A 72,089-nucleotide genomic window follows, 5' to 3' on the forward strand; every position below is an offset into this window, starting at 1 on the left:
ACAATATAACCCTCAAGTTACGACTGACTCCCTAGCAACGGAATAACAACTCCTGATGTCATCGGCAATGACGGTGGCGCATCGTATTAGTGGTGAACGATCCGCCGAGTTTTCAAGCAAGTGACAGCGATAACCGCACACTTCATGTTGTATTCCTACGAAGGTTTTGTGGGTTGCCCATCTAGAAACTGTATGTTTTTATTGTCCTAGGGCTGCTAACTCGAGTTAACCATACCTGTGCTTCGTTTAACGGACCTGGTCTGTTAAACGCCATTTAGCTTCCCTCAAGACAGCTATAGTAGGCGCTACCTAACGGGCCTGAATGACGAAAATAACTATTTTAGACCTCGTCCGTACGTGTATATGTGTGCACGTATGTAACAAAGTTTTTCTTCAATTGTTCGCTAATGAATGGATAGAATTGAATCTTTTTTTTCAAATATGGGTATTGTTGAGCCCTATCAATTGCCATTAATTAAAATTTAATTCATCGATTAGTTTTTTTAAGTTTCTAATTTTTTCGAAAATTAGTTGTCCTACAATAAGTAAAAAAAAATGTTCTGAATTGATTCAATGATGGCTTCAAAAATTTGTTTGGATGTCCTTTTGACCGAGTTCGAAGATAAAGGTCATAGCAATAATCGATATTTCGATTTATTTGAAAATTTACAAAAATTTTGTCTTTTTTGAAAATTAGAATTCCGGGGATATCTTTGAATATATCATGCTTCAAATGAATTCGATCGCAGATTTAAATGTTAGTTTTAATGTCACTAAGTCGAAATTAAAAGATGATTACGATAGTTATATTGGTTGGTTTGATTCTTGCCTCGTTTTCCGGGAAGTTAGGTAACTTCATTGACAACTCCGGAAAAGTAGAATGAATATCGTTATCCCATAAATAATCGGCGTCACAGAGATTCTTCTGACATTTTTCGAACGGGAGTTCCGCAAGGATGACACGTAATATTGAAAGTTTAGGGATATTCGAAATGACTTCGTACAAAACGGATGCATAAATTGAACATCAATCTACACGATGTTGAATTTTAAAACTTTTGATGTATACTCATTCTTTATTCATTCATTTCTTTAATCAGGCTTTAGGCTAAAGGTCACTCGCACCCAATAATTAATTTATGTCAGACAGTCTTTCCCTACACACAGAAAACGCTGTGCAGACTATCCGCATAAGGGTGCAGATAATCTGCATAGTTATGCGGGATTCACACATAAGCCGAAGTCACTCTCTTATGTGCAAATCATGCATAAATAGTGCGTGAATCATGCATAGTTATGCAGATTATCCGCATAGCTATGCATGAAATACACAATTTTTATGCGGATTATCTGCACATCTATGCGTACTTTCCGCACAGATTTGGCATGATTTACACATAAGGGCAAAATTTTGATGAGGATACGTCTATGTTTTCGTTATGAGGAGTCGTTTTGTGAAATTGAGCTTACAGGTCTAGATTTTTCTAGAAAATTCAAGGGACTTCAGGGAGTTTCTAGAAATTTCGAAAGAATTCAAGGAGTTTCTAGAAAATTCTAAAATGTTCAAGAAATTTTTAGAAAATTCAAGAAAATGCATGGAGTTTCTAGAAATTTCGAGGGAATTCAAGGAGCTTTGAGAAATTTCGAGGGAATCAAGAAATTTCTAGAAAATTCGAGGAAATTCAAAGAGTTTCTAGAAATTTCGTTGGAATTCTAGGAGTTTCTAAAAATTCCGAGGGAATTGAGAAACTTCTACAAATTTCGAGGAAATTCAGGGATTCTTAGAAAATTTTAGGGAATGCAAGGAGTTTTTAGAAATTTCGAGAAAATTTAAGGAGTTTCTAGAAAATTCAAGGAAATGCAAGAAGATTCTAGAAATTTCGAGAAAAATCAGGGAGTTTCTGGAAATTTTAAGTGAATTCAAGGAGTTTCTAGAAACTCTGAAGAAATTCCCGGAATTGCTAAAAAATTGAATAAAATTCTTAGGTGTTCTGGAAATTTGAATAAAATTTGAGTTTTCCAAAATAATCGAGGAATTTCTAAAGTTTTAAACAACATTCAGAAAAAAAATTTTTAAGGGGAGACCGCGGTGAAATTTGAAAGTCTCGACTCGGCCTCAACAGCCATTGGATGACTTTTGATATATGAAGGGATATATAAAAAAAAGTGAGAAAAATTTCGGACTCGAACCGTTTTGCCCCGTATATCCACCAAAAACGTCATTTTTCACGTTTTTAGCTTAAAAAGGCTCCTTGGACCACAGTTTTCATCCGATTACAACTTTTTTTTTTTTAATGTTCGTTATACTCCAACGAAAAAACCCAAGTATCCGTTTTACTTTATATTTATTAGATGATGAGAAAATGTTTTTTTTACTTTTTATTTTTTTTCCTCTTTTTAGCAAATGCTAAAATTCGTTGTTTTCCCCCATTTTTTTTGTTATAATATTTCGATTACATATGATTACAACGTGANTGGGTTTGTTCGTTGGAGTATAGCAAACATTTTTTAAAAAAGTTGAAATCCGATGAAAACTGTGGTACAAGGGGCATTTCTAAGCTAAAAACGTGAAAAACAACGTTTTTGATGGATATACGAAGAAAATGAATTCTTACTTTTTCACGTTTCAGCCATGTTCTCATTTAAACCATTGAAATGCAACCTGAGAAATAACTCTCATACCACTCAGGAGAAAAAAATTAGCGAAAAAATCCCCGTAATTGACTTTTTTGACCTTGCGTTTTTATGTGGAACTGCATCAATAGAATATTTTCTATTTAACAATTCAAAAGAACTGTCTAGCAAATTTGCGAGGATTTTCTACTAAATTTTTTCGTGCGTACTTATTTTCTTCAACTTATTTACCTTTTATAGGAGAGGCTGAGACAAACTGAAACCTTAGCTACCCACAGCGTGATGAAGAGTCGAAACTAATACAACAAACAGCGCTCTTTCATTTTCCTCTACTGTTCTATTTTGTCCCATTATCCCCTTAAATTATTGATTTAGAATTTACAATTTTTTCTTGCTTTCTCTATGAAATTCCGAATTGTTGAAGTCGCAATTCGTTAAAGTTTCAGTGAGTAATGGCTTTTTTTTTCTGCGGAACTCTTATAGGCGGAACATGCATAAATAGTGCAGATAATCTGCAATTGGTTACTAGCAGATTTCATGCATACTTTATGCATATTTCATGCATAGCTATGCAGACTTTACACATAGTGGGAGGTTCGCGGAGCTTATGTGTAAAACCTGCATAAGATAATACAGTAACTGGTGATGATTGAAGGTGTAAGTGATGGTAACTTTCGACAAAATAATACTTGAACTTGAAAACTTAAATCTAAAAAGAAATAAAACTGACATGGTTGTAAAACATTCTATAAAAGAGAGGAGGAAACTAAGAAGTACTATAATCGTCCAGTCATTTAAATTCTTAATTAGTAAATGTTTCTTCCATACTTATGTAAACGTTGATCATTCAAAATTATTGTAGCTCTCTAGTCATTTTTAAATAATTCCATGCCAGTAACAGATATTTGAAACTCCGTCAGACTACGGCGAAAGTAGTAGAAAGAATCTAGTCGATCTAAAATATTATTAAATTATCTCGGTTGTGGGTGATGTAAAGAAATGTTTTTGCTTACTTTACAAATTATCACCTAGTCACTAAAGAGTTGAACTTGAAAACTTAAATCTAAAAAAAAAAAAAAACTGACATGGTTGTAAAATGTTCTATAAAAGAGAGGAGGAAACTAAGAAGTACTATAATCGTCCAGTCATTTAAATTCTTAATTAGTAAATGTTTCTTCCATTCTTATGTAAACTTTGATCATTCAAAATTATTGTAGCTCCCGTCATTTTTAAATAATTCCATGCCAGTAACAGATATTTGAAACTCCGTCATACTATGGCGAAGTAGTAGAAAGAATCTAGTCGATATAAAATATTATTAAATTATCTCGGTTGTGGGTGATGGAAAAAAAATGTTTCTGCTTACTTTACGAATGATCACCTAGTCACTAAAGAGTTTAGATTCGCCGGATTTTTCCACTCTCGTACTAAGTTTATGTCACAATTTAATTAGAAATTGTCTTATTTACAATTGGTCTTTTTCGATGCTTGCCGTTTCCCAGGAAGTTTACTTTCCTTTACAGCACTAGAAAAGCTTTTGGGTGGTTGGAGAGCTGGAAAATCTTCAGTCTTCCCTGGGTTGTCGGAAATGTTCAAGAGCGTTAAATTCTTTATGAGCTGATCCGCAACTGTAGCAGTACTCTGAGTCTTCTTCTCGAGCTGATCCACGGATTTGCCATTGTCTTGCATGGAGATTGATGTGACAGCTTTGGGAGAACGGAGGGGTTCCAACGATGCCTTCGTCTAATCAATTCAAAAAACACTCATTAAATTCTTGAAATTGACAACCGATTGATTCAATTTTGTGAGAAAGTATGTTCTATTTTTTCAGTCAATGTCATTAGGCATATTGTAGAGAGATAATTACCTGGACTTCTTTCGGAGTATTGACTTCAGAGTATTGAGAACTTTCGAACTGCGCCATTTTTTGTCTCTGGTATTTTCTCCATGCTTTTTTCTCTGACTTTGATGCAACCATGAGAGTATTTAAGACATCCTTGTTCTCATTGGCTTTGTAGGGGTCGTATGTTCCTACAACAGGATCCTATAATAAAACATCGTCATTACAAAATGCTGTCTGATGGATTTTGAAGAAAAATGCTAGAATAATTCGACTGCACATGATTTGTCTTCTTGAAAAATGAACAATGGCAATTATTAGCCAACTTTGTCTGGTCAGGCATGAACATTGTGATTTTGATTCGAGCTCTTATAAATAGATTTCATTTAACCTGTCAGCACTCGCACCCTTTCACCGAGAACCGAGAACCCGAGGGGAAATTCAAATCAGGATAGAATAAGAGACTTCCCTTTAAAAACTAACTTTGATCAGTTCAGGATCAGAAATGTAACGCTTGTTTGGATCCATTCTCGGTCAAAATTCTAGGATCCGATCTTTCTGAGCAGTACCGGATTCGATACGGATCTAGTCGAGATTTGACTGACCAAAATAGGATCACAATGCACTCCGCCACATTAGATCCCGATACTCCATTCAGAATCTCATCAGATCTTGATCCGAAAGTGTAATAAATAAATTGACCAGTATTGGACCTAGAACTGATCTAGACTCAAGCCAACTCAGTGAAATTTCTACTCGGGTAGTCGCGCAGTGCGAGAATCTCTTACGCTTTGTGCACACACTAGTCAGACAGAGAGGTCCGAGCTATCCATGAGACTGATTTAGTTGCCGAGTATTACCGAGCGCTTCACGGAACGGCTCGATGCGAGGAGCCACCCGACTGACTCTAGTCGCGCCGTGGGAGAATCTCACACGCTCCTCGTTCGAGCTCAATATAGTATACTTCGTCACTAGGCCGAAAAAATTTTTTCTGGCGAATATGAGTTTGCAGCCCGAGCCGAAGGCGAGGGCTGCAATCATATGAGCTAGAAAAGTTTTTTTTGGCCGTATGACGAACAGTATTTTTTGTCATGACGGCCGTAGGCAGAGATTCACGGACGCGGAGCGGAGCGGAGCGTCCGTGAAGCACTGCCTCACGGCCGGAATGACAAAAAAATATTTTTTGATTTATTGAAACATGCTACACATTTTTTATTGACTCCAGAGGAAAGAGGGTTAGTTGCTAGAAGCATTCAAAAAGTTTCAGTCCAAAATCTATTTTTTGACTGCGCCCTATAACAATTGTGCTACCAGAAAATTGAAAACTTTCTTGATTTTTTTCGTCCCAATAAATCCATGAAACCACCAATATTTCTTGTAATTTGTTCCCTGAGGGAATTGATAAAAGAAAATAATTAGCGCCAATTATTCATAGTGAATGCCATATTTTTGTTAGCTCGAAAATCAAGGATGAACAGTCGAGCTTCATATGAAAGAATCTTCATAACAAATATTTATGTGCGAAGATGAAAAAATAAAATTCAACCTTTTCCGTTCTGTTCAACCCTTTTCCGTTTGACGCTTCCATCGTTTAACCCTTCCTTATTTGACCTTTCCCCGTTTTACCCTTCATTTGAACCTTTAGTTACAAGAAGTATTGAATCATTCGCTTAAACAATCGGGAAATGCGATCCAGACGGAGTAGCGGTTTGACAGACCACGGGGTACGGTGAATGTGTATTTTTGGAGGGGTTCAGTGTAAAGGTTAAGCAAATTGCGATTTCATTCGATAAACGATAAACTTGAAAATTGCATGATTCAAGTAACAAAATAGAGGGGGGGAAGGGGGTCTGAATTCGGTTCGTGACGGTTCGTGACCAAGGGGAGGGGGGAAGGTCGTAATGTAACGCCATATTTTCTGCTCCCATTTCTCAAATAACAAAATCAGAAATGCCATTTTTTTCTCCCTTCGTTCCATATAATTCCATGAAAAAAGGAACAAATGAAAAACATCATTATAGCGTGGGAGGATTAAAGGTTTACTAACGTAATATATAAGGAGGGTGTCGCGTTTGTGATGACTTGTGACGGAGGGGAGGAAGCTAGTCTAAAAAGTTAAAAAAATCCATGACATAATATTTGAAAGCCCCCCACTTCGCGACGTGATTCAAGTATATAATTTACTTAAGAGCATACGTCGGTGAAATTTAATTTCCAATTTCATAAATTTTTCGCGTCTCTAGAGTAGAGTAAAATTTATGAAATTCAAAATTCATTCATTCATGATCTATTGCGAATAAAGTAAAATGGATGCTTAACTTTATTCTTTGGAGTGTAACGAACATTTGAAAAAAAGCTAAAATCGTATGAAAACTTGACGGCGCAGGGAGCATTTTGAAGGTAAAAACTGGAAAAAATGAAGTTTTTCGTGGATATACGGAGCAAAATCGAAAGGGTCCGCGATTTTCCCTAGTTATTCCCATATTCCGTCACATATCACAAACTGTTCAGTGGGTCCCAAAATCCAGTGAAGACTTTTAAATTTCACCGACGTATCTCCTGTAGAAATTCGGTTTCACGCCATTTAATCCTCGAAAATTAATCCTGAACAAATTAGCACTAGTCAAAAAATCCTGGAAAATATGATCCTCAGCAATTTAATCCGGGAAAAAATCCTATACGAATAATCCCAGTGCAAAAAAAATTGTAACAAAATTTTACGCAAAAAATCGGAAAAAATGAGGAAAACTATGTCACGTAAAATACTCAACAAATTACAATCATTTATTTATGAAACGTAAACATGCAGACACGGTGCTGATATCAAACCGTGAAAAATGTTGCAAGCCCTCAATTCTAAAAAAAAACATGCACTCATGAAATATTAAGATTATTGTCCGAATCGAATCGTCAAACTCAATTAATAAAAAAACAAACATGAAAAATCAATGACGTCATAAAAAAAAATTGTTTTCAGACAGCTTAAATTGTGGAAAGCAACACGTGCACAATTCAATGATTAGTATTATAAGCGATTCCCTTGAGATACTTTAAAATATTATTTCTGTTATAACTTTTAACAACATTCAGTAGTTTAAAATCAAATTTTCTTTACAGCCGCACACAAATCCGTTCGATATTTAGACACAAATTAGACGAATTAATTTCCTGGAAAAATTAAAATGAGAGGAAAAAGAACAATCGTCACTTACAAGAAACAACTGCCACTATTCTAGAATACAATTTCCCTCAATTGAAAGTGGAAATTCAAAATATTAAACACAGAGTTATCATTTTTTGAAATTGATAGCAATATAATCGTTAAAAAAATCTCAGGATCAAATCATCCAGGATCATTTTGATCAGGATTATATTGCATCAGAATTAATTTGAGTAGGATCGTTTTTCAGGATTAAATTGTCGTGGATCCTTTTTTACCAGGATTATATGACGTGATACCTAGAAATTCAAGCAGGGGTGCGGCTGAACCTCCGCTCGCGCGTCGAACCTACCGCTGAGCCCCAGCTTGATTGTATAGCAAACGGAGATTGAGCGGAGAAATTTCCACACGGGTATCCCCTTAAGGATAATCGGGCGAGCAGGGAGGGTTGGAAAAAAAGCAGCCATTTTTTTCTTTTTTTTTTACGTATTCTTTAAATGATGGAAAAGGCGTGTGCAAAGTTTCAGACTGCTGGGAAGCATGGTTAATTTATTATGAATTTTTGAAAAAGTGGTCATTTAACCCGTGATCTTATGGAAATCACCAAAAAAACGGCAAAACCCAAGGAAAAAATGCAGCCAAAGTCATGAAACTTTATACACATTTAGAACATGTGATCAGTGATTTTTTGAGTGAAAAAGATTGTCGCCTAGGAACATTGTTTATTAATAATAGCGAAAAAAGTACTGAAAAATGAAATTTCTGCACACGCAGCCCAAACGAGCAGCAACGTCTCAAGTACCGATCGGATGGGGGTAGCGCGGTCAATTTAAACGTCTCTTGAGAGAGAGCGATGAAGCGTTGTGATTGGAGCTTCCTCGAGCCAGTGGTACCAGCTCCTGGTGAAAAAAAAACTACCGACGATGTTGCCACTTTTTCGCATGGATTAATATTTTTTCATTTATTAAAAAAAAACAATCTGAAAACCATTCAATGCGTGGAACAGATGCAAATAAACTTGATTAGCTCCAAAAATAATTTTTAACCGGAGATACTCCCTAATATTGCCTGAATTTTGGATCCGAATGGGAAAAATTTTTTTGTTTAGCGATTGGTTTTCTGCAGGAAAACAATAGAAACCCCTCCGCCTCACCTCCTACATTTCCTCCTTGCCCGATTATCCTTAATTCAAGGAGGATGACCGGGGCAAAATCGACAGCGGGGCAAAATAAGACCCGGAGCAAAATGAGACCCCTCTCCTTTTTTTTTCATTTTTCAATGAGACAAATGACTCCGGTGTTTTTTGCTTCCGAATGGAAGCATTGTATTTGTCGGATTTTGACATTCTCTAATTTTGCCTGGAAATGATGTAGAATGGTATGAAACGTAAAGAAATGATGTTTTTAGAAAATGTCTGTATGTCCGTGTCCGAGGATTCGGTTTTTGGGTGGTCACTTTTTAGAAAATATAACATGAATACGGTGAAATTTATTGATATAAATTTGAAATTTTGTCCAATAGTAGGTATTATTTTGCTCAACATTGACCTACAATTTCCGCCCGATCGGTCCAGTAGTTCCTGAGATATTCCACTTTTTGTATAAAACTATTTTGGTCAATATCTCCAAAACTATTGGACCGATTTGATTTTTTTTTTCAAAATGTCCGTCTCAATGTCTTCTATCTAGATCAATCGAAATATGTATACCCGTTCATACAAAGTTTTCGAGATATTCTCCATTTTTTATCTTTTCCTCAAATTGTTTGTTCGCACGATAACTCGAGAAAAAATTGAGATGGGAGGCTGAAATTTGGTATGATTGTAGCTCTTATAATACCAAAGGTTCGTATTGTTTCTGGGCGATATCGGTCTAGTAGTTCCTGAGATATTCCACTTTTTGTATAAAACTATTTTAGCCCCTCAAGTACGGGGTCCATACCGCGCGGTGTGTCCTCATCGGCCGGCAGCCTTCCGTCAACTCGAATTCGCTGTTCAATACGCGATAACTTCTACACCGATGATCAGAAAATTATAATCTAAAATTTAATAAAGATCTTGAGCCTTCACGAAAACGTTATGAGACTTTCAATTTTTTCAGTGAGTGATTTTTCAAGTTACAACGCTGTATGATCAGAAAAACCGGGTTTTTCATGTTTTTCGGAAACAAAATTACTTCAACCCGTGATAATAATTATCAAAAATGTGTTTAAAAATATGAGAAGAATCAGACAAGTAGTTACATCTTTAGTGAATTTATATTCGTTGTTATGAAATCAATCAGACTGATAGTTTATTTATTATAATTATTTATATAAAAAACGGATATCTCGGACACCGTTTGCAAAGGAACAATCGGTTCAAGCCTAAAAATTGAAACAAAAATAATACATTATAGGGTTCTAAAAAGAAATAATTTGCACCTCTCAATTATTTTATAATAAAATTTTCAATTTATTGGTATTTTCGAGGCGTGGCCTGTGCGCTGAGCGTATTCGCTGTCAGTTGTACCGGCGTGGCTCAGGGCCGTACCGTATTATGCATAGACAGATGTGCCGGCATTAGTCTTTGGTTGACTTATATTTTCTATTTCACAATATTTGAAATATATTTCCTACTAATACTCGAACCATAAACAAATTTAAACTCTGTTTCATATTTTTACTCAGTATCACAAGTCACAAGTACAAAGTATTCCGCTGAAATTTCACATCTCCCTAAAAATTTGATTATCCCGGTAATCAGTGACTTCAGGAAAAAATATCAAAAGACACTTTTTGTTGCTCATTCATGTATCTACAAGAAAGCTCTGTAGATATTTTCCCTTAGAAGGACTCATAACTGTAATAAGCATGTGATTAACAAAGATATCCTATTCAACTTATTGAATAATTTGGTTATCTTTCCTTAAATTATTAACATTCCACGACATTGCAATTTTTCTTTTTACAAACTACTTGAACCATAAATCAACTTATCATCTGTTACATATTTTCACTTAGTATCACAATCCACAAGTACGAAGTATTATGCTTTGATGTCAATAGTGATGAGGGTGTGAACTGGGGCGAGTCGATTTCTCACATGTTGTTAAAAATTGTATTATCTCAGTGATCAGTGACTTTAGAAAAAAATGTCAAAAAACATTTTTTGTTCTAAACTTTCCCATCTACAAAAAAGGTCTTTTGAGATTTTCCCCTGAGATTATCAATTTCCGAGATAAACAGCAGATAAACCAAAATCTTCAATTCGACTCATACTTGGTCACATCACTACTAAATCATTTATACAAGTCTCTATCAATAATATTCTTTGGTGTGATAAGCTTCGAAACACCCATCTACACAGAGACCAATATTACACTCTTCACACCAGTACACTGAGGTCTTTTTACGGCCATGCTTAGTACAGACGATACATCTTCTTTGAAGTGTCTTCTCTATATGAGTCTTGGGGATTTTCCTGATGAAATGTCGTCCACTGAGTCGTCTCAAATCTGTTGGATCCGGACGATTTGTCTGACCCCTCCCAGCATTGTACTTCATGAGAATCTCGTTGATGAGGTCTGTCCTGAAGTCTAATTGACCAACATTCGTCCCTGTACTTTTCTGGTAAATAATGTAGGCATTGACAACTGACGAATTCAAAAATCTTTTGAACAGTTTTATGTACCATTTATTAGATTTCTTACGCTCTAGAAGAAATGGCTGCATCAACTGGTCATGAAGATCAACTCCACCCATATACTTATTGTACTCTAAAATACACTTTGGCTTCTCTTTCTCCTTTCCTCTCTTAGTGACAACATCCATTGAAGCATCATGGAAAGTTGAAATCATTGTAACATTCTTCTTGTCGTACCATTTCATAACAGTGATATCACCATCGTGGCGAGCAATAATCTCCCCCTTCTTCAGTTTCTTTTCACTTACGACTGCCGGAATATGCTTTCTATTTATACGAAGCGTACCCACACAGTCTGTCTGATGGAACTTCAAATAAAAAGCCAAAAGTGGACAATTATAAAAATTATCCATCCAGAGGATGTGCCCTTGACCTAACAATGGTTGGACGAGCTTCAGAACGATAGCTGACGTCTTTGGTGTATCTACAGTCGCAAGCTCAGACTCCATTTCCGTATCTTTACCAAGGTATACAATGAACTTCCACAGATATCCTGTCTCAGACTCACACGATTCATAAATTTTGATCCCAAATTTAACAGCTTTCAGTGGTAAATATTGTTTGAAGGAAAGGCGTTCTTTCCACAATGACAACGACTCGTCGATAGCGATGTTTTGGTCTGGACGATACAGAGCACTGAATTTTTCTTCCAGATGATTTAAAATGGAATGAATTTTGAAGAGTGGAGGTGGCCCTTTGTACGTTGACAGTGTAGCATTATCCACGAAATGTAAATGACGACAGATTTCTTCAAACCTATCTCTTGAAATGATATCATTGAAGATTGGGGTGGATACCAGCCTCCTCGTAGAAAAATACATTTTTATTGAAGGTTTCTGGATGATTCCCATTAACATAAAAACCGCCAAAATTACATACAATTCTTCTTCGGTGACAGATTTCCACTCTTTTTGATGACTCTTGAAAACCTTATTCAATAATGCATTTTTTTTTGCCACGGTCTGTTGAGCATATTTATTTGTCTCCTGGACAATCAGAGTCATCAGGTCACGTGAAAAAAAACATTCAAAAGTTTCTAGAATACTTTTAGCAGTTTTTGCCTCCCCTTGAGGTCCGAGATGCCCTTTGAAATGTTCTTTCTTCCCGTCATAATCATTCATCGACGTCCAATGAAACTGATGTTCATCGGCTATTCTCCAGTCTTTAGAAAGTGTCGCCACATCTTCTTCATGCTCATCCTAAGCAAAGTTCATGCCAAGGGAAAAAAAGAACCCTTTACCATTGAGCATACAGGAAAAAAACACCGGAAAATTGAGATAAACCCAAACGTATGCGATAAAAAAGAAGAAAAAAACCCCAAGTATGCCATCAGTACGATTTTCATCAATTACCTCGCTGGAGTCCGGTTCATCACTGCTGTCGGCATAACCGTTATCTGAATCAGAATCCTGGAGCTCTGATCTTTCTAGAAGTCTTTGTATTTCGTCAGTATCACGCACTTTTCTAGCCATTTTTATATAAATAAGAACGTAAACACAGAGAGAACATGGAAGGTACGGGCCCACTGCAGCGACTCTCTTGGCACGCGGCTGTGCCACGAGGTACACAGACAGGCACACACACGCACGGCGACCCACACTCTGCTGTTGAGGCGGAGCGTACAATTGCTTTTTATTTATTAGTCGTTTTTACTCAATTGGCAATATTTTTTCTCTGTTTAATAACAGAATTATCCTATTAATATTTTTCCGGAATTTTTGAGACCAGTTTCGATCTGATCGTACAAATAGTTGCCGAGATCATCCGTTGTTGGAAATTTATTAATAACAAATCAATTATTTATCAAATCGAAATTTCGTTTGCGCTATTCGATAGAGGAACCGTCAGAGTGTACCTGGTGAAAATTGCAGAATTTTCAATAAAAATTTCCTCGATAAACGAGAGGTTTGGATGAAATGAACATCGAATTCCGATCCGTAATGTTTATATATTTAAAAATAATATTGAAAATACCTTGGAAAAAAAATCAAGTTGCATTGTGTAGGGAATTTTATGCAGTTCATAGGATAGTTCTCAGAATTCCGATATCTTCAATAGGACCAGAGGAAATGATTTTTTACCATTCGCAGAAAGGGTCTATATGACATAGGGACCCCGGCCGATAGGACAGGCTGGCGGGTCTATATGTGGTATGGACCCCGTACTTGAGGGGTTAGTCAATATCTCCAAAACTATTGGACCGATTTGATTTTTTTTTTTCAAAATATTCATCTCCATGTCTTCTATTTAGATCAATCGAAATATGTATACCCGTTCATACAAAGTTTTCGAGATACTCTCCATTTTCTATTTTTTCCTCAAATTGTTTGTTCGCACGATAACTCGAGAAAAAATTGAGATAGGGGGCTGAAATTTGGTATGATTGTAGCTCTTATAATACCAAAGGTTCGTATTGTTCCTGGGCGATATCAGTTCGGTAGTTCCTGAGATACTCAACTTTGTGTGTAAAATTACTTCATTAATTTTCGACATATTCCTAATTTTTCTTTTTTCACCTTAACTGATTGTACTGACGATAATTTGTACTAATTATATTCATTCCTTCTTGTTCGTTTTTTAAATGTTTTCATTCTTGTACGTACGATGTACCTGTCACAAGAACAGGGAATTGCTACGGATCCATTCGGAAGCTCACTACCAATGGAATTGGTAGAAATAAAAAAAAGGAAAGGACTAATAACGCAAAAAGTAACGGTCACATGCCTTCTGTCGGATGGGCTCGAACCCCTGCTTGTTTTTCTATATAATATCGTCTAACAGATCACATTCGGAGGAAAACGAATTTTCAAATAAAAAAAGAGAAACTGCTATCTAAGAAAATTTACAATCATCGTTATGAGAAGTAGTCTAATTTTTTAGGAATCAGAGAATTTCTTGTCTACTGCATATATTTTATCTTTAAATATTACGAATTTTTGTATAATCATCATAATTCGATTTTTGTCTCCCGCGTGAGGGGCGCGTGTCTGATCACATCAGTCTCTCACATTGTCCGGACCGGTGAGTTCTTCCTAGTGGGCTCCGAAAAGTATAGAAAAGAAAATTAGTTTTAATTCATGAAGGAAAATTGTTTGAGGGATCGAAATTTTTTCAACAGTCAAACAATCATGAGGGTTAACGGAAAGAGGTAAGCACGATAATCACAAGGATCGATTGATCATAAATCGAGTGAAATAATTCAGAGTTTCGCCCGTTTTACCTCACGAAGGTCACACTTTTCGAGGATCAAACGGTGGAAGAATCAAGCAGGAAGGATAATTACAAAGGTCGAACGATTACAAATTGAGCGAAATGTTGATTATATTCTTAATAAAAAGTCTTCGAAACAATATTGACTGTCCTGAATTGCTGGGTTGCTTGAATTTGAAATTTTCGCGTTCAGTCACTCGCTCTAAATAAAAAACGTATCTTCCCAAGCCAAAGAATAACTTGGCTCTATCCTCTCCAATGCATCAGGCAGGTATTGCTTTGAATTTGTTATTGAGTTTGTACCCCGATGTTGATATATTTTCAACGATTCTATGAACTCTCTAGTAAATAAGGCGTATGTTACGGTAAAAACCTATTATTAATGTTAATTTTATAATGATCATCTCCACATTTCTATATTTATTATCTTCATATTCTCCCCTGCTGCTGAACACTTGTAATACCATTTATTATATTATATCTTACATTTACTACCTAATGTGAATATTTAATCGCAATGCGTTTGATATTTCCATACTATTTATAAATCTTGTAATTGACCTCGGTTTTCTTGACTTGAATAAACTATAAATAAAAAATAAATGAAAATAATCTGAAGGCCTCCTATTTAATCTCTCTGTTTGACTCTTGCGATTGTTCTGCATGCTTTCCTGCTATACCCATCGAATCAGTGTGACAAATGAGCACAAAATAGAAAGTAAAGTAAAATGTAAGACAGCCCATGATAACGCAAATATGGAGGAAAGTATATAAAAGTCTGAATGGCCAGACATTTTAGAATAAAAAATTATACAAAAATTTGATCCAAGTTGGCGGCAAAGACTTGAAATTAGTAGATTCTCGATTTTATTGAATTCTACTATTATCAAGTCGGGAGTTCTGAGTTGAATCATATTTTTTTTGTGTTCCTTCCTAATAGTTCTAATCTCGTGAACTTTTCACAATTGATCAAGCTCTCATATATAATACTACTCATTGCACACCATTGTAGGATACGGAAAATTAAAAGTATATTTATTTAAAGTACTCTCGATTTTCCTGCCGGGCAATAAAATAGTTATTTTTGTTTAGTGTTGGATTCCTTATGTTTAAAGTGTTTAACACATCTGCCAATTAAAGGCACTGAAGATGTGTAATTAAATTCGAAAATACTCATTAATCGAATTTAATTGACTTCAGAGACGACTGTTTATTATTTCAATTTGGTGTAATAATTTTATTTCGATCATGAAAGATTCAAATTCGTTTTGACAATTTTGTTTTTCCAGAATACATGAACTTAATTTGATTAATAGGCATTTAAAAAAACGTTTTAATTCAGTGAGAGAGAGATGTTAGATTTTTTTTTTCATTTTTTTTAGAAAGCCAGTTTAACATGATTTCTAGTTACTCACTCTTGTGTCGATCTATTTTCCGAGTGTCCAATCACCTTTTTTTTATTAAAGAATGTGCGTAATTTAATATTATGAGTTTTGTTGCTATTGCATGAACTGTATAGTTAATAGTAGTTTATTAAAAACACTTGAAACTTTCCACAAAACCGGAACAAGTAATTTTTCACCTTGTCAGCCGACCTCGCGAAAAGCCTTTTTTTTAATTTCAGTTTTTATGCGCGGGATTGATCACTACGAAGGTTGGCGTAATTGTGATCAAAGCGATCTCGGTACTCGGACTACTAAGATAAACGCCGGGCAGGAGAATTAACTGATTCCCGAATCAGGTATATAATAGTCACGAGGAGTTCGCCCTTTGGTACGCTCCGTGTAGATGCTAGGACAAGCTTGACTTTTTGATTTTGAACAGATTGGTAAATGCACCTTCGGTCAATGCCCGAGCGCAGGCGGTACAATGCTGATTTTGCATCATTTCGCAATTACTGCCTGTTTCGGCGCATTCCGTGGATGAACCCGTGCCTGATGTTGGCAAATCGAAGCGTTTTATCGCTTCAATTTGCCCAATATTCTTCACGAATTTTATTCGATCAATTTCTTTTTATTTAAAATTTAATTGAATATTCCCAAACACAAAACCATAGACACTTTGAGTGATTAATCAAAATTTGTACTACTCACATCATCCCAGCTTTCTCCATAAGTAGACGATTCTTCATGGACTTTTACCACATCTTGCAATGTAATAATGCCTTCCCATTGCTTTTGATCAGCCTCATCTGATTCATATCGGAACTCTTGCATCTCGCGGCGGTCAAGGCATGTGAGATGATGGATCTGAAAGAATGAATGTAAAAAGCGGATGTAGTTAGCGTGCAACTGGCATTGGTTAGTTGAAGTCGCGGTGTGACCCATTCCGGATTGAACGAATAACTTTCCGACTAATTCCCTTTTTTTTTAGAAAAAAAGATTTGTGGATAAATTGCTCTATGCCCAGATGTACTGAATCGATTGACACAAAATTTTATACATAGCTGTGGGCTCATAATACAAATTAGTACCCAGAATCTCAGATGTCTAGACCAAGCTTGACGCGTATTATGGACACCACATTAACTTTAAAATGAAAAAATTAGAAAAACGCTGATATCTCGAAAACTTTGTATGGGCGGGTATACATATTTTGATTGATCTCGATAAAAGATATCGTGACGAATATTTTGAAAAAAAAAAGTGAATCGGCCCAGTAGTTTAGGAGATATTAAGCATGACAGTTTTTAACAAAAAGTTGAATATCTTCTAAACTACTTATCCGATTCAGTTCGTGAACAATACAGTACTACCATACTCAATTCTGTAGTATCATAAGAGCTACAATCGTACCAAATTTCAACTTCCTATCTTGAATATTCCGCGAGTTATCGTTTCCACAACGATTTTCTAGTCAAAATGAAAAATGCCGATTATTACTAAACTGACCCTAGTTAAGTAGCAATATTTTGATTTGATTCGATAGATATTATTGTAAGGAATACTTTCCCGTCAAAAAAATTCAATTCGGTCACGTAGTTTATGAGATATTAAAGAAAAAAGATTTTTGAGAAATTGCTTTATCTCCGAAATTACTGGATCGATCAAGCTGAACTTGCGCCACAAAATTTCAGATTTTTAGCTCAAGCTTTAATCCTTTTTTCGGGGGGATTTATAAAAAATTTCCGAACAATCGGCATACACATTCTGACATACACACATATATTTTCTAAAAACATCATATTTTCACGTTTCATGACATTCTACATCATTTCCAAGCAAAATTACGAGATCGTAAAAATCATCGATTACACGGCTTCCATTCGAAAGCAATAACCGCACTGAATTTCGCTGAGGGCAGATTTACCATGCCATCTGGCTGGACCATACTAATCTGGTAATTGTATTCCTAATTTAGGTGTATGTACTGTATATTTGCAATGGGTGATATTTAATAATACCGAATTAGAAATATTGGATGTTACCGACTTGGCAATCTTTCTTCCAATAACTCTATTTATGCCACTCATGCCTGAAACCGGCTGGATTACACACTCGACGCTTCGCGTCTCGTGTCTAATTCAGCCGGTTTCAGGCTTCGTGACATAAAATTTTGTTCAGTACTTGTTGGGAAATTCCATCCTTAACGTGTGTGGTTACATCACTCGCCTTCGGCTCATGCTGTAAACCCCACACACGTTAAAGACGATATTGCCCCACACGTGCTGAAATATACTATTTTTCCCATATTTTAGGTATTTTTCCTAAGTATAGCTTGCTTATCGTTGACTCATTTAGAGAATTCATTTATTTTTGATCTTTCGAGGAACCTCAAATTCCCTTTAACCGTCTCTCTATTGGTCTGCTTATTCTACTTCATGTGTTGAATTTATTGGTCAGCATTTAAACCATTTTGAAGCCAAGCATTTTCCCGGTTCTTTCCAATGTGTAGTGGTGTGCGCGCCCCACTATGCTTTTCTAATGGAGCACCAACACACTGGGGCGTCCCCTACTCTCTTCACACCGATACTTTTTGTGATCTTGGCACTGGCGTAAGTTAATTTTTGCTGAATTTCGGGATTTAAATGACAGAAAGATGACTCTGATACATTTTTTAGCACGGTTTTTTAAGACTATCATACAAATTAGTCTTCTCGGTATAGTGTTTTATTGAAAATTCACAAATTCTACTGCTTCAGTGAAAAATACGGAAGTTACGATAAGATAATATTAATTTGAATAGAGGGAAAAATTCAATTGTTGCGTTACATTTTTAATAGATTCTAAATAAAAATTACTGAGATGAAATTTTGGCACACTATTATGTGACTTTCTCAATAATATTTCTTAACCGTACAGGGACAGAGGGAGAGGTTGAGATAGAACTTTTTGAGCTGAATTTCGGGTCAATTCACAAACCTGAGGCTATAGATCAGTTTATGACGATCAATCGACGCAGTCTCAAACTATAATTGGCCTACAATATATCGTCTATTTCGAGGAAAGGGATTACGAGCGAATGTAGGATATAGCAATCATGGGAAACTCTACATATAAAGCATATTTTATAGCCCTATTGAACCGAAAGGTACAATAAAAACGTTGAGACAGGGCAGGTCAATGAGTATAGAAAATCAAAAAGTATATTATAAATACATTTTCACTTTTAGGATCCCTTGCAATAGGGAGTTTATGGGTAATTTCAATGCAAACACTAGAGCAATGATCCTGTTTGCTCAAAGAGCAAGAGTCGTTTTATTTCCCTTTGTATGACATTCAACAGACGGTCCCGGGATGAAAAATTTGAGTCTTTTTGGGGTCTGCAAGACTCGCGTCTGCGTCTATGAGAGAGTATGGCTCAGCGCTAGTAGCCATACTTTTGAGAGACTCTGCGTGGGAGACGCAGCAAGACTGCCGAGAGACTGCTACCAAGCGTCTCTCGGCGAGAGGCTCCGCGTCTCTTACGTATCTCAATAATTAATTAATCACTAATAACTCCTTCAATTTCATTATTGGAAAATAATTGAAAATATTAATGTAGTTAATTCACAAATTGAACAATAATTGAACAATATTGAATTATAAAACAAAAAAAAAAGAAATCGGTTTAGCGGTTCTCCAGATGTTCCCTCCCGGTCGATCCGCCGTGTTCCCTTTCGGTCACCCATCCTTTTACTAACCCAACTCGCTACTGCTTAGCTTCAGTGATCGCAGGTTACCCCGGTATCTTCTGCGCTATACAGCTGCTTGTGGCGAGTCAAATTTTTTTTCGCTTGATATACGCAATTATTGAGAGAGAGGAGATTGGAAACGCTAAATATCAAAACGCCACCTATGAATGGCGGATATTGGGCTGCACACAGACAGTATTCAACCGAATTTGGGCTTGTGTTAGCGCGTATATGGGAACCCTAAAATCGTCCATATTGGTGAAAACGAGCGCCGCCATCGGTAATTAGCGGTCCCAATAGGGAAAGCATTGACGAAGGTGAACAGTGGGATAATATGGGATAACGGAGAGGGGTGCATGAAAAGGGAAACTGGAATTAAATGGGGCAAAATGGGATACTGGGGTGGAGTGAACCAACTGGACAGCGGGGTAAAATGGAAAGCAGTTGTGCCATTTACTCGTGAGGTAAAACGGGAAAGCAGGTTAGTTAGAGTGGGGCAAAATGGGATAGCGGTTAAATGAACCCATAAAGTAAGCCGGAACGATGAGTTACTCCGACAGTGGGGTAAAATGGGATAACGGGGTGACTTGGAGTAGGGGTTGAATCCGAAAGCGAATTAATTTAATTTTTCAATTTTTGTACTTTTTCAATTTACTTTTCTAATTTTTTTATTTATGGTTGGGTAAATTGAATGATGGAATGAAATTAGATGGTCGAGTGTAGAATTGAATTTCCGAGTAAACAGGACGAGAATGCTATTCACTGCTCAGATTGTGGGGTAAAATGGGGTGAACTAAATGACAGGCTAATTAGCCGGAGGGGTAAATTGGGCGGCAGGTAAATTAAATACGGGTGTTTAGTGGGATGATCGGGTAAAATCGATAGCGGGGTAAAATGGGTGAGTCTGGCTAATATGAGGGTGGGGTAAAACAGGACGGTGGGGTACAATGAAACAGCCTGGCAAATTGTACGATAGTCAAATTTGACCGGCGACGAAATAGGACAACAAGGTGAATTGATAATGGGATAAAGGAGTAAGACAGAATAAGGGTTTAAAGCGGATCCGCCTCAACCCGTTATTCCATCTTATCCCGCTATCCCATTTTACCCCATAGGCAGGTTAGTGCGCCGACCAATTCACTTTGTTGTCCTATTTCACCGCCCCCCCGGCCCAAATTCACTCATGGTCCAGGCTGTTCCATTCTACCTCACCTTCCCGTTTTACCCCACTAGCTAATTAGCCTGTCATTTAGTTCACCACTCATCCCATTTTACCCCACGATATAATTCGTCCATCACCCGCGATCACCAGATTATCTTATCTTGCTCCGTCGTCCAATTTATTATCCCCCCCCATCCATCCTTTGTACTATATTATACTTGCTCCAGTGTCTATTTAATTAACAATTAATGAATCAATAATTAATTTTAGCGAGATCCTGATTATCAGTCCCGAAAATTCTAAGTCCCTATCTTTCAATGAGAGACTCTAGTCTCTACCGTGTTGGCGAAGATTCAGATAGACTCGAGTCTCTCACCAAAGACTCTCCGAGACGCGAAATCGATTACGGAAGACCCAGGCAGACTGATTTTAGTCTTTCACAGTCTTGGAGAGATCCAATAGACTAAAAATTTTTACCCCGGGGTACACGGAGAAAATCCAAACAGGTAGAAGAAAAGGGATCGCCTGAATAAGGAATGAACCAATGAATAAGTAATGGTTTTACATTGGGCAGGTAATCGTGTTATCAAAATATCGATATTATTCTTCTTTCTACTCAAAAGTGACCGTTTTACATGTAGACAACAAAACATTTTTATTTGCTCCTCGCCGGGCTTGCATCCGTCACTCTAAAAACTTCATGATTCAGGTCATAAACTCTGACTTAACGTGAGTGGGATTGTATTAGGTCCGTGAATCTACATTGAGAAAAAACTCCAATATCCGAAACATATTTACTTGAAAATAAATAACAAGTAATTTTTCTTCAATCGTTTTAAGGGGAGACTATTATGAGTTTTAAAAGTCACGGACTATTGGAATCAGATTACTCATACATTGAAGATCGAGTATATATGTTTAGAAATGAATAATTGGCGCAAAAAATCAATTGTTTATTGTTTGTTTGCCTCACAGACGCTTAAAAATGTTAAAAATAGTCCAGGGCCTCCAGTTTTTGAGCTACAGAGGTTTTTTTTAAAAGTTTCTAAAAAATATGTGCAATAATAGTTACGAATAAGTTTTTTGAAATTTGAGTCCTACACTGCCTATTTTGTTTTTTTGTTTAATAAAAAATTGCATCATTCATGGACAATAGGCCACAAAATATTTCTAAAAGAATCGAGAATATATTTCAAATATTTTAATCATATTTTTTTTGTCTATTTTACATGAATGGCGCAAATTTTTATATGAAACAAAACGAAATTAGCTGCGTAGAAATCGAAATTCAAAAAACTAATTCGTTATTGTTATTGTACACATTTTTTTTTTTTAATTTTGAGAAATAAAACTTCTGTAGCTGAAAAATTGGAGGTCCTGGACTATTTTTATCATTTCAAGCGTGTGCGAATCAAGCGAACAATAAACAATTAATTTTTTTGCACTAATTATTCGTTTTTAGACATATATAATCGATCTTCAATGCATGGGGAACCTCATTTCAATCGCCCGTGACTTTGAAAACTTATAGTAGTCTTTCCTTAAGAAGAGGTTCACCCCGAACAAAAAATTGTACGTTTTCCGATTTTGCGATTTTGTAGGTCAAATTTGTTTCCGACGGTTAAAAATGAGAGATTCAATTTTTTTAATTTGAAAATCAACTTTCAAAAAAAATCCAACGTATTTTTTTTACAGTTTTTTCAATATGATCACAAATTGTCGCTCCCCAATTATGAAAATTGTGAGAGACGATACATTTGTAAATTTATTGGTCAATCAAAAAAAGTATTTACATAGAGTGAGCATTCATAAATGAAATTTATACATAATATTTGGACAAGAATTTTTTTTTTGAGATGTTAATAGAAATTTTGATTACCGAATAAATTCCAAAATGCATCTTCTCCCGCATTTTTCATATTTAAGGAGCGAAAATTGCAGATCATATTCAAAAATTATTTCGAAAAAAATAAGTTGGGGATTTTTGTTAAGTTGATTTTTCGATTAAAAAACATTCGACGCACTAATTTTGAGTGGCCACAGACAATTTTGATCGATAATGTCAGATTCCTGGGAAAAAATCACGCGGAAAATAGTATTTGAATTTTTTTTTCTCTAAAAACGAAAAAGTTTTTTCTCGGGGTAAGCCTCCCCTTAATTCTCCCAAGCATCTCAACTCATGTGACCCGAGAAAGGTCTTATGCTTTAAAATATTCTTCTACTCAAGTATAATTTTTTCGCAAATGAACTATTTCAAGTCGCATAGAAGATCCATCAATCTTCAAGTATTTATTTTATTCACGATTTTTTGTATGCACTTTCAATGTTTCGGTATGTAATATATTCATGATGCAACGCGAAACGATAGTGATAAACGAGAATTTTTTCGAGTTCCGTGAAGCGCAAACATTCAGTCCTCTCAAGCAAATATGGTCTACATATTAGGAAATTTTTCTCTCAGTGTACTCATTGTAAGTCGTTCCTGTTAACTTGGATCAAGTACTCCCAAAAAATGGCTAGTGGCATCCGAAACTAGGTTGAGGTAGAGCTTGCCACGCGATTCGAGGAGAGTTCGAGTTTATTTATTGAGGCTTGATTTTTCACAGCAAAAATAGCATTTTTTTTTAATTAAGGGTTGTCCAACGGTTACACTGAAAAAAATTTATATTTTTGCCAAATATTCATTTACGTGAGAGAAGCATTTATTTTTTCAGAATCGTATTTCTCCACTCGAGTCACTCCCAGGTGAGCCTGATTAGGTTTCAATTATGACAATCATGTTGCTCTGGAGGATGACTATGTTGAACATGACCTTGGATGAACTTCTCCAATGATTATTCACTTTTCCTAAATTTCTTATTTTCTACAGGGAAGAATTTCGATTAATTTTTCAATGTTTATAATTATTGAGGGAGGCCGTTCAAGGTTATAATAATTGTCATAATTGAAACCTAATGAGAATTGCGTGCGAATGACTCGACTGGAGAAATACGGCAGTGAAAGAATAAATATTGCCCTCAAGTAAATGGATATTTGGCAAAAATGATATTTCTTCTCAGTGGATTAAATTAGAATTAAATGACAAAATACCTTTAATTCATCCTTGTCAACAATATGAGTGCTATTAAATACGCACGTCGCTTTTCCACTCAAGTCGTGATTTTTCTTGCACCTCACCAGATGAAATATCAATCGACTCTTGAGAATATGATGACTTTTGTCCAATGGACAAGTAACCATAGGATCTCCTGTATCAGCCATCTGCAAGATTAAACAAAATAACCCTGAGTCATCCAACGTTTTTCAATTTTTATTCTGTGTAGTTATTGTTTTTTTTAAAATCAGTTATAAGAGCTGTTCATTTACCTTCAAAAGAATTGATGGAATTGATTTTCTGCTCTAGACAGCACGGAAACGCGCGCGAAGCTCTCGAGACACTGACTATGCAGCTGACTGCTCAGTGCAGACTGCACAAGACTGCACCTGAGTATGTCTCGCGTCCCAACCGTAACCAAAATTTTTCCATTCATTTACCTTGGCAAATACGATTGTTTGCCCTCTGAAAGAATGGTAGACCTCCATGAGTGTAATGAGGATAAAACATACTTTCTTCTCTCTCGCACCTATACTTTATACAGCCCCACAGAATCCACGGAGAGAAATTTTTTAGAAAAATTCTAGCGTTAGCACGGGAAAAGAGGCGCAAAGTAACGGCCAGGAAAAATTCCAGTACCAGCACTAGAAATTTTATTGGGGAAAACGTGAATTTTTCCCCGTATTTTTGTGGAAATTTCACAGAATTCCCCAGAAATTTTACCTTAACAGCCCTAGAATTTTTCCCAGACGGTGGATTGTAATTTTTTTCAATACTTGCAGTAGAACTTTTCTAGAAAATTTCTCTGTGTAGTTCTTAAGGCTACCGTTTTCGACACTATAATAACAGGATCTCCCCCCTCTCTAACCTATTCGCCCCCCTCCTAAATTCTTAGTTTGAATGCACTTGAATGCCTACCCGATATACAAGAGATACACTGACGGATTCGTTCATTGTTAGAACTAGACTAAACGAACTAGTTTGTCTATAGAAATGCATATAAGATACCTGTAAAAATTGGAACTAGAACTACGCACTAGAAATTAATAATATATAGCTAACCTAGGGAGGTAAAATGAAGTAGTCGTGTCCACGTGCGGAATTACCACCCGAGCCGAAGGCGAGGGTCATAAGCACGTAGGTAACGGTCCTTTATTTTATCTCCCGTGGTTAGAACGCCATTTTTCGCCTCGACGTAGGCGCAAAGTCAGATTTCTCTCCTGTGAAGGGGGTGTAGAAATGGGTACTTCGCATCCGCCGGGCCGAAAAAAATGTATCGATCGATAGTAATTGAAATAACATTTCAGAATTGTTTCTCTCGAACAAAATATCAATGATGAAAAATAAGAAATATGCAGGATGTTTCAGAACAATTTTTGATGCTTTTTATGGATAGACTCGTAGAAAGTTCTGAAGAGATAATTCGAAATATTTTGGAAAAAATCCTGGGTAAAATCCTGGAAATATCTAGGACTCATGGGAAAAATTCTTCGAAAAATCCTGGTGGGGCACCTGGAAAATGTCCATCCAGGAGGAAAGGACTCCTGGGAAATGTTCTGGGTAAAATCCCGGTGGGATTCCATGAAAATGATCTGGAAAGAGTCCTGGTAGAATCATCCTAAATTTTCAAACCCCTAGATCCGACTGAAGGGTTTTTTCTGTGAGGGAAAATATTCAAATAAATGGCGTCATCAAAACGACTATCTCCCGGNGGGGGGGGGGGGGGGGGGTTATCACATGCTTCCCACACACCTTCTAATTATTACACCCCTGGATCCGAGTTTAAAGGGAATTTTCTGTCAGGGACCTCCAGTGGAAATTTCGCTCAGGTTTCTTAGTGTAAATCACTTTTAAATCCAATACTGGTCAAGATTGCTTGATCGGAGGTTATCTGGATCCCGTATGGCTCAGTCACTTCTGTTTCTATCCTGATTGGTCAAAGCTGATCAAATTAGACTATACATTCCTGGTCCACTTCGGATCCTTCAATGTTTTACTATAACATTAACAACGAAAGAAAATGAAAATACTCCTTTTTCCAGCTCAAATTACTTATGAGAGGCAAAAAAAGGGGAAGTCCATTTTCAAAGACAAGCAAATGGAGGCATTGGGAACTGCCCTAAATAATGCTCGAAGTTGAGATAAGAATAAGGAGCAAGCTGAAGATGAGAACGATGGAGAGGCAAGCATAAGGGAATGAATTCCAACAAAAATTGCTTAAAGAGTTGTTTCGTCGCCAACGAAAAAGAGCAAAAATTACATTTCATTAAAATTTATTTATTGTTCATTTTGTCAATATTTTTTTGTGTCTTTAAGCCAATATAACGATAGACAGACGATGAAGAGAGTTGAAAGGTCTAATGAAGTAATATTCGAATCATAAATAACTGGGAAATCCCCTGATCCTACAATTGAACGAACTATAGCACGTTCCAGCAATTGAAGAAAAGGTCTGGGTCCACTCATTCCTTTTTTTTTTTTTGAAGAAAGACCTTTCCCACGTAAATGTTGGCAATTTCAGGTCGCTAGTCCCGAGTAATAAACACTCGGATTCACGACTGAAACCCAAAAGGAGGCCCCAAAATTATTTTATTATTCGACATTGCTTTTACTCTCAAGGGTCTGCTGCTTCCTAGCTCTCGCTAGGGACTGGGAAGGATCCAAACAAACGTTACAAATCTGATCCAAAACCTGTTTTTACTAATCAGTTCTTTATTTCAGGGTGATTTGAATTTCCACCCGGGAGGATATCCTAATAAATTATGTTATCAAAACGACTATCTCTAGGAGTCTTATCACACGCCCCCTACACATTCCTAAATTTTCAAACCCTTAGATCCGATTGAAGTGGGTTTCTCTGCCAGGAAAATTACTTAAGCAAATGGCGCCATCAAAATTGATATTCCTAGGGGTGTATTAATGCTCTCTTAGTCATTGGTTGCTTAATAGGTATCAAGGGTCATTGGGAGAGTAATTATAGAAAATTAATTACACGAGCTTCGGAATTTCTTCCCTTATCATAACCGTTTCACGGACTAGTCTCTTTCATACCTTTTGATTAATAATCATAAAAATATTAAATGGATAATTCTTCCAGGTTTTTCATTTTTTTGCTACTTATCAGTGACTCAGCTATTAAATTTACGACTAATGACATTTACAATTCCGGGAATTCTGGGAAATTACTTGTGCGATCCAAAGATTCCCGAGAGTTTCAAATAGTTGTGAGTTAGATAACGATCCAGGGCCTTAATTTATTAATGAAGAGATAAAGAAGTTAATCAATGAAAGATTAATTTCGCGTTTGTAGATACAGATTTTTGTTGTTTTTTGGGTCGGTTTATGGTGAGTTTTGTTATTAGTTTATTTATTGTGTTATTAAAGGAATCTTATAAATTTAACTTTATGGATCCGATTCTCGCGGCGTGGGGCGAGATATTAACGAGTTGTGCGATTATTGTTTGAGGATTTCACCCTTCGTTTAATTCATCGAAGAAATGTGTAGGTGCAGTTGAAATACTGCCGCTTACTAGGTGGATTAATTCGGGGGAGATAGGCTACTGTCGGTGTCAAAAGTAGAGACCACTCGAAATAAACGTCTATAACTCGACGAAAAAAAATTGTAAAAATATGGGACCAATTGCACTGTGTAATATAAATATTTCACTCGCCCAACACGAAGTTTCAAGTTTTTAATTTGATTAGTTTCTTTATAATCGGTGTGAGAAGCCGAAAAACCCCTCGATTTTCAAGGTCCGTACAAGTCGGCAGACTTTGAACCGCTACCATACATAAGAAATTTTTTTTTTTAAATCGTCAATTTTTCCATAGATTCGTTGAACCCATTGGAAGCCATCGAGAGAAGAAAAACTCAATATTGTAATAATTATTTATTTAATTAATAGACATGTCGACTGCGGCTATCTCGTTGTAGAATTGCCGAACCGACCTAAAAAAAGAAAGGTGCATTCTGAATTCAATGTAAAACACATTCGCTCAATATTTTTCTAATAAACAATCTCCGTTGATTTAAAAAAAAATCGAGAAAATTCGTCAAAAAAAGTGCTGTTAAAAAATGCTGTTTATGGGCCCGCTCACCGTCGGTCCCTCAAAATTGAAAACACATGTGCGCCTGCCTACCTCTTGGCTATGGAATACTATGAAATAGTATCACTATTTGCCAATAATAGCACTACATATGAAGTATGTAGTCGATGTTCAATCCCAAATGGCGGAATGAAAGCACAGTATGACGAATGCCTAAAATTTTCCAACTATGGAATGCATTTACTGTAGATATAAATTTATTCTGACGGGTCTTTTGACTAACAGGGCCGAGAGTCCATTCACTTGGAAATCCGATGACACCGTGATTGCTGGTTTCATGTGATTTCAGAGAGATTTCCATGATTTAATGCAATCATTGATTTCATGTGATCGCCTGGGATTTTTTGGTGATTTCGCGGTTGCAAATGATTTTAATTTTTCGATTTCATCTATTTGCCAAGGAGTGGGGAATGGCGTAGGGGCTAATGGGGGTAGAACCCGGAGGAAAAGAAATGCAGCATATTAATGCAAGAAGGATTAAACATGAAAGCAGGAAAACATGAAAGGGGGTAAATGGAGGGATGAAACCATCAAGGTGAAGTCATGAGAATCAAATATATAAATTTTTTTCATTCATTCGATAAAATATCGAGATACGCGGCAGCGTATAGGCCAAGAAAAAGTTTTGACTCTGACTGTACAAAACTGGCCGAACGCTGCCGTGTATCTATACACGAAGCAACTACTCCCTCCACTACCTGCGACTCATATCCATTAAATAAAATATAAATGTGACAAGCTACATAAAAAATAATCTTAGTTATATTATATAAATCGACCACAACTTTCTCATTGATCTAACAATTTTTTTATTCCAATCAATATTTAAAAAATTACGCGCATAGCAACGGGTTCACATACACATTCTGCTATTTCACATTATCTCCTATCATTTTTTTGCTACGCAGTTGGTAGCACTGCAATACAGCCACACACACCAAGGAAGGAGTCCGGGAATTTACAAATTGAATTTGGTGCATAAACGATGAATTCCACATTTTTCAATTGGGTTCCGTGCATAAATAAATTTTGGAAGAAGCAAATTAAGTCGGAAAATCTGGAATAAGTAATTAAAAGTCGGTGGAAATGATGACTGTGAAGTGCAATTATTTGTTTTGCTTCGATTGTTGATTGAAAAGATGATTTATCGTGTGAAAAATAAATGAGCCGAATTGAATTGGAAATAAAAAAATTTATAGGATATAAAAACAATTCCTTGGTTATTTTGAAAAAAATAATGAAATCTCCCTAAAAAAAACAAAAACAAATGTTTTTGTAAAAAAACAGGGCCAAGACAAAGTTTGAGTTGGTTATTATTGGGAAGTAGAAATTTTTGAAAAATACAAAGAAATGAAAAAGAAAGCCAAGTCAGCAATGTCGAATGAACAAACATAGTGCACAATCAGATTTCTATGAGAAAAATAGTTTCAAATCGAATAAGGATTTTAAAAAATTCTTCATGAAATAAAAAATTACTAGAAGGAGAACCAACGTTCTTGGCGCGGAGTTTTTCAACACACTGTATCAATCGTATCAATAGTATCAATCTAATCCGCTATCTTTTGATCCGCGCCAAGGATGTTGGTTCTCCCTCTACTAATTTTTTATTTCATAAAGAATTTTTTAAAATCCTTATTTGATTTGAAACAATTTTTTTCATAGAAATCTGATTGTGCACTATGTTCGTGCATGCGACATTGCTGAGTTGGCTTTCTTTTTCATTTCTTTGTATTCTTCAAAAATTTCTACTGCCCAATAATAACCAACTCAAACTTTGACTTGGCCCTGTTTTGTTACAAAATCTATTTCTACCGCCGTCAAAAAGAAAATATCAATTGTTGATGTTGTATTATTTTGTATTTTTGTCTTCTCTCGGACAGACAGTGTTTCTGCTGATAACACGATGTTTCGATACACTCTGCGGACTCCAGGAGGTCGTACAAGAAAATACGCGTTTGTTTTCACTGATTTGTGTTTTTTTAAGCGAAAAATAATACACGTAAATGGGTGTAGAATAATACACTACAAACTACGTAGCGTCTTTCTAAGTGGCGTCTCAATTATCAAATGAACCACTGGGTTGTTGGTCGCTCGCTGCACTCATTCCCGAACGTACACACAGAAAACGTTGTGCAGATTATCTGCAATCTTATGCAGGTTTTACACATAAGCTCCGCGAACCTCCCACTATGTGTAAAGTCTGCATAGTTATGCATGAAATATGCATAAAGTATGCATGAAATCTGCTAGTAACCAATTGCAGATTATCTGCACTATTTATGCATGTTCCGCCCATAAGAGTTCCGCAGAAAAAAAAGCCAGTACCGCTCACCGAAACTTTAACGAATTGCGACTTCAACAATTCGGAATTTCATAGAGAAAGCAATAAAAAATTGTAAATTCTAAATCAATAATTTAAGGGGATAATGGGACAAAATAGAACAGTAGAGGAAAGTGAAAGAGCGCTGTTTGTTGTATTAGTTTCGACTCTTCATCACGCTGTGGGTAGCTAAGGTTTCAGTTTGTCTCAGCCTCTCCTATAAAAGGTAAATAAGTTGAAGAAAATAAGTACGCACGAAAAAATTTAGTAGAAAATCCTCGCAAATTTGCTAGACAGTTCTTTTGAATTGTTAAATAGAAAATATTCTATTGATGCAGTTCCACATAAAAACGCAAGGTCAAAAAAGTCAATTACGGGGATTTTTTCGCTAATTTTTTTCTCCTGAGTGGTATGAGAGTGATTTCTCAGGTTGCATTTTAATGGTTTAAATGAGAACATGGCTGAAACGTGAAAAAGTAAGAATTCATTTTCTTCGCATATCCATCAAAAACGTTGTTTTTCACGTTTTGAGCTTAGAAATGCCCCTTGTACCACAGTTTTCATCCGATTTCAACTTTTTTTTAAATGTTTGCTATACTCCAACGAACAAACCCAAGTATCCATTTTACTTTATATTTATCAGATAATGAGAAAACGATTTTTTTAGTTTCTATTTTTTTTCCTCTTTTTAGCAAATGCTAAAACTAGTTGTTTTTCGTTATTCCACGTTGTGATCATACGTAATCGAAATATTATAACAAAAACAATGGGGGAAAACAACGAATTTAAGCATTTGCTAAAAAGAGGAAAAAAAATAAAAAGTAAAAAAAAAACATTTTCTCATCATCTAATAAATATAAAGTAAAACGGATACTTTTTCGTTGGAGTATAACAAACATTAAAAAAAAAAAAAAGTTGTAATCGGATGAAAACTGTGGTCCGAGCCTTTTTAAGCTAAAAACGTGAAAAATGACGTTTTTGGTAAATACACGGGGCAAAACGGTTCGAGTCCGAAATTTTTCTCACTTTTTTATATATCCCTTCATATATCAAAAGTCATCCAATGGCTGTTGAGGCCGAGTCGAGACTTTCAAATTTCACCGCGGTCTCCCCTTAAAAATTTTTTTTCTGAATGTTGTTTAAAACTTTAGAAATTCCTCGATTATTTTGGGAAACTCAAATTTTATTCAAATTTCCAGAACGCCTAAGAATTTTATTCAATTTTTTAGCAATTCCGGGAATTTCTTCAGAGTTGCTAGAAACTTCTTGAATTCACTTAAAATTTCCAGAAACTCCCTGATTTTTCTTGAAATTTCTAGAATCTTCTTGCATTTCCTTGAATTTTCTAGAAACTCCTTAAATTTTCTCGAAATTTCTAAAAACTCCATGCAATTTCTTGAAATTTCTAAAAATTTCTTGAACATTTTAGAATTTTCTAGAAACTCCTTGAATTTTCTCGAAATTTCTAAAAACTCCATGCAATTTCTTGAAATTTCTAAAAATTTCTTGAACATTTTAGAATTTTCTAGAAACTCCTTGAATTTTCTCGAAATTTCTAAAAACTCCATGCAATTTCTTGAAATTTCTAAAAATTTCTTGAACATTTTAGAATTTTCTAGAAACTCCTTGAATTTTCTCGAAATTTCTAAAAACTCCATGCAATTTCTTGAAATTTCTAAAAATTTCTTGAACATTTTAGAATTTTCTAGAAACTCCTTGAATTCTTTCAAACTTTCTAGAAACTCCCTGAAGTCCCTTGAATTTTCTAGAAAGATCTAGACCTGTAAGCTCAATTTCATAAAACGACTCCTCATAACGAAAACATAGACGTATCCTCATCAAAATTTTGCCCTTATGTGTAAATCATGCCAAATCTGTGCGGAAAGTACGCATAGATGTGCAGATAATCCGCATAAAAATTGTGTATTTCATGCATAGCTATGCGAATAATCTGCATAACTACGCATGATTCACGCACTATTTATGCATGATTTGCACATAAGAGAGTGACTTCGGCTTATGTGTGAATCCCGCATAACTATGCAGATTATCTGCACATTTATGCGGATAGTCTGCACAGCGTGTTCTGTGTGTGGGTGTAACCCGTTGAGCGGGTTGCAACAAAAACGTCCCGGTTTTTCTGTCACAATCCGTTTTCATTGTAGGAAATTAAATTGATATAGATAAGGAAAAAAAACAGATCTATAATCGTGACAGTAAATCAAATAGACATGTAAACTATCGACAAATGTAGTGAATTAGAAATGGATTTCGCGCCGCTCGAATGTCGACTCTTCGAGGATGAGGAATCAATTTTTAATTCGCTAAATTTGTCGATAGCTAACATGTCATCTTGATTTATTGTCCCGATTATAGATTTCTTCTTTTCCTTATGTGGGGGAGAGTGGGGCAAAATGAAACAGTCGAAAATACGACTGTTTGACGCAATTCAAGCAAAAAAATTTTTTTATCAATTTTTGTTCATCAACTTTTTTGTATTATTGGAAGTACTGATTAGAATAATAATTTTCCATTCAGTAGAATGGAAAATTATTGCAATGTTTTGGCGGGAGAAAATTGTGTCAATGTATTAGTTGAAAAGAAAATGAAACAACAAAATCCGAAGCCCAGAGAAAGGCCCAGGGGGAGACTCAGATTGGGCAAAAGGAAAATATAGGGGAGGATGGGGCAAAACGGCCCCCCTTCAATCGTCAATATTTTCCGATTCAATAATCCGATTGGGATGAGTTAGAGCTCGTTTTGAAGAATGAAAAATTATCTTCAAAATGAAGTTGAAACTGGGAATTTTCACAATGTCATTCACAAGTTATTGACAATTGAAGGGGGGCCGTTTTGCCCCACCCTGCCCTAATACTGAGTTTCAATCGAAAGAAAAAAAAAGTGTAATCCGCTTAATCTAATTAATTGAATTTTAATCAATTGAATCATAAGAGGAATAAAACATCAGTACTCCCAATACTAAAGGAAAGTTAATAAACTATAACCGTGTTTAATTTTAACTGGGGATAAAAATGAATGTTAACTCGCCCTTTTCCCTTGGTGATGTCAGAAACTGAAAAAAAACTCGATGATTGGGCGCCAGTTGTTTTTTTTTGTTTCGACGGAAACAACAAACCGAAAATGTTTCGAGGTGGAAAATACGACGAAAATCAAAAGTCACAAGAAACAGAAAAACTTGAAACTAAAGGGCCAAGGAAAGATGACAGGATGCTCGCGCTGCTCAGGGGGTCAGTTGTGGAGAGAGGGGTAGTTTGAAGTGGAAACAGGGCATTGGGGCTCTTCTCCGACAAGAAATGTACGAACAACCAATGTTTCATGCTGAAATGTAGACGTCTATATTGGCTCTAAATTTTACACAGAAAAGATACCCTCAAATCACAAAAAAATAACAAGAAGAACATTATTTATACTGAGAGTGAGAAAGACACGGATCAAATAATTTTGTAAGGAATGGGTACATTTACTAAATAAATAGCTGTTAATTAAAGATTTTGGGGAAAAAAAGAGATACAAAAAGAAATTACGCGTCCGCGGACTAGAAACGAAGATGAAAGCATATCGAAAAAGAAAGGGACGATCGTACATAAAGTTGGTTGAGACGGGCGAAAAGCGCAAATACGTAACAATATTTATCCCCAAAAAATTGAGATATCACAATAATTATTGGGCGTTGTACGCAAAGAGACCCATTCGGGATTGAGAAAGGAAGCATAATAAAACAAGCAGGGGTTCGGGCCTACTTCGCAGAAAACGTATGGCTGTTTCTTTTTGCGTTAATATTCTTTTTTTTTATACCAATTCCATTGGTAATAAGCTTCCGAATGGATCCGTGGCAATTTCCAGTTCCTGTGATAGGCATATAAATGAAATAAACCATTCTGAAATCTTAGATACTAAGGAATATTGATATCCATTTTATAGAAATGCTTTTATTTTATAGATCGCTTCTCTGTCTTTATTCTTACTGCCTAATAGCGCATGGACATTATTGTATGGGGGTATATTAGCCACCCGTACCATTATTTTCGGAATCTATTGATAGATAACTCATTATTCAAAGTTCGTAAATCGTCTGAATGAAAATATTTCTTTTCCAGTCCACAAATATCTCATACGGGAGTTTCCGAATATTATGTCTGCTGTGAACATATTTTTTTTCCATTTCAAATTACCATACTGAAATTAAAAATCAAATCAAATCACAATTCAGGGGAATTTTACATCCATCCATCCGTTTTGTTCGATGATCCGGTGTAATTATTCATTTAAAAATGATTTAGACATAATTTTCTCCATTATCAAAGTGATCTGAAAGACGTCGGAAATTTTCTAAGAATAAATAATTTTAATAAATATTTTTAGAATTTTTTTCTCAGATTATTATTAACTGGTTCAAAAAGAAATTTGTGGTGATGACGATTTTAATTGAGCAGAATTCATCAAAAAAAAATTTCCCTGAATCTCAATGATTTTTTTTATCAAATGCAATTAGAAATCATCAAATTCCACTCTCAACTCACATATAAAATCATTTTATTAAAACTTTTTCTTATAAATACAAATTTTGTTATACTCTGATTCAATTATTTCCTTTGATTTCATTTTTATTTTTCCATAAGTAGTAATCTATGTTGCAGATTACTACTCTACAAACGAAAATATTAATCCCGCTCATACTGAATATTCACAATGCCACACAAAAATACTGCCTAACGATTGAAAAACTACGCTTTTTCAGGGAAATTTCAAAGTTTTTCAACAAATATAATACGCTCTATCCCTGTGACGAGCACCCATATGCTGCAGAGTGTCTACAGGAAAATATTAAACTTTTTGATGGAATCGTTTATTACAAAAAGTTGAATATCTGCGAAATCACTCGATGGATCGCGCCCATGAGGAAGACAAACCTTTAATATTACACTGATAGAATGATTCATTTATTCCAAACGAGATTCGTTAACTATTAACGAATGGTAGAGTTGAATATGAGCAAATGAATATTCGTTAATAGTTAACGAATGGTTCACTTGAATGGCGAAAGGAAGCCTCCTCAAATATACATTCGTTAACTATTAACGAATGAGCATTTGGTGGGATCGAATAGACCCTAACCTGCAACCAAAATCCATTGTCTACTTTGTGAGTTTACTTAATGCTATTCAATCAATTCATCATGTACTTTGTGAGTTTAATTAATACTATTGTCAAAGAATTGCATAATGTAGGTGAGTTAACCGAGGAAAGTAATGGAATCGTCTTAATTCGCATGGGCAATCCAGGAGAGTAGGGAGAGGGGAATTATAAAGAAAAAGCTAAAATGGTAAAATCGTACCGAACGGAAATCATTATCTAGTATGTGAATTTGATTAACGCAATCATCAAAAGAAAAGTTAATAGTATTGAATTAACCCGGAAGGGTAATTAAATCGTTTCTTTCGCATGGTAAATTCGGAAACGTGGGAAGGAGGCGAATTATAAAAAGGTAAGAGCAGCGCAAACCATTTTGGGAGTGTAGTGCACGGCGATGTGAATTCCTAACTCATTTGTATCTTGAGAATTCAAAATCAAGTTCATTAGTAAATAAATTCGTCTAGTAACACAAGAATAAAATTGAAGTGTATACATTTTCCAAGAGTCAATGCCATTGATGAAGGCAGCCATGAATACTAGTGATGAAATTGTTATATCTGGGATTTCTGGCAGATTTCCAGAGTCTAATAATTTCATTCAGTTCCGTGATAATCTCATGAACAAAGTTGATTTGATAACAGATGATGATCGTCGTTGGGTACTGTGTAAGTTACTGACGGTTATTTGAATATTCATCATTAGTGATGGCTGTGGACTCTTTCTCGTTTTCGAAGCTTACAACTATTTTCTGTATAACTTATAGGCTACGATATTATGACAGTATTTCAAGGCAATGATCAGAATGTAATTACCCATGGTGATGATTAATTATAGTCAGTTAGGTTCTCAAGATATGTGAAACTGTAGGATGTGTGTACATGATTCCAATATGCTTAACTCTATTACTCTCAGTATTTGAAACTTTGATTTCCCACATTTTTAATAGTGTCCTTATATTATTTGACGAAATCAAAAAATTCTGAACGTAATTCGTTAGTGCCAGAGATCTAACCCGGGATCTCTAGTATTTACAATAAATCGGGCAATTTTTGACAAACATACTGGAGAATTTTAAGGAGTTATGTATCCCCGTCCCAAGGCATTTTCTAAGATTTGGACTTCGGATGAACACCACGCAAATTAAAAAAGAAAATGGTATTCTTGCGAATTTTTTCTTCGAAGAACATGAAATGTCTTTTCAGAAATTTTTTTGTTTTCTGCATCTTTAGATCATTCATTTTTTAGTGGAGAAAATAAGAAAGAAAATCCAACCCCAAAATTATGAGTACCAAGCATTCAAATCAAATTGCCAAATAACTTCGGAATATTGTAAAATTTCCATAAAAAATTGCATTAATTGTAAGAATATAATGGAATTTTACTTTCATAAATGTCCTTCTTCCCATGTTCATTCGAAAAAAAGCTATGATTCAGATTAATTCATTACGAAAAATTGATACAATTCCGTAGGTTACTGATCAATCCAATATAGATACCGAATCCATAGTATAGACAGAATTCGATGAATCAAATACTTAGGTATTGCCTCATTCAGCGCACAGACATTAAAATAATTCCACTCATTTATTCATTCAAGAATTTACAGTTTCCTATAAACTATCCACAGATCAACGAGATCTTCCAAGATTAACTGGTAAAGTCAATAATGCCGAAAAGTTTGATGCCAAATTTTTCGATTGCGACTTTAAGCAATCGCATACTATGGATCCTCAAGGAAGAATGCTGCTGGAGCACGCTTACGAAGCTATCGTTGATGCTGGGGTTAATCCCGAGAATTTGAGGGACACCAACACAGGCGTATTCGTTGCGACTTGTTTCGTAGAGTCTGAGTACACTTGGATCTATGAAAAACATCAGGTTCAAATAATTTTCTTCCCGTATTCATGAACTGAAAGAATAGAATTCATCGTTCACTTCATGATAATAGCCTTGAATTGTGAAAATTTACTGATTGAATTAATCTGATTCGGATAAATAGGGCGATGGCCTTGGTATGATTGGAACCTGTAAATCTATGTTGGCGAACAGATTGTCTCGATGGCTCGGGGTAAAGGGACCAAGTTATAATGTTGACTCTGCCTGTAGCTCGAGTCTCTATGCCATGGAACATGCATATAGTGCTATAAGGACTGGCCTGTGTGATAACGCCCTCGTCTGTGCTTCCAATCTTTGTCTTCATCCGAACATGTCAATGCAGTATGCTCGTTTAGGTGGATTCAAATTGAATTACTTTTAAAGATAAACAGAGGAGAAGAAGTTTACCAGATGATCGAGGAAATCACGTCTTTTTCTAGGTGTCCTGTCTCTTGATGGTCACTCAAAATCTTTCGATAACGGCGCTAATGGTTACGTGAGGAGTGAGACCATTGCTGTTGCTTATCTCCAAAAAGCCATGGGTGCAAAACGTATCTATGCGACTGTGGTTCATGTGAAAACGAATTGCGATGGCTTCAAACCGCAAGGAATCACGTTCCCATCTAGTCAGATTCAAAGTCTCCTGTTAAAGGATATCTATAAAGAGTGTAAAGTACCACCATCTTCAGTAGCTTACTTTGAAGCGCACGGCACTGGAACGAAAGTAGGAGATCCTGAGGAGCTAAAAGCAATTGCATCTGTGTTTCACTCTGAGAAAGAGGCGCCATTGAAGATTGGTGCAGTAAAATCGAACATGGGGCATGCTGAAGCAGCTGCTGGTATGGCTCAAATTTCTAAGATCATTATCGCCTATGAGAGTGGTACTATCCCACCAAATTTACACTATAAAGAGCCACGAGAGGGTGTCAAAGCTCTTCAGGATGGAAGGTTGAAGGTTATTACTGAACCAACACCTTGGAATGGCGGATACGTTGGCATCAGCTCATTCGGTTTCGGTGGTGCTAATGCTCATGTTGTCCTTAAGTCAAATTCTAAGGAGAAGATCAATGGCGGTGCACCTCAGGATGATCTTCCGAGACTGGTCGTTGCATCTGGAAGGACGGAAGACGCTGTTGGCTCTATTTTGACAGATGTAAGTAGATCTATTCATTTCTTCGAACAATTATGAGTGATAATGTAAATGATAAATATTTTCATTATTGAAAATCAATATTTCTGGCCTCAGGTTGAAAATCGTCCAGTTGACATAGAATACATTCGCTTATTACACGATCTCTACGCAGAGAAACTCTCACGTCATCCTTATCGGGGCTACACCATTGTCGGTGGCTGCAAACTCGGAAAGAAGCTTCAAAAGATCAAGCATTATCCAGGAATCAGGCGACCAGTGTGGTTTGTTTTCTCAGGAGTGGGCTCTCAGTGGCTAACAATGAGACCGTCTCTTTTGCGATTCCAAGTCTTTGCAAACACCATCAACAGATACCATGCAAGTCTTAAATCCAAAGGAATTGACATATACAGCATCCTGATGAATCCTGACGGATTGACCTCTGGCAATATCGTGAGTCTATTTGTTGGAATAACTGCAATGCAGATTGGTCTAGTAGACCTTTTAACAACCTTGGGAATATTCCCAGATGGTATGATTGGACACGCATTTGGAGAGCTGGGCTGTGCCTACGCCGATGGTTCACTTACAGCCGAGCAAACCATCCTAGCAGCATATTCATTAGCTCTAGTTCTATTAAGAACGGAATCAATTGACATTTCAATGGCAACTGTTAGTCTGGGTTCGAAGGAGCTTGAAAATCTATGTCCACCAGACATCGAAGTCGTGTGGCACAACAGCCCTGAAAGCTCAACAATAAGTGGACCTACAGCGTCAATAGAAGCTCTCATGGCTCGGCTGACAGCCGTCGATATTTCAACTCAAAAAATTCCTTGCAGTACTATTGTTTATAACAGAAAATACATGGCAGAAATTGGACCCAAGCTTTTGGCATACCTGAAGGAAGTCATTCCACAGCCCAAAGTAAAAAGTTCTAGATGGTTCAGCACATCAATACCTGAATCACAGTGGAACTCTTCTCCAGCCAGACTATCTTCTGCAGAATATCACTCAAACAATTTCCTCTCTCCTATTCTATTTGCAGAATCGTCTGTGCTTATCCCTGAAGACGCTGTCATAATTGAAATTACGCCCCATAACTTCCTCCAAGACCTTCTGGATGAATCTCTTCCTCCTCAATGGACTCTTATCCCCCTTATTCAGGACGGACAACAGGACGATGCTGAAATATTCCTGCAGGCAATTGGAGAGCTATATGACGTAGGGCTGCAACCAGAAATTTGGAAGTTGTATCCTGAAGTGAAATTCCCAGTATCCAGAGGAACTCCTATGATATCTCCTCTTATCAAGTGGGATCACTCTGAAGACTGGTTCGTCAGTTGCTACAAACAGAAGGATCGGACCACTTCTGGAGAGAGACAGGTGGAATTATCCATTTCTGATGAAGAATTTGAGTACATGGCTGGACATATCATCGACGGGAGGAATGTTTTACCTGCCACTGGATATTTGACGCTTGTCTGGGAAACTGTTGGTTTGATGAGGGGGTTATTGTTTACGGAGATGTCCATTGTTTTTGAGGATGTTGATTTCTTGAGAGCTACTACGATTTCTGAAGAACCAGTGGACATCACCATCATGATTCAGACAGGTGAAATCCTTTTCGATTTCATATTTGTCGCTATTTTATGACAATCATGTTGGATGAATTGCCCGAAATATTCGATTTTTCTTTATGGTAATTGCAGGAACCGGAAGATTCGAAATTATTGAAGATGGTGTAGCAGTGGTTACTGGGGTCGTACGTCATACGAACGATGCCCAATTGGAACAAATACAATTCCCAATTCGAGACGAAAACGAACCTGAAGAGTTGGATACCAACGACTTGTACAAAGACCTTCGGATACGGGGATACCAGTACTCTGGGCTATTCCGAGCTATTAAAAGTGCAACTTTGGATGGTACCAGAGGAACCATTCGTTGGAACAATAACTGGGTGACTTTCATGGACAACATGCTACAGATGATGCTGTTAGGACTTGATACAAGGAGTCTCGTGGTTGCTACGAGGATACAGAAACTGGTCATTGATACTAGGGAACATTCTCAACAGATTCAATCAATGTCACGCGACAAACCAGGTACAATGCAAAACTCAATAGTTAATGAATAATTTGAAATTATACAATCTAATTTTTTTCTCAATAGAATTCACAGTTTTTGTCAACCGGAAACATGACACAATTAGTTCAGGGGGAATTCAAATACGTGGTCTGAAGAGTCATTCAATATCTCGAAGAAGAACACTGAATGAGCCAGTGCTGGAGACATATCAGTTCGTAGCTCATAGAGATCGTGCAGAAGTGTGTTTGAAAGAAGCAGTTTGCCTAGCGACTCATCTGGCTGTGGAAAACCAAGTGAGCATCAGAGTGAAGGTACTAGAGTCCTTGGAAATAGGAGAGATGTATCCTCCTGAAGAGCTTCTGTCCTACCATATAGCAGAGATACTAGCAGACCTACCAATGATTCAATCAGATCTGCATATAACCACGCCCCAGAATCTTTTCACGAAAGAACTACCTCATAACATAAATATCTCGGAGCCAAAAAGATTTACTCCAGATACTAATGCTCTGATCTTAGCTGGCCGAGATCTTCTAACTTCTCAGAAAACCGTAACTTTGACTCATATTCTCCCAGCACTGAGCGATGGCGGCTTTGTCTTCACAATCGAGTCTTCATCTTTAGAGGAAATTGAGCAATCATCGAAGAAATATGGGCTTCATATCATTTCGGAAAAAGTAGTCGATCGCTCTACGTTCTGGGTCCTTAGAAAAATTGATAAAATACAGAATTCCGGCATGATAATCCAGGTAGACGATAGAAAGTTTACTTGGGTTGATACTTTGAAAGCAGTACTGCAAGCAGAATCTGAACGTGAAAACTCAGGTTCTTCCAGAGTTCTACTGATAAGTGATAAAATGTCGGAAAATGGTCTACTGGGCCTCGTCAAATGTCTCCGAAGGGAATCTGGTGGCAAGATAATTCGTGGGGTATTGATCCAGGATCAGAATACATCAAAGTTCTCATTCTCAGATTCCCTGTATGCGGATCAATTAAATTTAGATCTTGCAATAAATGTCCTGAGACCAGGGGGAATTTGGGGATCATACAGACATCTACCTCTTCCCACTCCGACTCCACGCCTTGTTCACCATGTCTGGGCGAAGCAGCTCGTACGAGGCGATCTCAGCACATTCCGTTGGATGGAGGGGCCTATCACATTGAATGCCAACTATTCTGATCTCGTTAGAGTTGTTTACTCATCAATAAATTTCAAGGATATCATGCTGGCCACTGGGAAACTTACTGCTGATAATTTTGATGGCACTAGAATTGCAGCAGAGTGTTTGGTCGGATTCGAATATGCTGGAATCACGACGAATGATTTCAGGGTCATGGGCATGGTCAGTTCTTGTGCTATAACGAACATTCTACATTATGATTCGACTCTTATGTGGACTGTACCCGATTCTTGGACTTTGGAAGAGGCAGCTACAGTCCCTTGTGCCTATGCTACATGTTGCTATGCTCTTTACTTCCATGGAAAGATGAAAAAGGGAGATAAGATATTGATTCACGCAGGATCGGGTGGTGTCGGACAGGCGGCTATCAATCTTGCACTTTCAGCTGGATGTGAAATTTTCACGACCGTTGGTACTGGGGAGAAAAGAGCCTTTATTCAAAAAACCTTCCCGCAGATTCCTGAAGATCACATTGGTAATTCTCGAGATAGTAGTTTTGAGCAATTGGTGATGAATAAGACGAATGGTAAAGGTGTCGACATTGTGCTCAATTCGCTTGCCGATGACAAGTTGCAAGCTTCAGTCCGATGTCTAGCTGAAGGAGGAAAGTTTTTGGAGATAGGAAAGTTTGATATAGCTAACAATAGTATTCTAGGAATGTCAACCTTTTCGAAAGGGATCAGTTTTTATGGAATAATGCTCGACAAATTTTTAACTGCGCCATCGGGAAAAAAGAGAAAACTGCATAGACTGGTGCAGAGATTGCTTGATGAAAGAATTATTAAACCACTCAATTTCACTATTTTTAATAGATGTGACATTGAATCTGCTTTTAAGTACATGGCTGCCGGGAAACACATTGGAAAGGTGAAAATGAAAAATATATTGATTTCTGGAGGATCTTGCATGGATGAATGACACTTATCAACCACTTGTTCAATTTTAGGTAATACTCAAAATTCAAGATGAAACGAATCTGGGGACTCTAATTCCAGCGTTGCCACGGTACTACTGCCGGACAGACCGTTCTTACATAATTTTAGGAGGACTCGGTGGTTTTGGTCTGGAATTAGCAGACTGGCTTATCCTCCGTGGAGCTCAGTACATAATCCTAACATCTCGTGGAGGCATCAAGAATGGCTATCAACGCATGAGAATCAAGCGATGGAAGAATTACGGCGTTAAGGTCACCATTATCGCGAGAAAGGAGGCATCAAATCCAAAAGATTGCGAAGACATCCTTTCGTTAGCATCGAAGCAAGCGCCGGTTGATGCAATTTACAATCTTGCAGTCGTTCTGAAGGATGGTCTCTTCGAAAATCAAACACCAAAAACATTCGAAGAGCCCTTCAAGGCCAAAGCTTGGAGTACAAAAAATCTTGACAAATTATCAAGAAGAATGTGCCCAAAACTTCGCCATTTCGTTGTCTTTTCCTCAGTTTCCTGTGGCCGTGGAAATGCAGGTCTTGCAAACTATGGAATGTCAAATGCAATCATGGAAAGGATCTGCGAAAAACGAGCTAGTGAGAGCCTTCCAGCACTTGCAATTCAGTGGGGAGCAATCGGGGATGTTGGTATCGTTGTAGACATGCAGAATAATGACGAACATGTCATGATGGGGGGGACTCTTCAGCAGAGAATCGCATCCTGTCTTCACGAACTTGATGGCTTTCTCAATCAGAAGTGTCCCGTCGTTGCAAGCATGGTGGTTACTGAAAATCGAGCTGGTAGCTCGGGTTGTCTTAATATTGCTGACACTGTCCTTAATATCATGGGTATCAAAGACTTGAAGTCAGTTGGTGTACATACATCACTAGCTGAGCTTGGGATGGACTCTATGATGGCTATGGAAATTAAGCAAACATTGGAACGTGAGTTCGAGATATTTCTAACCGCACAAAATATTCGTGATTTGACCTTCGCAAAGCTTATTGAGCGGGACTCAAAAAATACTGAGCAGGAAAAAACGGCTGCGGAAGTGATGGAGGAAGAGGCATTTGTAGGGATGAAGTTTATGATTAGGCTGCTTGGAAAGGAAGAAGCAATGAAGGAGACTTGCTTGGAGTTGTACACAAAACGAGAGAGTGGAAGACCAGAGGTGTTCTTGATTCCAGGTTTTGAGGGTTGTGGTGCTGTATTTATGAATCTTGCAAAGAATATTACGGCTTTTGCTACTTGTTTACAATTGAATAATTTGCGTACGAAGCATCTTTCTATTCCGGATATGGCGGATGAATTGTTACCAGTGAGTATTTGTTCTTTCTTTAACCCTTCAGTGGTCGCACAATGAAGGAATTCCAGCTGTTTTTCGATTTTTATTTTTTCACACAAAAACTTGGTGAGTAAAAATTCATAAAAATTTGTATTTCTACGTTCAAATATATCGGACATAGGAGATGCTAGGGCAAAAACGAACCAGGCGGGCAAAACCGATCATTGACAGGAAATTCAAAATTTTTGTTTTTGCTTCGTATTCGTGCCTTTTTCCGATTTCTTAATTTTGGGTAAAAATCCCTAGAAATGTCATGAAACGTGAAGAAATGATGTTTGTAAAAAATGTCTGTATGTGTGTAGGTATGTGTGTTTATTGAGAAAAAGATGCTGAAATTCTAGCTGCTAATTGGTACTACTGAGATTCAAATTTGTGCTAAATTGCAGCTCGATCAGTTCAGCGATTCCTGAGATATAGCGATTCTTCGAAAATCGATTTTTAGTCATATCTCCTGAACCATTCGACCGATTCGATTTTTTTCTCAAAATACTAGTCATGATAACACCTATTTAATAGAATTACAAAAAGACCATTACACCTTGAGTAAATATTTTATTCTCGTTTTTTCATTTTTTCGCTGAAATGGCACAATAACTTGAAAAATAATCGAGATAGAAACTTGGAACTTGATATGATTTTAGGACTTATGAGTAAAAAGTTTGGGATTCTGGATGAATGAAATTGGACCGGTAGTTTCGGAGATATTCAACTTTGTATTGAAAATCTTTTGCTCAATATCTCAAAAACTATTAATCCGATTTCAGTTTTTTCTTCAAAATGTGTGAGAAAGCCGTATAATATGAATATATGATTTTATTTTTTTGAAAACAAGCATTGGGAACCATTCGGAATCCTACTACTAATGAAATTGGTAGAAAGGAAAATAGGAGAGGAAAAAAATCGCGGAGAGTAGCAGTCATATGTAATCCGTCAAATGGCTTCTGTCGCGCTGCTGGTTTAGACAAGAAATAAATATAACAATATCCGTTTTGCCTTTCGACACAGATTCCTAGGAAATATTGGTTTTTTAAAGTCATTTGTGGTTTGAGGTGATTAGCAAATCTAATCAAATTGCGATTCAACGATACTTGTCTACAAAACCCTTGTGATGGTTACAATCCAAGAAACTCACTTTTAATTCAACCCATTCAATTCCTGTTTTGAAGGAAAGAAAAAAATAAATAAATCACCAATTTTCTGTCAGTGGTTCGTTTTGCCCTGCCGGCCCGTTGTTCCCTACTCTCCCCTATTAACAATATTTTTTGACCCAGACTTACACCAATAAGTTATTAAAAACTTTTGAAATCTCAATGCGCCCAACTATGTTCGGTGAGTTGCGACCACTTAAGGGTCAAAGATTTGTGAATAGAGACTATACTTTAAAAATCATGACTCATTGGTATATGTACAGTACATCCTCAAGAAAAATGACAGCCGAAGAGATTTTGTGATGGTTGGATACTCGTATGGAGCACTTATTACTATCGAATTAGTGAGAAAATTAGAGGCTGAGTCGTTCACAGGCAAAGTAATTCTCATTGATGGGGCACCGCTACTTTCGAAAGTCCTTAGAGATCAACAGTTTGTATCAAACAACGACAATGAACTCCAGACGAAACTTCTGCTGAGTATAGCTAACCGTATTGCGCCAAAACTTTCTCGACAATTATTTGTGCAACTCAAACGGAGCAACTCTTGGGAAGAAAAGTTGGATGCCTTCACAAAATTCGTGCCCGCTAAGGCATTAAAAATTTCATCCGAGCAACAAAGAAATATTTGGACTTGTATATATAACCGGACGCTTGCATTCAATAATTATGATATTTCTAGCTTTCCGCTTCTCAGATCTACAATCACTCTCCTGAAACCGTCTGTTCAAAGCGTGAAGAATTTACCTGCAGATTATGATATTAGTAAGGTAAATTCAGTTTAACAAATCGTATAAATGCTTTAGGGATTCTCGGCGCAAATGATTCAAGAAAAGCCGTATCATAATTTGGCAGTAGAATAACTGCACCTAAAAGAAATAAATCTTCCAACGTAGGAAGTACGGCAATAAGAAGTTCCTAGTTTTTCGAAACCTAATTCCCGAGATATTCTATTTTTTGGTTTCACTACTCTCATGTAAACCAATTTTGAATTATTTTTCCGATCTTCTATAACATCCTCTTTTTCACACTATCAGGATCATTTCACCTCACTATCAGATTAAAATAGACGGAATTTGGCCAAGATTAACGGGGTATAAATCCTCTACCGCGGAAGTGGGCCCCTTCCCATACGGATTTCCACATATTTCGGAGGGCTTGCTGTTCAGTACAAATGTGCATAAAAAATAGTCTCAATCAACTGATTTCTGCACTCTAAACTTTTCTTCTTTGCCCGAACCAAATATCATTCTACTTCCTACAAGGGTAGACTTACGTTAAATATAGTTTTCCACTTCGTTGCAAACCAACCACCATTCTATAACTCTGTTTTACATATTTTAGATAACAAGGGGGAAAGTAAAATGCCACATTCTTGAAGGAGATCACGTTTCAATACTCGATAATCCAAACGTAACACGTGTAATTAATGGAGAACGAATTGAAGATGTCACGGCAGTAGAAACTATCACCATGCAAAACGGAAAGATTCTCACCCCCATGTATGAGGCGAGTAATGGAAGATTAACTAGTTAGAAATGGAAAAAAACCATTCGCTCCGTCATATTAGTCTTCAATATATGCTGTATTTTCCAGTTCTCATTATTGAAAAGGAATGTCTTTTGATGTTCACCACATTGTAATTTGAACTAGTACTGATGTTTTAGCTTACTGATTCCTACCTTTTGTTTATGAATTGAGCAGTTGAAAATTAGACTAAGTATTAATGATTAAAAAATAAAAGAAATAATTCTGAAAATATTTTGAATGTTGTTTTTTATATTTCGCATAAAAATAAGAATAAAAGCGCAGAGTACATTTTCTGAAATGGCTCATGTAGTAGAGGTATTACAAAAGTAAACTCATTATTAGGTGTATAACTTAATCTTTCCCTTTTTTTTATCGAGTGCAGTGTCTTATGTTGTAAGTTCGGGGAACAATTCGAGTAAAAACAATCACTTCATTTAACAATAAATATATTAAAGACTGCAACAATAAAATAGGATACATTTAAGCAACAAATTTACACGTATTTATACGTCTGCCATTAAAATCGACCAGATAGATTGACGCGCATGATGACGGGATTACGATATATCAGGCGTCGATAAAAAGATCTCGGCCGGTATCCAGGCTGCCTTTGATACCTCTTCTCAATACCTTCCCTTCAAAGCAGACAGGTCAATTACGATCTTCTGCAACATACAACTCAATTATAAAATTTCAATTCCCAATAAAGATTGACAGTTTAGATGACACGCATGTGTCAATCCTTTGGTGAGCACGTCGGCAGCCATCTGGTCTGTTATGCCGAACGTCCATATGCTTGGATCTGGAGTGTGTCGTGGAGCTCTTGATTCGACTCTGGACACTGTGAATCATTCCAAAGTGTAATCCTGTCGCACTGCAGGCCAACCGACTGCAGTAGTTTCTGAAGGCTTCTTCCCAGGTCTTAGGTTCCGATAAAACAGTATAATGGACGAATTCACCAACATCAGCTTCCGTCAACGGTGCTGCTGAACCATCGTCGAAAACGTCATTCATGATATCACATGGAACCTCAAGATCTTCAATTCCTTCTTCAGCGTCATCGTAATGTGAATCGATTTTCCTGGGTCTTCCCACGGAACCAGTATGATGAAGCCTCGGCCTGCCTGGTTTATGACGAGGCGGGCTACTCGGAACTCTGCGTCGAAAATTCACAGTTCTTCTCACTGGGCCTCCTCGGCCTCAAATCCGTCGTGACCTCCACCGTCGATGTATCCCCTGGTAAACTGTCGACGTCATCTTCCTTCTCGCCACAAAAATCCTCGAAGTCGTCTGAGAAATAAAACGAATCCATGAATTTGACATCACGACTGACGATCAACCTCCGACTCTCTGGATTCCACAGACGATACGCTTTCGACCCCGTCGAATAACCGACGAAAACACACTCTTCGGCACGAGAATCGAATTTTCCTTTCTGTGACTTGTCCAGCACGAACTCCCTGCAGCCAAAAATCTTAAAATGCACGAGCGTCGGCTTCTTCTTCCAGGTACTGTGAGGAGTCGCAACCTTCAGCGATCTGCTCACGTAGCGATTCCTGATGTAAGCTGCAGTATTAACAGCTTCGGCCCAAAACATCGGCGACATCCTCCCCTGGCGCAATAGACAACGCGCCATCTTGACGAGCGTACGATTCATCCGCTCGGCAATGCTATTCTGCTCTGGTGTGCGCGGCGACGTCAAACGGCGATGAATCACATGTTCCTCCAGAAACTCGTCGAAAACACGATTGCACAGCTCTCTCCCATTGTCCGACTGCAGAAATTTGATCTTCTGGCCAGTCTCAGTCTCCACTCTCGCCTTGTATTTCTTGAAGCTCTCAAACATCTCTGATCTCTCCTTCAAAAAATCCACGGTGACCCATCTGGACTTGTCATCCACGTAGACCACTAAATATCGAGCGCCGGAAATAGACGTACATCTCATTGGGCCGCAAACGTCCATATGCACCATCTCCAAAACAACTCTCGTGCGAAAATCTTCAGTCGGCGCAAACGGTAGACGTGTTAATTTTTCACGAGCGCAGACTTCGCAACTCTTCATCTCTTCTCCAAGGTTAAAGTTCAATCCATGAACGATATTTTCTCTCGACATCTTCTTCATGTCTCCCACGTTCAGATGTCCAAGTCGATAATGCCATAATTCCAACGATGCCTCAGGTTTCCACGCTCCAGTCACATCGGCCGCACCAACAATCTCTGCTTCCTCCATGACGAAATACAAATTTCCTCTTCTCTCCGCTACGACAAGTGACCTTCCTCTTTTATCTCTGAGCACTGCCTCAGAAAAATGACTTTACAATCTCTGTCGGTAATTTTCGAAACCGATAGTAAATTAGTCCGTAGATCCTTGACGTGATAGACTTCATCTAATTTGATGCTCTGGTCGTTATTTCTGTTACTTACGACTATTCTGACTTCTCCCACTCCATTCATACTCGTGGCGTTGTTGGCCCGATGTAAAGACTTGTTTATCACAGAATAAGTATCAAAAACATCCTTAGACGCGATCATATGGGACGTGCACCCACTGTCCAAGCACCAGCCACTTTTTACGCCGTCGGACAAAGCGTGGAATACAATTTCTTCAGCAAAATCCGCTTGACTGTCTGTCTCTGAACGAGCGTAAAGTTCAAGATCGTGCGTAGTATAAACACTTACGTACAAAAATAATCACATTACCCCCACTACTGTTCCGAATAGTGAACTCGGCAGGTACCGCAAAAAATAGAATGTGTTATACGTGCGTGTGGAAAAGTGATAACTGCCTATTTTGTGATAACTGCCGAGTTCACTGTTCGGCGTGGTAGAGGGTAAAGGGTTTTTTTGTGCACGGAGTGCGTAGAGTTCAAGCTCGTGCGAAAAGGAATTTCGTACAACCGAAGCGAAGCTATATGCACGAGAATTTACTTTACGTTTGACTGCTGAATTTTACGTTCGCCAGGCAGAAAATGAATGCGTTAAGCACACTAAACCATCCCAAAAAGTGAACTTACCAGGCACTAGATCACGAAAATAGTACATTTCGATACAAGGGAGTAATAGCATATTGTGATACTAGTGCGTAAAATTCCACTTTTTTATACGCACGTGTAACACATCCTATTTTTTGTGGTACCTACCGAGTTCACTGTTCAGAACGGTAGTGGGGGTAATGTGGTTCTTTTTCTGCACGAGTGCATAAAGTTCGAGACGTTTGCTTTACGCACTCGAAATTCACTGAACACACATTTGTGAACATTACGCATGCCGTGTGAAAAACAACCGCTTTGCGCACACTAAACCGTTTCGAAAAGTGTACTTTTAAGGCAGGTGTCACAAAAATTCCGTTTTCATCACTTGCGTGTAAAGTGAAATCTTATGCGCGCTCCATGTACGCAAAATCCCACATTGTATATATTGTGATAAAAAAATAATTCCTGAGCATATGGGTGAGCCGTTCTCTGGAAATCAAGGTTTCTATGGTATACATATTGGGAACTCAGATGAGGGTGGGACGTAGGTCGCGGACCCTACATGCACGGATTCAAATTTTCGCCACTCGACAGTAGCTCCTTGGGAAAGATAGGACTCGCAGTCTACTTACATGGGTTCCTGTCCCTTCCGATAGATAGAGTATTCGAGTTCTAGACTTCCCAATAGTAAAATTGTGTTAATTTACTTGCAGGTGGTAAAAAAAGCAAGTAAATAGTCGAACATCTACCTAACCAAAATGTCACTGCTGCCTAAAGCAATACGTTGTGAGGGTCAAATGTCGTAAGGATGTCATCCTCTCAAGGATCAAACCAGTGAGGCCGACAGGGAACTCTCAAAAGTCACTCCAGCACAGGATTGACTGGGAGGGGCAAGCAGCGCAACCGCACGCATCCAATCATCATGACGATCAACCGTAAGAAACAAGCAGGAGAATGACAAGAATAGACTGATCATAAATAACGCCAAATATTTAAAGCATTCAGATTTTAGACGTTAGATTCACATTGACGTCGAAGTTTTCCTTATGAAAAAATAACAATCCTCTATGTTAAGTTTCTAATTCCGTGATTTTTTCGGAAACTAGAACCGACAAAGTGCAGTGTTTTCACGTGGCCATCTGAAAAAAGTACATTTATACCCGGGTAAGAATTCAAAGGCTCGACGATGGGGCCAAGCATGGGGGAATCTTGTTTCCCTGAGGCTCGGCAATATGAGTATCGATACAGGCCTGAACCAGCCTTTGCTTGTTGAGGCTGGGACATATCAGGCTCACTGCAGACTTAGGTGAGCCCAAACCCATTGAGTCTCAACAAACTGACCTTATACTCAGGCTTGGTCGAGGCTGGATCCATTTAGACTAAGTTAAGACCCCTTGGAATACCCTCAGAATACCATGACTTTTTTCAGGCTGTTTAGCCCAAGGCTCGAATCAGTATTGGCTTGCTAAGGATGACCCATACCAAGCTGAACTCAGGCTTGGATAAGCCTCAGCGCACTGAGCCTACGGAGACTAAGCTTATACTTAGATTCAGTAGAGGCTGACCTCAAGCTTGAGTAAGCGTATTGACTGAGACCAAATGGACTAAGTCAACCCGGCTGTGTGGCGCACTTGGTAGCAGCATGAGATTCACAACCCCAAGCTCCCAGGTTCAAGTCCCGGCCGGACCAAAATTCCACACCAATTTTTCATCACAATTTTCCACATAATATTCAACTGAAAATTCAACACAATTTTCAAACCGAATATTCCACGGAATTTTCAACTGAAAAATCCACTGCACATTCAACATTCCCTGGCTGAAGGCCCTCCGGCGATGGGCGCGTTGGCAAGTTAATCCTTGCAACGAAAAACCGGTGAAATTTGAAATTTGGACTAAGTCTATACTTAGGCTCGGGCGCTGCTTGATCCAATAATGCCAAGTTAAAAGCCTTTGGAGTACTCTCGACAGGATATGTTTTTAAAAAATCTCTAGTTATTATTCAAAATAATTTCGCCTGCAGAGAATTATCAGTTTTGTGAATTCATTATGGGGTTATGCCTCAGTAACACAAGCCTAGAGCAAGCTTGGCCTTAGCGTTTACTTCAGCCTGAAATGAGGGTGATAGATGGGGCTTTTGGGGAGCCTTTATAGTAGTTTTATTCATTCCCAATAGTAAGAATCCATTATCAGGACGAAATCAATCATTCGGTCATGATAAAACTCTATTGGTCGTGCTCGAAGGCCCCTGATTGGTCGGCCCACTAGAGGGAGTGGGGGGTGGATGGAGAGGGGGGGTTCCAGGTATAAAGCGGATCATTCTAACAGCAGCTGTCATTCCGCAACTTCCTCGAGTAGTAGCAACATGGAATTCTTTGAAACGCTCATGCGCCTCTTTGGTGTTGGCAAACCCAACATGGATCTAATGGCAAATCTACCAGTAGAAGTAGTGGTCTATTTTCAAGCAGCTTGATCCTCAGTGGCTCCGGAACGCAGCTCGAGTATCCCGGGGATGGCATGTCTGCCGAGGTGACTCTCGACTGAGGACCACCACCAGACGCCATATCAGACGGGAGAAAAGGTTTGCTTACGACCTCCACAGGTCGTCCAGGAGGAAATCGCAGACTATTGTGGTACCTTCTCAGAAGGTACACACTACCGCTCACCCGGTTGTCTTCACTTATGGGCCTTCTTGTGTCACACTGGGTGCACGACGCCTCAGTGTATTGGACGATCTTCTGTACCTCGGCCTCTGGCGATCGTCTCCAAGAGTAGGTTACTTAGGTTTTAGGTAGAATAGTAGTAAGTTAGATGGACATTTATTAGATAGGGTAACAATTGCTGACCCGTAAATTATTATAGTTTAGAGTAGGTGTAAACAGACAAATTTAATAAATGCAATAGTAAATTTATCAAATGTAAAATTAATGAAATAAAGAGATTTTTTATAATGAAGAGAAACGCCAAAATCCAGTCGAAAACCCCGCTCTTCGTTTGCAAAACTAAAAAATGCAGTATATGAAAAATATTGAAACATCGTGAATGAGAAGGTCGTGCCGAGTCTAACCGAATACAGAGTAGATTCCCTTGCCTGAAGATCATTCACTACCTCGCCGCAACGCATCACTGTCGTCTATTCCTCTTTTGCCTCCATTGAGCCCATTCGAAAATAGAGGAGAAATGAGCACCACAATACTAGTATGGGCTCCGGTACGTTTGGTCCAAATCTTTTGGTCCAATCTCTTTTCGCCCAACGTCAGTTCGTCCAATGAAGTTTTTGGTCCAATTTTATTTCGTCCAATCATTCTTTAGTCCAATATTTTCTTTGTCCAATGTAATTTTGGTCCAAAAAAATGCGGATTATTTTGGGAAATGGGAAATTATGTAGGGATTTTTTTTCAACATTTCAAGTAATTGAAACAATTTTAATGGCAGACATTTGGAACATTTAAACTTTTGAAAACACTCTTTTTTAACAATGACATTTCTGGCATACAATTTTAAGGAAAAAAAAAACAAAAACGAAAAATGCAGCATTTGGAACATTTAAACTTTTAAAAACACTCTTTTTTAACAATGACATTTCTGGCATACGATTTTAAGGGAAAAAAAACTAAAAATGCAGTATGATGCAAAACTAAAATAAATATTATAAATAAAATAAATATTACTCCGGTAGGTCGCACGTTTAATAATTGCTGGAAAATCTCCTCGAGCGTAAAAGTTCAAGTTCCCGCAGCGAAAGAGAAGTGAAAAAAAAGGAACAGCGGAATAAAAGAAATACAAGCAAGTTCACCTTCGGGGGATGGAAATAAAGAAAAATAATAATACAAAGTAAAGAAGGAGGGAAAAATAAAAGAAGCAAGAACTTAACGAGACAGATGTGATGAGCGAAGGACTCGAACGAGGTAACAGGTTATTTGCTTAAGCTCTTCTTCACATTCGTACGGTTGTAGCAAACGTGTAAATGCGGCTTTTATATTTCTCCTTTTGCCTTTTTTATCCTCCCCCTCTCTTTCTTCTCTTTCTCGCCATTTTTGACCAGGTGGATCCTGTCAAGGCGGCCGGTGTAGGCTGTGTATTTCACGCCCTCCCCATATACGTTCCTTGTATCCACAACACGACTTTTTGAGGTGTCATTATCCAAGCTGAGGTGTCATTGTCCAGCTGATTGTCGTAGTGTTTACGTTTGGTTTGATGTCGTTATCAATGGGTAATTGGTTTTGAATTTCTCGGGTTTGTGTTTATTTTTACCTGTGTTTATGGTGTGTTTATGCCGTTTAATCTGGGCCGGATTGGACGTATTACTCATTGGAGGGAATGATTTTTAGACCTAGTGATTTTTGAACGAAGTGATTTTGGACGAAATGTCATTGGACGAATTGTTTTTGGACCAAATGACCCCTATCCACTAGACTGTGGTTGAGTTTCTGCACTGCAGCCGGACGATTGCAAGCGGCCCAATAACCTGTGTAAAAATAGCTCCAACCCTCGGATAACGGTTATCATAAATACCAGAATATCAACCTCCGCTGAAAAACTACGTTCAGGTCAATTGAAAGTACAAATAAATATTAAAAAATGTCGATTAACGTTAAAAACGAGTAATAATAATAAAATATTCCGGTTGAATTATAGATAAGTAATCCATTTCATTAGAGTTTGAGTTGAATTTTCAAGTATTATTGGATTAAAGGAATGAAAATTTCGGTTATTATGGTTTAAAGTAAATTTACAGTCATTTGTATTTACTGTTCCGATTATTATTCGAGTCCTCGCGAATTTTGATTCGGACGAACTTCCACTGGTAGCACTATACTTATATGACCCAACATCAATTAATAATTTGACCGGAAAACACGCGACATGATGACATTTAGATGATGTCATTTTCATTTATTTATTTATTTTTTTCATAATGGCATTTTTTTTTGATTAAATAATTAATTCATGTTGGGTCACATAAGTATAGTGTTACCATACAGGCATTTAATTCAATTTTTTTCAAATTATCAAAATTTTTTCAATTTTCAAATTTATTTCACATAAAAAAAGTAGTAGAGTCATGGGATTCTATACCAGCAACGTCCACGTCGTGAATCCTGGGTTACGCCAAGAGTTGGTAAGGTTTGAAAAATACCTTGGTACTCGGCAACTATTTGTTCCAAAATATACCTTTAAAGTTAAGTCTAAAATTGATTTATACCTCCAGAAGGGGAGGAGTATAGGGAACCATCTCGTACATCTATATTAGCACCTATCAAAATAAATAGATGACTCATAGAGGTTGGAATTTAATTGTGTAACCTTGCCCACAGACTGGGAAGAATTCACACCTCGCAAGAAAACATTTTTTGAATTCTTGTGAGCGACCTAATTTATAATTTTCCCCTGTAATAACTCCGAAAAACAAACACAATAGACCGGTCAAATAATTAATTCATGTTGGGTCACATAACTATAGTGTTACCGTTCCACTGTGGTTCTTGGCCGATAAATTGAGCCTCCCGATGAGATCTCGTTGATCCCATTGCGTTTACGTTGGTGATCGTCGATGTTGAGCTAAAACGCTTAGGCTGCCTAGCTTACGCGCTTCAGGGTGGGGGAAGGGAGATTTGAAATTACTCGTGCGGTTGGAAGGTCATGTAGATAATCCTAACCCACTTGACTACATTGATTGCCATGGGTTACTTTCGGTTTTTTACAGTTTCAGTTACGGTGATTTCCCAATAACTCCCGGAAGAGCCACAGTTACGAAAAGCGCACTCACTCAGGTGAAAAGTGCATCCACGCAAAGAAAAAGCGGCTCTCTGAATTTCTACCGAAAGTTCATCAAGGGAGCAGCGGAACGGACTTCACCCTGGCAATTTAGACGATTGGACTACATGGTAGCACGTCTAAAAAACTGCCGTCAAAACAACTCCGCCCTATCCGCGACGTGTTATTTTGGAGGTTTTTTTGACGGAGTAGTTTTTAAATGAAATTTTTAGTCATGGACCCGACTACATTGGCTAATTTTCTACAGATATAAGACACGTCACAGGTCCAGGCAGTGTGGTGGCAGATGCTCTATCATGAGTCGAGGCAGTTTCAACAGCCGTCACAACTCAACAGCTAATAGATGTCCAACGTGACAAGCAAGAACTTCAACAGCTACACCAGCAACCGGACATAAACGTAAGGTTGGACCGCCTTCAACTTTCAGGAATGTACGAAGCACTGTACTGTGATGTTTCATCAAGTACAGTGGTATACTCATACATGTTTCATCAAGTGGTATACTCATTCTTCTCGCTAGCACACCCTGGACGAAAGGAAACGCGAAGACTCATCGCAAAACACTACGTCTGGCCATCCATGAACAAGAATTCAGCAGAATGGGGCAAAAACTGCCTACCATATCAACGCCAAAAAATGTCACATAACGCAGCCTCACCAATGGCTGAGTTTGAACTACCCTCGCAGCGGTTCGAGTATGTCTATTAGGTGTACAAATAAGTTTTAGGACACTTCGATTCCGTGTCATGAAAGTAATTCAAAGTTACCGCTAACATATAATATGGTGGGGTTTGTTATGTAGTATCAAAACATAAAGGAGTCATAAACATAACCTTAAATTCTGTGAATAAAACATGCAGACCGATAAGCTATTTATTAGACACTGCAATCGCTATGAATTCCATCAAGGAAAAGCTGTTAGGAAAGCATGTCAATCGATTTGTTCTGTTCTTGGGAACAACATTGCATCTAAATGTACATATGAGTATTGGTATAAGCCATTTAAAGAAGGTGATTTCGACGTTACTGACCGTGAACGTACCGGGGCTCCTGTAAGGATGGATGACCAGCAACTGCAAGCATTGCTGGATGAAAACTCGTGCCAGACGGAAAAACAACTTGCAAAACAGCTTGGAGTAATTCAACAGATGGTTTCCTATCGCTTAAACGCAATGGGAAAGATTCGAAAAAGAACAAAGTGGGTGCCACACTTTTTGACTCAAGAAAATAAAGATAGCCGGCTTGACATATGTCTAAATCTTTACAATAAGCAACATAGAAAGTCATTTTGTGGAAAATTGTGACCGGCGATGAAAAGTGGATTTATTTTGATAATCCAAAAAGCAAATATTATTGGGTTAACCCGGACGAGCCGACGACATCGACACCGAAGTGCAATATTCACTGTAAGAAGATCATGCTGTGTATATGGTGGGATATGAAAAGCGTACAGCATTATGAACTTTTGAAGTCCGGCGAGACAGTTACTGCCGATCGCTACCGTCAACAATTAATAAGATTGAACCAAAAAATTGAGCAAAAACGTCCATTTACTGGCAAAGGAAACCGTCCAGTAAAATTGCTCCATGACAACGTCAGGCCTCATGTGGGTAAGCTGGTCCAAGATACTTTAATGGCTTAGTTTTAAGGCTTTCGCGGCCATGATTAATGAAATCTTTGGCTTCCGGATGGATGCCGCGTTTGGATTCAGCGTTGCGCCGACGGTTCGCAAACATTGCAGTCTGCATCTTCAGGGCTATGAGCTCCGATTCTGAGCTCCGATGTCTAGGGGTAGTCCTTATATACCTTCCCTTGTGGTGGTGGTGGTGGGGGAAGGGGGGAGGGGTGGTCAGCCAATCATATATTTTTAATTGACTCTGACTGAATTGAAAAAAAATAATTCAAATAGAATTAAAATTTAGAGAGAAAAAATCCCGATCCGTTCAGCCGGGAATCGAACCCGGCTCTCCCAGTTACGCGCCGGGCACTCTTCCAACTAAGCTACCGGGAACCACGGAAATTCTCTCACTCCAAATTCAACTCAACCCGCCGCCTAACCTTCTTTAGGTAAATAATTAATTCAAATAGAATTAAAATTTAGAGAGAAAAAATCCCGATCCGTTCAGCCGGGAATCGAACCCGGCTCTCCCAGTTACGCGCCGGGCACTCTTCCAACTAAGCTACCGGGAACCACGGAAATTCTCTCACTCCAAATTCAACTCAACCCGCCGCCTAACCTTCTTTAGGTAAATAATTAATTCAAATAGAATTAAAATTTATATTAGCTAGCGGCGAGTCAGAATCAATGACCAGCTGATTAATTAAAAATATATGATTGGCTGACCACCCCCCTTCCCCTTCCCCCACCACCACAAGGGAAGGCATGTAAGGACTACCCCTAGACATCGGAGCTCAGAATCGGAGCTCATAGCCCTGAAGATGCAGACGGCAATGTTTGCGAAACGTCGGCCCAACGCTGAATCCAAACGCGGCATCCATCCGGAAGCCAAAGATTTCATACGTTAATGGCTCTTGGATGGGAAGTTGTGCCACACCCGGCGTATTCACCAGACTTAGCTCCACCTGATTTTCACTTGTTTCGGAAGATGCAAAACGAATTGACTGATGTGCGATTCAAAACATTGAAGAAGTACAAAAATGGGTCGATAATTTTCTCGCCTCGCAAGATGAAACTTTCTTTGCAGAAGGCATCCGTGAATTCCCTAACATATGGCTGAAGGTCATTCAAAATGATGGAGATTATTTTGATGAATAAATGTATTTTACTTTTTTTCGAAAATGAATCTTAAATTTTTTGCAAAGTGTCCTGAAACTTGTTTGTACACCTAATACATCGATCTGGTTCCTTTTCCTGTATCGATAGGTTACAAACACACCACGTCCCGCCGCGAAGCTTTCAATTTTTTTAATAACATTATTGGCTCTACAAAAACGGCACTGTACTTAAGGGGTTAAGAGTCAAACGATCACTCCTCTTTGGCCTTGGGATGATTTTGATCGTTACTCCCATTTGGTCCTTACGCTCATTTGACCCTGTTGATTACGCCGCTTGCCCCCTCCGGTTAATCCTTGAACCATTTCCATTCTTGAGAAAATTTAAAGCGTGTAATCCGCCCGACCACACATAGCTTATAGTCTGATAATGACTGCTGAATTTTGATAAAGTGGAAAAAAAGAAACGAATATCGCATAACAAATACTTTTGTAGTTTGATGCCGTTATTCAGACACATGCGGTGTTTCATGTCTCGTAACTCACGACTCGTGTCTCAGACCTCGTGACTCGCGTCTCGGAACTCGTGACTCCCGACTCATCTCCGGTGCCTCGTGACTCGTATATCACGACTCGTAGCTCGTAAGTCGTGTCTAGTATTCGGGTTTCGGAAGCGCTGCCGAACGCGATTACATTAAACTTGATAGTTCATTTTTGATCAATGTTATCAATCGATTTTCATACCAATCTCCGATATATGTTGCCACGCTTACGGTGCGACCAACAGCGTTCTCAAATTATGTGAGACCAACGAAGTGTGGAATCCGCTGCGAAATCAATCTGTTCTTTCAGATGATTTAGAGCATCTGCAAAGCAAGGACTTCTCAACTAGTGGAACACCCTGGGAAAGTAGAGGAAGACCCAGAAAGATGAGAAAATTTGACGATTTTGAAACGTCATCATTACTTACAGCGGGAGGTCTGAGTGATGACACTGGTGATGAGACCCACAGAACTCGAGATTATCCTGTGATCGAGGATTCGGAGAGGAGTGATGAAGACGGACTTGGTGGAAAGGAAAGCGACACATTCTCATTCAAGAGAAAGAGGAAGGAAATTAGGAAATGTCCACCTCGCCGTGATGCACATAAATCTGACGCAGCCAAGCCAACAGAAAACATTGATTTCACCCAAACCCCAGTCTCTACGAGGAAATGCCCGGCTTCAGCTCAGGATGACAATGAGAGCCACAAGGCTACTGACGCCGATGCTGAAGACTCTGATGAGGATGAAGGTGAGGGAGAAGGAAGTGGAGAGTGACGAGGAAGAAGTAGAAGGGAAGAGTGGATCATCATCTACAGGGTGTCCCATGAGAATGTGTGAAAACTGTTTGATTATTTTTTTTTACTGGAAACAGGGAAAAAGAGAAGGAATACAGTTCCTGATAGAGGAGAGTTGTCATTTTCATTTCACCGTGAATCATTATTGAAATATGTAATTCACCCATCAAAAATAGTAGCTTACAAAAATTGTACGTGACAAGTGCAATTAATAGTAAATGTTTTCGAAATGAGAGCCATCAACACTGGCGCAATAATCCAAACGTTTCCTAAAATCGTGGAATACACGTTCTAATGTTTCCTGTGGAATATCGTGAACAGTCTTTTTAATGTTGTTTATCAAATTATCGATTGTTTTTGGCTTGCTTGCGTAACAAGAATCTTTTATGTAACTCCACAAGAAATAATCACACGGATTCAAATCTGGTGAATAGGGTGGCCAATCTATTCCCCCTCCACAAAATTTTGGATATCCCAAACCAAGAACTCGACCGCGATAAACTGTATTAAGAATTTCAAAAACTTCGTGAGTACGGTGGGGCTGCTCCATCCTGCATAAAATAAAACCCATTGACAAACCCTCTTTTTCTCGCATGAGGGAAGAATTTGTTTCTAACATTCTTTTGTAGTCATTCCTGGTAACGGTAGATTCGAAAAAATGTAGATAGACATCCTTCATGGAGAGAGCAGCCCAAACAGTGACTTTCTGTGGATGAGCAGATTTCGTAACCAAAAAATTAGGTTTTTCAGATCCCCAAAATCTCAAATTATTTTTGTTCACGTAGTTATCTAGCCAAAAGTGTGCCTCGTCAGAAAAAACAATTGCTGTTTCATGCAGCTCGCCATTTTCGAACATTTGTGTCATTCTTTCACAAAATTCCTTTCGTCTCAGAATCGCCTCCTCTGTCAAACGCTGACACATCAATATTTTATATGGATGAAGTTTCAAAAAAAACGTGGAGGATGCGATGCAACGTTGATTTGGTCAATTTTAAATCTTGAGCGGCTCTCCGAATAGACGAGTTGGGATTTGCCTTGAAATACTGTTCAATTTTATCGACCTTCTGCTCTGTTGCAGCAGCGAATGAGGGACCTGGAAGAGTAGCTTTACGATCATCCAAAGTGCCGTATTCCTCAAAATTTTCAATTATTCTAGAAAAAAAATATTATCATGACTAGAAACCAACGGGATTTATACGAAAATCTGTAATGAGTTTTGTTGTGTCACACAATCAATATGAAAAAAAAATTATTCTAACCTCAAAGTGGTTTCGATAACAACTTATTTGGATCAAAATTTAGTACGAAACCCCCTAAAAGCTTCACAGTATTTTTTCCCTCTCGAATAGAAGCACTCGATGAGATATCTTTTTTCTTGAATTGTAAAATCACTCATTACTGCTAACAAACTAAGGCTCCTGCCACAGTTGGAATAAAACTGACTGGCCCCTAGTAAACGTAACACAAACGTAGAGAGTCAAGGATATTTTGGATGAGTCGGCAGATGAGTTTAGTTTTCACACATTCCTATGGGACACCCTGTAGTTTATCGATGGATTTGTTTATATTTCTCTTGCAGTGCCGCAATTTTTGTCATAATTGTTACTTATTATTTCAGATTAAGACTACAAGTTGCTCATGGCTGCTTGCTGTGCTAACTATCTTCTGCTTATAGACACTGACCACACATTCACTTTCTGCTTTGAATTTGTTACTTTCCTTCTTCGCTCGCAGACAAATAATACATTGACATATGGCGAGTTATTGCTGCCACTATTATTAATATTATGATTACTGCCTCTACTTCTATTAGTAAGTTTACTAAGGGTAAGATGCCGCTATTACTTGACTAAAAAATGATTCGTACATGCAGTTTCCATAATTTGTTGTTCAGTACGCGATATTACTGAATAGAAAATCCTCTTATGTGTCATAATTCTATATATAAAAGAGAAGCCCATTTTTCCTGATTTAAATATCAACGCTGTGCACAAACTGTGACTATAAATTGGTGCCTATAAAATTATCAGCGCACTTTTATCCCTAAATTGTGTAAGCCACTAAAGAATGAATGAACAAATAAATTTGAAATAAAAAAACAGTTGCCCGAGCAACGCCGGCGATATGAGCTAGTAGTGAATATATTCATCGAAACTTCAACGTTACCTTTATAATTCGGAGATGGAGTTTTGTCTTGCTGAAGTAGCCGATCTCATATACCGATAATCTTCTCTGATATAATAACCTGAAAGTATATTAAGGAAACTATCATTATATAATTAATTGGAATTGAAGAGTCTATTTTTCGTTTTACTTACCTACATCCGTCATGCTTCCACAATGCTTTTCCTGGATTCTTATCACTTCTTCTGGCTACTAATGGCCTTCTTATATTCTATTACTGCATATTAATGGACTTAGAATGTAAAGGAACAAAAACCCTGTTTGTAATCGAGTAATTACCTTGCATGTAATATGCAGAGCCTGCATGCAATACGCATTGCCTGTGTTTCGCGCATAGTGCCTTTAGCCACGGTCTAAAAACTAATAAATTGTTTCAACTTCAATCGAATCGCTTTGTTTTCGCCCCTTGTATAATAATTCCTAATCGCCAAATCAAATGTTAATAGATTTTCCTGACAAATACTGTCGCCCAAAAGAGGTATAAGCTGCAGAGCTATTTTTATACAGAGGCTTGTAAAGCTTCAATATTCAAATCTCTCATAAAATATATGTGACTAGCTCTGCTACCGCCAACTGCAACCTCACCCACAGTGTTTCGGTGACGAACAGCAGAGGATGACATCCTTCCCTCCACTTTTTTCAAGGATCTGAGAGGTAAATCTTTCGCTCAAGCACTCGGGAATTTTTTTACCTGTTAAACTTGACATATTCATTTGTATGCAATGAAGCTACGGGGCATCCATAATTCACGTGATCCAATTTTCGATTATTTCTCACCCCCTCCTCCGCCTGGTGATTAATTGTGACATTTCGACGACCCCCCCCCCTCCCCTGTAACGTTTCACCTACAACACTACATATACATCTACGCGTTAACCACGGACATCGGGAAACAAATGATTGACGGGTGAACGAAAACTCAACCTGTCTCACTCACTCCTATTGTGTCACGCGTATATCTCAGACTTAATTCCATCTACAGAATTCGGGCGTCTTGCAAATGCGGAGACACCTCAATAAGTCAATCCGGCACAGACCGCTAAATACTCAGGAGTAAACACCTACTCCTTACATAAATCTTCCTTTTGTAAATATCTTTTGACGCCATTCATAAACAGTAACTAACTGACAAACTATTTTATGTTAGTGAATTGATTCATCTCACAACAACCTCAATTCCTACACCCCCTCCCAGCATGTTATCAGGTGTATTTTCTTCCAAGCTCAAGAAAAATGATCGAGTTAAAAAAAATGCTTTTGGAAAAAAGGTGAAACGACCGTTTTGCTGAAGGACTGTGGATAACCTATTGTTTGAAAGCTGGCCAAAATTTGGGTTAGATTGTCCCCCGACCCCCATCAGTAATCCTCGACCATTGGCGAGTACGAACGATGACCTCCGTGCGTGCCGTGATGATCAGTTCATCATCATATTTCATCACGAACGAATCATAGAAAGTTATCCAGGCGCACCTCGGCGCAATCATCGGGCATCTCATCGGTCAATTATCAAAAGTCATCGTTAATTATCGGGTGAATTATCAATATATTTATTTTGTGTTTGTACAGTCCACTCCGGTACCTCAACTATTTATTTGAACCTCATCCGGTGTAATTTTCAGTGCCATTTATCGTTTTAAATACAGTGACAATCAACGAAACTTATCTTAATTTATTCTCCGGCAAATCATCCCACTTCACTTTCCCTGCCGACCTCCCTATCATCGAAATCCCATAAGATTTTTAACATCTATTTTTATACAGTTTTAGTGAACGAAAAATAATTGTATTCCAGAAACAAATCGTTGAAGTATATATGGCGCATTTTTATCTCGCAAGTATATTAATTTCAAATAATGTCTCGGAAATAAGTGAATTTGAACAAAGAAATATGTGATATCCCATAAGATCCCCCCTCCTCCCTTGTAATTATCCGGAAAATTTGCGATAAGGAGACGATCTGGTCCGAGTGGAAAGCCAGTCCTGCAAATAATGGAGAAGGGAGAAAATTTAAAAATAAAAAATAAGAATAAAGTTGACGGATCAAATCCTACACCGGTCCCGAAAAAGAAAGAGAGAAAGGCGTATTTTTCGTCCATGCTAGACGATGAGCGTGCCTTGCAGTCCATGGTATCGGTGGGTTTCCGGGACTACCGGAAGCAACTAACTAGGCAGGCAGTATAGTTCCCTACCTCTGCTGCTGTATAGGCTACCTCTGCTGTGATGAAATCTAATCGAAAAAAGAAAATCGATCTCGATAGATCTCGAACAACTCGAATAAGCGTAAGCATAAGACTGAAACCGAAAAGTCACTATGTGAGGAGATATCACACGGTTGATCTCGTAAAGTATAACGTAAAGTACTAACATGATGAAGATATATTTTGTTATTTAAAAGGAATTCTATAACATACATAATGTGCATAATAAAAATATCAGACTTACGACGGCTTGTTATTTTTCCTGTNATCAATTAATCCCACCCCACCACCCACTCGCGGGGGCACCCTCAGACCTTTCTGACCCTTCCCAAAAATGGTTGGGCCAGAACCCGTCCTACACATCTACTCTGTTGAACCATCCGATGTTATTGCTATATAAGGGTCACAGTATGAAAGTCAAAATCTAAAGGTCAACATTTGAGGGTCATGGGGATCAAAATATGAAGGTCAGAATATGGGAGTCGAAGTATAAGGGTCAGAATATGAAGGTGAGAATGTAAGGCTCAGAATCCCAAGGTCAAAATCTAGGGTTCAAAATATAAGAGTCAAAATCCGAGGTTAAAAATATAAGGGTCAAAATCCAAGGGTCACAATCAGGGTCAAATCCAAAGATCAGGAGCCGCACGGAAAAAAAAATATGCGAACATATATGGCATATATTTTAATCATATCACATATATTTTGGCAAAAAATGCTGTATGTGGGATATATGTCACATATATGCGAGAATATGCTCTGAAATATTTGTAAAAAATAAGTCATTTATATGTAAAAATATATGTGAGATATATGTAGAATATATGTTACTATATATATCCCTGATACCCACAGCTTATAACCTACATATATGTGAGATGTATGTAACATATACTCTGAATATAGGTGAGATATATTCGGCATATATAAGCAGCATATACTTCTGATATATGTGACATATATCCCATCTATGTATGATATATATGTCGCATATATGTACAGGGTGTTCCGCTACTGAACGTCCATACTGTGAGGGTAGCTAAGGAGCGTTATTTGGAATCAAGAGTCTAATGACTTTTTCACCTCGATGCTTCGTCAATGAGTCATAAAGTGAATAAAAAAAGACAGCCACTCAAAAAATTTGATTTTATGGTGCCATCACGAGCGAGGAATCAATCGCTTTTATGTATGCCACGGTTTTCTGTTAATACATTAAATATTAAGAAACCCCCAACAAAAAATTGGAATTTTCGTCACAAGGTTGGAAGAAACTTTTCGGACGAGTGTGAGGATTGCAGACCGAAGCGAAGCCGAGGATTGCAATGACACGAGTCTGAAAAGTTTTTCCGACCGAGTGACGAAGCAAATTTTTCTTCACACTATCTGTAAACGGCATTTGACAGACACGAAGTGTCCATCAAATACCATTTTACAGACAGTGTGATGAGAACATAGTGGACTGAATTATTTAAAAAGCAAAACATCAATTTTAGTAATTGCGACGCGTTATCAATAAACATGATGAGCAGAAATCACTTACAATGACATAGGAAGAGTGTATCAAACTTGTACTCGATTACTCAACATTCAAGGCGATAGAAAATTTCAAATCATGACCATGAGTGCTTACACAGATACACGGAAAAAATGGTCGGAAGTAGACTTGCGATCGCAAGATTTGTTCCGAACATTCCTACGGGGGATGCGCCTCGGGTGAAAAAATCGGGAGGAATCCGATTTGACATCCATATTAATGAAGAATTGGTGAAACGATCCGATTGTACATTGTAGACTGTTTCGGAAATGTCTCGCGTTCGATCGCGAAAGTAAAATCCACATGATTGTAGGAGAAGCAAATTATCACATCACGCGGATCACAAGAAAATGGTCAAATTTCCCGAAAGTTAAAGATCGCAAAGATCACAAGATGGTCAAATTTTTCGAGGGTCAAATGTCACGAGGCTTACAAGGTGGTCGAATTTGACGAGAGGCAAAGGTCACGAGGGTCGAAAGGTGATGCTCAAATTTTCCGAGGGGCAAAGGTCGCGAGGGTCACAAGAATGGTCAAATTTCACGAGAGCAAAACGTCATGAGGGTCACAAGGAGGTGATCAAATTTTCTGAGGCTCAAACGTCACGAGGGTCACAAGGACGTGGTCAAATTGTCTGAGGGTCAATCGTCGTGAGAGTCCCAAGGAGGTAGTCTAATTTCAGGAGAGTCAAACCTCACGAGGGTCACAAAGAGATGATCAAATTTTATGAGGGTCAAACGGCACAAGGGTCACAATGGGACGATCAAAATTTACGAGAGTAAAACGTCACAAGGTTCAGTATGAAATGGTCAAATTTTCCGAGAATCAAACGTCACGGAGGTCACATGGATGGTGAAATATCACGAAAGTCAAACGTTAGGAGGGTTATAAGGAGATGGTCAATTTTCATGAGAGTAAAAGAGACGGTGATTTTCACGAGGGTACAACATCACAAGGGCATGAGCATTTACGATAGAGTCATACATCGCAACGATCACAAGGGAATACGATGCCTAAATATATCAAGATGTTCAAAAGTCACAAGTCACAATTTCAGACACTCCATTTTAAGAAGGATCATGGTGTTGATTATTGAGCTTTATTGAACTCTCCATGTGAGGCCTTTACAAATTGAAAATATAGCGTTCTCCTTGTAACCCTCGTTTGACCCTCGTCAAATCTGACTATCCTCTTGTGATCCTCGTGACGTTCGACTCTCGTCATATTTGACTATTCCCTTGTGACCCTGGTGATGTTTGACCCTCAAGAACCTTGACTCTCTCCCAGTAACCCTCGTGACGTTTGACTCTCGTGAAATTTGACCATCTTCTCATGACTCTCGTGATATTCGACCCTCGTAAAATTTCATCATTCATATGACTGGTAAAATTTTACTCTCGTGAAATTTAACCATCCACTTTTGATCCCCGTGACGTTGGACCTTCAGAAAATTTGACAATTTCTTTCTGAGGCTTGTCTCGTTTGTTGATTAAATTCATGAATTTGTTTCTGAGATATAAATATTTTTTTCAACTTCAAATCGATCCTTTTTGTCCTGAATCTTCTATTCGTAATTTGTGTAGCCTCGAAAAGATTTGATTTCGTCGCACTGAATAATTTCTTGCGTTCCCCAGTCATTTTAACGGTTTTCTCGAGAGTTTTATCGTATATTCAATCCTGTAGAAAGTTCGTATAATTGACGGTGAAAAGGATATTTTTTGGTTCAGCACAGGAAAAATGACGGAGTTCATTCATCTTATGAACTCTCCCGGGAAAATACCGGTGGCACACCAGATTTTATTCGTACCTTTTTTCTGTATACAAGTACTTTTTTTTCGTTTCATTTATTCAATATCCGAAAGTGAATATCAGGAGTGTCAAGTGCTACAACTATGAACTAATTAAAGAGACGTTTCTGCTTTCCGGTAATAATCATGGGGTTTTAGCACTCTGTGCATACTAAGAAAAAAGTTTTTTGAGAAGTGCGTTTTTACCACTATCAAGAGATTCATAGTAAAAAAAATGTTCAAGCGCAAAATAGTTTGCACTAAGAATGGAAATACTTTCGTCAAAAGATTTGATACTTGTTCTGAAGACAACAATATTTTTCAGACCCCAGTTTGCTTGATATCAGCACCCGACAGTTCGGTTTTTAGGGATTGTTCTCACTGAAACTCATTACCTATTCGCTACCAAGTGCTATTATCCTCCCCCCTCCTCCCTATATCTTAAAACAATCAATGGCTATATATTCTATTCAAAATAAAATAAAATGTATGGCCAATTTTATTCGTTGGAGTCTCACCCATACATAAAAATAAATTTTTAATCGGATGAAAAAATTGCAAACTCGGAAAGTGAAATTCAGGATAAAACACGGGGTAAAACGGGTTGAATCTCACATGTTTCATGAATTCACATTACATGTATCAGAAGTCGCCGGATGGGTCCTTCCAACGACTTAAGATTTTCAAGTTTCAGCACCGCACCCCTCCCAGAGCCGATCCTTAAATCACCCGCTTCATAACTCTGAAGAATAATTCGCGTCAACTATTGAGTGGGCACTGGTTGGAGATTTATCAACTTCGAATAGATTTGAAATCAATTTAGATATTTCATATAGACGATGCGGATTGCTACCACTACGAATTGCGTGCGATAGCTTCGCTACGACTTGCGACTCCGTAGGTTGTAGGTTCGAATCCCCAATAGGAAAATTTAAATTTTATTTATAGGCTATTTAGGTAGGGCGGCGATAGTAATATGCAGAAAATCCTGAATTGGACTTATAAACTTAATATTTAACATTTTAGAAGGCTTCACTCATATCTTGCATATATATAGCCTATAATTCAAATCTATGATTTAAAATATGTGATCTTTAAAATATGATTTAAAATATATGTGATGATTTAAAATATGATTTAAAATATATGTGATGATTTAATATATGTGTGATAAAATATGTGATGACCCAGGAAAATTCAATTTGTATGCCCATACACATGCAGGAAGTCCCTCTAAAATTTTCAGATAAAGATTTTAGAGGTTACAAAACTCGGCGCTGACATGAATCTTTAGTTTCAATTCCCGTGGCTATTACGATAACTGCCCGGTATTAATCAGGAAGCCAATTATAAACTCATTTGCGGATTGCCCATTCAAAATTTTATTCCTCTCACCAATGATCAGAAAAATTCCTTCTTTACTCACCGCGTCATAATAGATTCATGACGCGGGCGTGAACGCAGCCTCAGCGACACAGTTGCCGCGTCATCTCGCTCCGTCCCCACCCCGGCCCAGGCGCCATAATCTGTCGCCGCTATTGGTCATTTTCAATCGTTAATAGTTCAAATTTGAGGCAACCGGGAATTTTTTTAATATTTTTCCCGAATTCCTCATATTCTCATGCATCAACCCACGAGAGGTTTAAAGGTTGTTTTGAAACACCCTGTATATTGCATATATAATCGCATAATTGTAGTATATATAATACATACAATTTTCCATATATGAAATTCGGTCGAAAATGCTGTATTATTACACATATATGTAAGATATGTGACATATATGCGTCTATATGTTGAATATATGTGGCATATATCCATAATACATTTATTTATATATGTTCTGCACATATAATTTTCCGTGCGGGGATATAAAGCTCAAAATGTTGGGGTCAAAATTTAAAGGTCAAAATCCAAGGGTCAGGATATGATGTTCATAATATGCGAATCAAAATCTTACGGTCAAAATATAGGGTTTAAAATATAAGAGTCAAAATTCAAGGGTCAAAATTTATGGATCAAAATTTAGGGGTGAAAATATATAAAAATACAAGGATTAAAATCAGGGTTGGGTAAGTAAATTACCTTAGGTAAATTAGATGGTTTTTGACCGGTCATAAAGTAGGTAAATTACCCGGGCGAGTTGTCGGCTTTTTGACCTGTCAAAAACCTATGTGGCACCATCTATTAGCACCTTGGGGAACCGGGAGATTTGTACTGAGAATACCGCCTGTCAGAGTTACAAGGGTCAAAATTCGAAAAAATCATACCCACTGAGGTTATGCCTCAAGAGGGTCAATCGTCGCAAAGGTCATACCTCGCAAGGGTCAAACGTGACAATCATAACTTGCGAGCGTCAAATGATCATAAGCAACAACAGAGACCAAACGGAATAGTTTCAGATTATTTTTTCTTAATTCACGATCATTCCACCCTTGTCACTGTTCTGCCTACAGGAGAGGTAAGTTGAAAAATCACAAGAGTTAAAATTAAGACGCAGGCAAGCAGGAAAATCACAAAAGATCAAGAAACAATCACAAAGTAGGTAAATCATAAGGGTCAATCAGGATAACTCGGCCGTGACCTAGTGACCTGTTTGACCCTTGTGAACCTACTCGCTTTTTTTGTTTAAACTTTATGAACGTTGGAGCCTTGTAATTGTACCGCCTGGCGTCCCCCGTTGACCCTCTTATTAGTTTCACCCTCCAGATTGCAGGATTGCTTCCGTTGTTTGACCCTTGCGACGTTTGACCCTAAGAAGGCATAACCCTTGCGATGTTTAACCTTCGCGAGGATAACCCTCGTGATCGTTTGATCTTAACGATTTCCGGCCGATGTGCCTCTCACTTTTGACCCTTGTGACTTTTTAGCTTAGCTTCCTTGTAAAGAGCTTTCCGACACTTTTTGACATTTTTGACGCCCCAGAGGTAAATTACCGGTATTTGACAATGTCACGTCATAAACTTCCATCTGCGAGATATGCCCAACCCTGGTTAAAATCTAGGGGTCAGAATATGGGGATCTAAATATAAGGGTCAGAATATGGGGGTAAGAATATAAGGGTCAAAATCTAGGGGTCAGAATACACAGGTCAAAGCCCAAGGGTCGTAATATGAGGGTCAAAATATAAAGGTCAAAATCTAGGGGTCAGAAATCTTTCAAATTCTGACATGCCCTCGTTGATGAATTCGGCAGGCCTCTGAATTGCCAACTGCTGCCGACTCGACCCTCCAAGTCAGTAATTCAACGCTACCGCTATCTCGCGACATTCCCCGATCGGCGATTCTATTGTAATGTATTACGTATACCCTATTAATAATTTCTCCCAATTTATAGAAAATAACTAACTAAACGGTATTAATTGCTACAGATAGTTCATCATTCAATTCTCACTCCATTTTTTATTCTATTTCAGTGATTTTCGCCCATTTTTTCACCTTAAAATAACATCCCTGCAACATCCTCGCTACATCGCCACTACAACGGGGATACTAGGTTAGCAGGTATTCTTAACAACAATTAACACATTGGTTAGTTTTTACGACCCCACCAAAGATAAAGCTTCAGAACAGGAGTTTCTAAAATCTAGAAACTAGTTTCTAAAGCTAATCTACTGTTTTTCTCTATGTTCGGTGAAAATATCGGTATATACGTCCCCAAGGTACCCCTAAAATTTCAGTTAAAAAAAATAATGTTTTCGAGTAATTGCGAATTGAAAAAAAAAATTGATTTTGCCATAACGGCTCTAAAAATTGAATAAATTGAGTTCATTTGCGCTCATTTTGAAGCTTTTCCAATTCACTTCCAATGTTTGAGGACGAAAATTCGATTCCTAATGATTAAATTCAATTATTCCACCTTTTTCTCAAACAATCCAAATTCAAGTCGAAAAAGTGAAATTTTTTGAAAAATCATAACTCCCTGAAAAAAATCTAATTGCTCTAAAAATTTCATGAGAGTTTGGTCTCAAGTACTCCTTCTGAAAAAAAAATCGGCAAGACAATCGGAAACATGCAATTTTTTCATTTCGGATNACTAACGGGGCACATTAGGCCATTGCACCATGCCGACCTTCCGAAATTTTTTGGGCGAGTGGGTTCCTAAGCGGTCACCCATCCAAGTACTAACCGCGCTAAACGCAGCCGCACTCGGATGTCCGCCGGAGCAACACCTAACTCACCCAACCACTGCGGTCGGTTTGGTGTAATATTAACAATTGACTTATTCAAAATTTAACGTTAATTCAAAATTATGATTATGCCGATGTCTAGTGATAGATCGACAGATACGTAACGAATGACAATCAACCAAACACAAACCGCCATGCGCATGATATGCACTAGTTTCGCAATCGAGGTCCTGAATTGAAATCTCTAAAATCAAGTGAAGCTAATCAAAAACATGGAAAAATTCGATTATCTACCTGAAAATATGATTTTCATTGCTCAAGCCCAAAAAGGCCTCTTTTACCGACGGTAGTTAAGCATGAGAAGTAGGTCTTTTTACCGTTGAGCAGTATAAAAGTGAGAAATGCACTACTTAGGAGTGAAAAAGTGAGAAATGCACTCCTTAGGACTGAAAAACGTGTGGCGCCACCCAGCGTTAATGTACCGAAATATAAAACTACATATAAAAACTGATAAATTCAGCCAGTGAATCCCCTTCATTATCTTCAAAATTGTTAAATTTTAAATTTGAAAATACACCTGAAAATTAAAATGAAAAATAAATTATTAAAAAATCTTAATTTTGATAATAATAATATTAGAAATATCATTTCATAGAAAATTTTTTATTGAAACTCTGAAATAAACTACAACGTAAACGCAAGAATAATACTCATAGTTTAAATAATAAAATCTAACAAAACA

General features: G+C 37.8%; 2 protein-coding genes across 2 annotated transcripts; one reads left to right on the forward strand and one right to left on the reverse strand.

Annotated features, from left to right (window-relative positions):
- Window positions 1-3,773: 3,773 nt before the first annotated feature.
- LOC107038497 (gametocyte-specific factor 1 homolog) lies at window positions 3,774-24,233 on the reverse strand. The gene is made up of 5 exons (XM_015257636.1): window positions 24,168-24,233; window positions 23,892-24,062; window positions 16,620-16,775; window positions 4,502-4,678; window positions 3,774-4,377 (listed from the first exon to the last, which is right to left on the reverse strand). Exons 2-5 carry the CDS (start codon window positions 24,060-24,062, stop codon window positions 4,096-4,098), a joined length of 786 nt encoding a protein of 261 aa, XP_015113122.1. The 5' UTR covers window positions 24,168-24,233; the 3' UTR covers window positions 3,774-4,095.
- An 11,760-nt stretch (window positions 24,234-35,993) lies between these two features.
- On the forward strand, window positions 35,994-46,856 carry LOC107038498 (fatty acid synthase). Its single transcript, XM_015257637.1, has 10 exons — window positions 35,994-36,141; window positions 37,104-37,354; window positions 37,476-37,707; window positions 37,792-38,504; window positions 38,598-40,092; window positions 40,190-40,585; window positions 40,653-42,616; window positions 42,696-43,994; window positions 45,433-45,939; window positions 46,514-46,856. Exons 1-10 carry the CDS (start codon window positions 35,994-35,996, stop codon window positions 46,703-46,705), a joined length of 7,197 nt encoding a protein of 2,398 aa, XP_015113123.1. The 3' UTR covers window positions 46,706-46,856.
- The last annotated feature ends 25,233 nt before the right edge of the window (window positions 46,857-72,089 follow it).

This window comes from Diachasma alloeum, unplaced genomic scaffold, assembly GCF_001412515.2.
Source record: "Diachasma alloeum isolate Michigan unplaced genomic scaffold, Dall2.0 Dall_scaffold_00284, whole genome shotgun sequence".
NCBI lineage: Eukaryota > Metazoa > Arthropoda > Insecta > Hymenoptera > Braconidae > Diachasma > Diachasma alloeum.

Coding starts and splice junctions, on each gene's coding strand:
- LOC107038498 (XM_015257637.1), top strand. CDS start 35,994: ATGAAGGCAGCCATGAATACTAGTGATGAAATTGTTATATCTGGGATT. Junction 38,505..38,597: donor TTGGCTCTATTTTGACAGAT/GTAAGTAGATCT, acceptor TTCTGGCCTCAG/GTTGAAAATCGTCCAGTTGA. Junction 40,093..40,189: donor CACCATCATGATTCAGACAG/GTGAAATCCTTT, acceptor TGGTAATTGCAG/GAACCGGAAGATTCGAAATT.
- LOC107038497 (XM_015257636.1), bottom strand. CDS start 24,062: ATGGCTGATACAGGAGATCCTATGGTTACTTGTCCATTGGACAAAAGT. Junction 16,776..23,891: donor TTGACAAGGATGAATTAAAG/GTATTTTGTCAT, acceptor TCATTCTTTCAG/ATCCATCATCTCACATGCCT. Junction 4,378..4,501: donor ATACTCCGAAAGAAGTCCAG/GTAATTATCTCT, acceptor TGAATTGATTAG/ACGAAGGCATCGTTGGAACC.